General features: G+C 34.4%; 5 protein-coding genes across 13 annotated transcripts in view; 3 read left to right on the forward strand and 2 right to left on the reverse strand.

The window, feature by feature from the left end:
- The window catches only part of LOC101220668 (protein transport protein SFT2), a 12,328-nt gene extending 9,175 nt beyond the window's left edge, over positions 1-3,153 (reverse strand). Inside the window, exon 1 of the mRNA XM_004139727.3 lies at positions 2,650-3,153. Within this exon, the coding sequence (XP_004139775.1) occupies positions 2,650-2,858 (209 nt within the window). The 5' untranslated portion in view covers positions 2,859-3,153. The remainder of the gene's footprint in view (positions 1-2,649) is intronic.
- Positions 3,154-13,808: 10,655 nt separating this feature from the next.
- Positions 13,809-21,041, reverse strand: LOC101222317 (pentatricopeptide repeat-containing protein At5g65560). 8 transcript variants are annotated; one of them, XR_970043.2, is made up of 7 exons: positions 20,119-20,395; positions 17,411-17,465; positions 17,201-17,330; positions 16,103-16,199; positions 14,744-14,965; positions 14,194-14,377; positions 13,809-14,092 (listed from the first exon to the last, which is right to left on the reverse strand). XR_970043.2 is itself a non-coding variant. In XM_031889023.1 (7 exons), the coding sequence occupies exons 1-2, from the start codon at positions 20,512-20,514 to the stop codon at positions 17,424-17,426; spliced, it is 2,814 nt and encodes a 937-aa protein (XP_031744883.1). In that variant the 5' UTR covers positions 20,515-21,041; the 3' UTR covers positions 13,809-14,092; positions 14,194-14,377; positions 14,744-14,965; positions 16,103-16,195; positions 17,201-17,330; positions 17,411-17,423. The 8 variants fall into 8 exon arrangements, 7 of the variants coding, with proteins under 7 accessions (XP_031744883.1, XP_031744885.1, XP_031744884.1 ...); XM_031889023.1 differs by having other exon boundaries at positions 16,103-16,195; positions 17,743-21,041; XM_031889025.1 differs by having other exon boundaries at positions 14,744-15,002; positions 16,103-16,195; positions 17,743-21,041.
- Positions 21,042-30,520: 9,479 nt separating this feature from the next.
- On the forward strand, positions 30,521-36,098 carry LOC101222556 (GDP-mannose transporter GONST3). Of its 2 annotated transcripts, none has more exons than XM_031889048.1 (4): positions 30,521-30,977; positions 31,056-31,241; positions 31,664-31,791; positions 34,710-36,098. In XM_031889048.1, exon 4 carries the CDS (start codon positions 34,710-34,712, stop codon positions 35,844-35,846), a length of 1,137 nt encoding a protein of 378 aa, XP_031744908.1. In that variant the 5' UTR covers positions 30,521-30,977; positions 31,056-31,241; positions 31,664-31,791; the 3' UTR covers positions 35,847-36,098. The 2 variants fall into 2 exon arrangements, with proteins under 2 accessions (XP_031744908.1, XP_004139859.1); XM_004139811.3 differs by having other exon boundaries at positions 31,683-31,791.
- Positions 36,099-40,062: 3,964 nt separating this feature from the next.
- LOC101222795 (ribosome biogenesis protein bms1) lies at positions 40,063-54,250 on the forward strand. The gene is made up of 19 exons (XM_011660659.2): positions 40,063-40,232; positions 40,330-40,487; positions 40,592-40,738; positions 40,823-40,913; positions 41,026-41,144; positions 41,311-41,501; positions 41,645-41,855; positions 42,352-42,592; positions 43,099-43,550; positions 43,994-44,081; positions 44,158-44,357; positions 44,487-44,815; positions 45,529-45,604; positions 45,838-46,056; positions 51,488-51,730; positions 52,017-52,226; positions 53,019-53,288; positions 53,416-53,619; positions 53,709-54,250. Exons 2-19 carry the CDS (start codon positions 40,344-40,346, stop codon positions 53,865-53,867), a joined length of 3,594 nt encoding a protein of 1,197 aa, XP_011658961.1. The 5' UTR covers positions 40,063-40,232; positions 40,330-40,343; the 3' UTR covers positions 53,868-54,250.
- Positions 54,251-58,357: 4,107 nt separating this feature from the next.
- On the forward strand, positions 58,358-61,682 carry LOC101223031 (probable arabinosyltransferase ARAD2). Its single transcript, XM_004139813.3, has 3 exons — positions 58,358-59,094; positions 59,673-59,926; positions 60,962-61,682. The coding sequence occupies exons 1-3, from the start codon at positions 58,419-58,421 to the stop codon at positions 61,511-61,513; spliced, it is 1,482 nt and encodes a 493-aa protein (XP_004139861.2). The 5' UTR covers positions 58,358-58,418; the 3' UTR covers positions 61,514-61,682.
- The last annotated feature ends 10,407 nt before the right edge of the window (positions 61,683-72,089 follow it).

Consider the following 72,089-nt stretch of genomic DNA (forward strand, 5'->3'; position numbering starts at 1 on the left):
TTAATTCCCTTTTTACCCCACTTGTAATAAAACTCTATATATAGGAGTCTTCCCCTATTATATGAAACACATTATTCATTCTAATAAAATATTCACAATCTTGATTCTTGGAGGATTATTACTCGAGAATACTTAGGATACATCAATTTGGTATCAAAGCGATCGCCTTGGCCAACATTGACTGTCATCAATGGAGATCGGGAAATTCGTTTTGACACTGATCACGAAAGGGAGCTTTGAGTGTTGTGATCGTTGACAAACAACACACATCTAATTAAGGGAAACCCTTAAAATTCCAAGAAAGAAAGATGACACCGAAGATTTTGCAAGATTGGAATACTACCGATCAAAGATAACGACCAAGAAAAAAAAACCAGCAGTTGGTATAGGCAAGAAAGTCAATTTCACTTCCAAAAACAATGCTAGAATTCTGATTCAAGTGATTCGGAAGAAGAATTTCAACATTCTAATTTTGGTCATGCCCAATCTTCTCAAAGAACTTATCATTATGCACATAGAAATTTGATTCTAGTGATTCTAGTGACTCTGATGATATTTCTAAGGAAGCTTGGGAAGGAATACAAAGACAGAAACATCGACAAAGGGCCCAACAATACAATCAAACTCATTTTTCAAAAAATCAACGTAAAATTAGTTATATGAATTAGAGAATCATAAAAAATTATCAAGAATCAATTTTTACAACCCAAGAAGAATGTTCAAGATTCAAAACTACTCTTTTGGTTATGAAACACAAACAAGAAAGGTTGACTCAAGAGAATCAATGGATGAGTCTTATACCCACTATGATGTTGAAACATATTCAAGAATCCAACAAAATGACTACTTAGAATCCGTAGCATTGGAGGAAATAAGGAAAACCACAAAAGAAATACAACTTTCATTGATGAAAATGACTTAACATATCGATCAACTATCAATTCATTTGCAAGAGCTCAAGAACGGTTTGGTTTCATATACGGAAGAAAAAACAAAGGAAACATGGTTGAAAGATTTCAAATAGAAAATTTTGAAAATAAAATTGAAGAAAAACAAGAATTCGAAAATGTTGATTTGGAAATAGTCTCAAGTGAAAAATATCCAACAAAGAAGATGAAAAGAAGTATTGAACACCAAGCAAAAATTGAACAAGAACAACGACACATTGATTATGGAGGAAATGGATCATCAAACCACCAAATAACTTGAAGCAAACGATAAAGAAGATGTGATTCTTGAAGGATCCTCTTTGGAAAGTGGTTTTTTAGCCATTGGTCCTTTGAATGTGCTTGAACAAGATATCCTTTTAAGGTTTACGGCCAATGGAGAGGTTCATTTTTTGGAGGCAGTATTGGATTTTTTGTCTCAAATTTTCCCTTTGATTATAATATTTTTGTTCAAAATGTAGAAGGTTGGTTTGGTCATACTCCATTGAACAGTTTGTTTCATTCCTTATTTGCTTCATAACTTTTTTCTTTTTAAAAATCGAGGACGAGTTTTCTTTTTGGAGGGGCAGAATGATGTAAGAAGGAAGGGGTTATTTGGATAATTAGTTAATATTCTATATTAATTCCCTTTTTACCCTCCACCTGTAATAAAACTCTATATATAGGAGTCTTCCCCTCTTGTATGAAACATGCTGTTCATTCTAATAAAAGATTCACAATCTTGATTCTTGGAGGATTATTCCTGGAGAATACTTAGGCTACATCAAGAGCTTTCCCCAAGAGATTTTATGGCATTAGAGGATAGCCAGGAAGTGCAGTTTCATCTCTTCTGGATGGACAATTTTCCTAGAAACATGGGTCTGAATATTTGAAGAGGAAGAGCTAATGTAAATTAATTTGAGCATCGTTCTACCTTTCCTTCTGAAGAGCTTTCAGTCCAATTCATTTCTAGCTTCAAGGTTTCTTTGGTAGAACATGAAGTATTTTGAAGGTGCAAATGAATCTATACTCTTGGATACAATCAGGAAAAAAGTTATATAAAACAAATGAAACAATAAAAAAAATCAAATCACTCAGCAAAGACATAGTATTCCACTAAAAGGAACTAAAAAAAATAAGTCTATACTCTGTTCTTTCACTTGTGGAAACCTTCAATGAAATGGAACTCCTTTAAAATCGAGGATCTATAACAAGAATGAATAAGAGTAGTAGGACCTGAAGACCTCGAAATCAAGATCTTAAACCTACATTGTCCCTGACCTCAATAGAATTTCTCTTCATGCTGTGTTTGGCAACCTCTAGTGACATTCTTTGTTTCTCTAGGTCCCTTGTTAACTCTCTAATTTTCAAATGAAACTTCAGATGCTAGATATCCAACATTCTTAAATGAAGTTTTCAATAGTTACAAATGAAAGTAAAGACAAATCAAGACTGCAAGAGTATAGAACATTTCCCACACTTCCCACAGCTAGCCAGCAAAATTATGCTCACGATAAAATGTAACAGCTATAACCAAGTAGAAACATTGCAGCAAATTTATCCAACACTTATCGCCATGGATGAGTGCACCCAGCAGATTATTACTCAAAACTCGAGAACCCAATGATCCACAATCAGTATCAGAAATAACCCAGAAAACATAAACAAAATTCAATTTGACATTATTTACTAAGATGGATATGGGGATCGGTGAGACACTTACACGCTGAAAGTTCCCGAAACAGTTTCATTGGCGGACCTAACAGCGCTTTCGAGATCCAAGCCAATTCCCAAATTGAAGGTGCTATCATCAGCAGCCTGTGATTCTGCGTAAGAATTCCAATCGGCGAGCAATGAAGATGAAGTTTTGAGTTGATTATCACTGCCACTACTACCTCCCTGCGTGAACCAACCCTGCGCCATTTTCTGCATCGTTTTCTCGGCAGACAAACAGCCCCTTCCAAAATGAAGTTCAAATGATTTGAGAAAAAAGTTCAAGCGTTGCACTTTGATTTGGGAATTTGAAATTAGGTTGTGATAGCGAACGATTATGGTTGTTTTCTCGAAGCAAGTGTAGCCTTCTAAACCAAGGGAAAATGCAAACACCAATCACCCAAATAATGATCACCGGGAGAAAAAAAAGTATACTTTTATTTTAAAAAATGTAAGCAATTCAAATGGGCAAAACACTCCGTTTCAAGGCCCAAATCAAAATTGACCCACTCATCAAATTCTAATGAGCAATAACTCCTCTACCAATTTACCAAAATAATCCCAAACGCATGCAACTCATTCTCCTTTGACAATTTTCTCATTCTCTTTCTCGTTCTCATTCAATCTTACTTGGTCTCGTCCAATATAATACCCAAAATTATCCACCACTTTGTATCTGATTATCATTAATACACTTTGTAAATATTTTATGTAAACTCTAGTTATCCTTGGAATACCTAAGTGAGTGGTAGTTAAGTTGAGTTCAAGGTTTGAAAGAGAGAAATTGAGAGAAACTTTGTTGAAGTCTTGAACTTGAAAATTCAAAGTAGACGGCCAAAGAAATTAAAAGAAGTTAGAATTTTGAGTTGAGTGTTAGTTTGTGGCTAAGCGTTTAAAAAGGGTTGGAAAGGACTAGGGGGACAAAGAGGGTCATGAGAACCTTCGAAGGACAAGCCTTAGGCGGCTATGAGTGCTAGGCGTTGTGCAAAAGAAAGTGCTAGGCGAGGAGTGACGAGCATTGCTAAGCAGCCAAAGGTCTCGTGTGATGCACTCAAGATGTGCTAAGAACCTCTAAACAACAAGGTTAAAAACATGTCATGTGTTGCGGAGTAGGTGGCAAGACAAGCCATGTGCCCAAGGCTAGGCGACATGACATGTTGAGATTACACGGACAAGCCATGCAAGCTAAAGTTGAAAGCCTTGTGAGAAGGTTTGATAACCATGCAACCAAGGAAGTTTTAGATGTTTTGGTAGGGCTCAGTGGAGTGGATTCCAAGTGTCTAGACATGTAAAAGCTAGAAAAATGGTAAGCAAAAGGTGTCAAGAGTCGACTATGCATAGACCAGTATTTGAGGGAAATTTGAAAAGGGGGTTCTCCCATTTCACTCATGCGTTTTGGATTATTTCAGTTCCAAAAGCTCTCAAATTGTGTCTATTTAAGAATTGGGCTTTCGGACAAAGAGAATGCGATAAAGGCATTCATATGTTGAAGGAAAGCTTGAAAGATTGTTTCTCTAGTAATTTTGAGCCATGTTGATTGTTCAAAGGCTACATAACTCATTGCTTTGAATTTGGAGGTATGTTGTTCAAAGCTTAAGGAACAAGTTTTTAGAAGATAGTTTTTTCATTTGACTTCTGGAATTTTAGTTATTAATTTCTAAAGTTAAGTCTGGTTTTTCAAAGGTGAAATCAGAAAGCTTCAAGCCATGAGTGTCAAGGTTAGGCATTAAAGTGGGGTGGCAAGGCTAGGCAAGCTAAACTTGAGTCATGACCATTTAGGATGTGTGGTTAGACAGTGCTACCCAAGGCCATGTCTTGGCCCACCTGTCTGCATGCAGCCTGCCCACAACAGTGTCATGGCATGAGCACGGGCTTAGTGCTAAAATTGGGTTTTTGGAAGTTTGGTAATTTTTTGGTGTTTTGTTGATATTTTCTAAGTATGAGGAAGTTTATTTGGAATATTAATTCTTTTGTTTCAAACCAAGAAGATCAAATAAGATTTTTTAAGCTAAGGAGTTGAGCTACAAATTGTGGGTGACAAATGCATCTCAAATGTGTTTAAAACATGTGTTTCTACCTAAATATTTCTAAGCATGCTTCAATATTTCTAAAGTTATATTTTTTTTACTAATTTAATAAATGATTTGCAAAGCATGAGTTTGAGAAAGAGTTATAAAAAGTATGTTTTATAAGCTATTTCCAAGCATGAGATTTTAAAGCTCGGTTTTAAAATATTTGAACCAAGCATGTTTCTTAAGTTATTTGAGTTAAAGCGAGTATTTGTTCAACAATGCTTTCAAACTAAGATTTCAAATGACATTTTACATAAGTTTGTACCTTATTGACTTTCTCTGCCTTACTCGAGTTATTGTGCACTTATGGTTACCATACTGATGTGAAGGCAGCAAGGTCTGGTAAGGCAATAAGACCTATAATTTAAGTACATTAGTGAAGGTACAAATTATTGTGCCTAAGGAAAAATGTTACAATTTGATATGTGCCTACTGTTGATATTATTTTTTTTTTTTTTTCTGTCTTTCCCACTGATTTTGATTGCTTTGCTAGTTAGTGTTGTTTGCTTTTTGCTCACCATCTGTTAACAAAAAAAAATTGGCTTAAGTTACATAGAATAAAAGTGGTTATTAAATTAAATAAAACAAAGATATATTCAAATCTTTTTTATTGGAGATACATTGAGAAGTGGAACCGAAATTTTAAGCAACAAACGGAATGCCAGAAAAGAATTTATGTGGAAGAAGAAGATGAAGAAGAATTTCATAAGTTTGGTTGAAGAAGATAGGTGAAAATGAACGATTGGAGAAGAATATGTATAATGAAAATGATGTGAAGAAGACAAAGCATAGTGAAGAAGAGGATTCAACTTTTTATAGCGCGCTCATCTTGATGGTGATTTTGCAATTATGTGTGATTAGGTTTTTACAGGACTTTCCACAACGATCATTTATTCTGATATAAGCGATCATGGATACGGATCTGGCGATCATTTAGATTATATATTTTGTTGGAATTTATCTCTTAAAACTCGTAGATTGTAAATATAATTCATTGACCATTGTTAATAAAGTGTTATTGATTATATTATTGGTTTTGTTCTAATAACTCAAATCCTAAGTTGTTTAATGAGTTGAACGATATGTAAAAACGTACATGGATCAACATTCGAGATCAGTTTAAAGGGTTCATAGTATAGGGATAAGACTACGTACCTTATCTTGGTACACTATGGATACGAATCACTTTGTACTTGATACAAACACAATGTTCCAACGTGTTCGTGTAACCGACATATGAGTGAGTGTATCATATGCAATGAGTTTGCATAAGATGAGACTGCAAAATAGTAACCACTAGATGTAACTCCGTTAACTAGTTGAGTTTCTATTCATTAGAATGACCTAGGTAACTTAGTCTTAATCCTGAGTGTATTATGAACTCCTATTCATGAGGTATTGTCCTTTGATTTGTACGGGTAAGAGTGGCCAGATCACTGACTCAATAAGCTTATCATTTTAGGAACAAGACTGAGTGAAAAGTTGGGAACATAATTACACAAGATGAAATTCACTCATTTCCTACTTTAGGGAAAGTGGATGAGTGTTCCCTTAAATAGTGTCTCCGGGACTTGAGCAAATGGTCATACCCTCTCTATGGCACAAGAGGGCTTTCTATTTATTGGTTGGACCATAAACAAGTTGTTCATTAAAGAAGCACTGGTATTTAAGGATTAGAGGTAATCCAGGATAAAACGGTAACTTGACTCAACTAGTGTTACAAACACTCTTAAAGGACTAACTTATTATTATTGATCTATATTCGTGGATACATAAATATATCTACAATGAGAAGAGTTCAGCTCTAAGTCTTTAGTGGAGTGTATACACAGTTAACGAATATTGATTAATTTAGTCCGTTAATCTCAAATTGTTGTAGCTTCTGATCTGTAAGTTCATTAGGCCCACTTCCTAGCTTGTAAAGGTTAATGAAATTTATTTATATTGATTATAATTTGAAGTATGCAAAGTTCCTTTGGGAATTAGTTTAGTGTACAAAGATATATTATAATATAAAACTTATCAAACTTTATTATATAGATTTAATTTTGGATATGATTCAAAATTAATTTATGAAAGATAAAATATTTGAATGAGTTCACATGTTAAATTAATGTGAATTTGATTCATATTAAAATTATTGGTTACGAGAAAAAGTTGTATTTGAATATGATTTAAATTTAATTTAAGTTAAATATAAGATATTTAATATAATTATTAATTAATTAGAGAATTAACTAATAGTTTAGTTTTATTTTATTTTATTAAATTAAATTAAATTAAATTAATATAAAACTATACGATATTGGAGAGATATTCATTAAATAAGATTTAAATTATTTAAATAGAATATTAATTAATTATTAACTAATTGATTAATAATTAATGGTTAATTAAATTAGTAGATTTAAACTTTCTATTCATTTAATATTTTTAAATTAATAAAATCTCATGATTCTCTCATATTTGCTTTCCTACCATGAATGAAATAGAGTTATAAATACGTAGAAGAAAATAGTTTCTATTTAACTAATAATTTTTGTTTTTCTCCAAAATAGTTTCTCTAAAAAATTTCTAAACTCTTTTCCATCCAAATTAGTTTCCATAAACCAATCTCATCCTAGAGGATATAGAGGTCTCCCACGAGTGGTATCCCAATTGGGAGATTTATTTTATAGATTCAGATATGTCAAACAAGTTTTTCTCTCTCTAATCTATAATTAGAAAGCATAATCAGTCTTAATAAGAAATTTTTTTTCTATATTATTTTGCCAATGTACTGGTATTTTGATATTCATAAATTAAATTGAAAAATGGTTTTGTAAAATCTTCTGCTGCCAAGGTATTTTATCGCTTCATATTATATGATTGTTTATGTCTAAAGCTTTCTCGCCACCATTTAAAGTTTATTATCTGATTGTTTAAAGTCAAGCTCTTTTTTTCCATCGTTTAAAATGACCTACACGATTGTGTATCATGATTGTTTAGAAGAATATTACTCATGTATTAACAATAAAAGTAGTTAGACTGTTATTTTCTGTTGTATTAGTTGTATTAGTTAATCTGTTAGACAGTTATTAGTTGCTACCAAGCATCTATAAATACCAAGCTTGGTTGATGTAAATATTTTCATATACAAAAATAAAAGAATTTACTCCAGTCAGTAAGTTTTCTCTCAAATTCTGCTTCCTCTGTTATGGTATCAGAGTTATTTCCGCAAAGAAGAGTTGCAAAATAAAACCCAAACGTCCTTTACCCTCGTGCAGTCTACAGTAATGACGACACCTGAGAGTTCGACGTCCGACAGCTCCAACCACTCAGTTCCGATTACCTCTTCTAATCTTGACGCCCAACTAAATCCCTTTATGCGTCATCATTCCATCACTCCAACCACCAACCTTGTTTCTACACCATTGGCAGGATCGAAGTAGAGCAATGATGCTGGCCTTATCTGGAAATAACAAAGTTGGGTTCATCACCGGCCTGATCAAGAAACCTTCAGAAGGTAATCTATTATCCGCTTGGAAATGCAACAATGATGTGATAGCTTCTTGGATTATCAACTCTATTTCGAAAGAGATAGAAGCAAGCCTCGTTTATAATGGAAACGTAAAGGAGATGTGGGATGAATTGAAAGAAAGGTATAAACAGTCCAATGGACCTCACATATACCAGTTACGAAAGGACCTAGTAACCACTACACAAGGAAGTTTATCAGTTGAAATATATTATGCAAAAATCACCACTATATTGCAGGAACTTGTGGAATATCGTCCTATGGATGAATGCACTTGTGAAGGATCAAAGAAAATGATCTATTTCTTGAATGTAGAATTCGTAATGACCTTTCTCATGGGATTAAATGAATCCTATTCGCAGATTAGAGCCCAAATTTTGTTGATTGATCCTTTACCTCCCATAAATAGTCTTTTCTCTAATCATCCAAGAAGAAAGACAAAGATCCATTGGATCTTCACCCTCCATTGAGAGCATCACATTGATGGCTAACTCTGAAAGAAGATTTTCTTCTGATAAATCCAAGAAGAAAGATACAAGACCTATATGCTCCAACTGTGGCTATAAATGACACACTGCTGACAAATGCTACAAGTTACATGGCTACCCACCCGGACATAGACTTGCCAATAGCAATAATTTTGTCCATCAAAGGCAGAACAACACAATCCAAGATGGAAATGACAAAATGACAGAAGTTTCTAAGAGCAATCAATCTGCCTTTTTTTGCTAGTCTCAACAGTGATCAATATACACAGCTTCTAGGCATGCTTCAAACTCATCTCAACACACCTCAAAATGGTGAGAATTTCAAAAATGAGACTACACACATAGCAGGTACCTGCCTCTCTAACTCACTCAATGATCCCTTAACATGGATCATTGACTCTGTGCTTCCTCACATATTTGCCATGACAAGTTTATGTTTACAAATCTCTATAGCGCCCAGAATATGTATGTTATCTTGCCCACTAAGACTCTTCTAAAGGTTGAGCATATAGGAGATGTTTTCATATCAAATGATCTAGTCCTGAAAGATGTACTTTATATTCCTGACTTCAAGTATAACCTGTTGTTAGTAAGTACTCTCCTCAAGTATGACAAATTTGCCATATCATTTGTTGATTCTAATTGTCTTAGTCAGGACAAGTGGCTTTCGAAAACGATTGGAAAGGCTGAATTAACTAATGGACCCTACCTACTTAGAATGAAAAATGAAATAGTTAATTGCATTCAGCACACTACACTAATGTGTAAAGTCTCGGCCTCTATGTGGCATAAATGGATGGGACATCCCTCTATCAGAAGAATAAAGGAGTTAGCTAAGATAGAAATTTCTGACTTTCCAAATTGTAAAGAAGTCTGCCATATTTGTCCCTTAGCTAAACAAAGACGTCTCTCTTTTCCTATATTGAATAATATTGCTGAAAATGTATTTGATCTTATACATTGTGACATATGGGGTCCATTCAAAACTCCAACACATGCTGGTCATTCATATTTTGCCACCATTGTAGACGATAAATCTAGATACACTTGGGTATATCTTTTGAAACATAAGAGTGATATTCTACAAGTTATTCCTAGATTTTTCAAGTTAATTGAAACTCAATTTTCAAAAGTCATCAAGGTCTTTCGATCTGACAATGCTCCTGAGTTGAATTTCAGGGATCTTTTTGCCAAAACTGGAACAACTCATCAATTCTTGTGTGCTTACACTCCTCAGCAAAATTCAATAGGGGAAAGAAAACACCAGCATCTTCTTAACGTAGCAAGAGCATTGATGTTCCAATCAAAGGTTCCTCTTATCTTTTGGGAAGAATGTGTTCTAAGTGCTGCATACTTGATCAACAGAACACCTATGGTATTACTATCAAATAACACTCCCTTTGTTGCTTTATTCAAGAAAAAAGCAGATTACAACATCATTAAGACCTTTGGGTGTCTTGCCTATGCCTCTACCCCCTCAGTAAACAGATCTAAGTTTGATCCTAGAGCACAACCTTGTGTTTTTATGGGGTTCCCACCAAGCATAAAAGGATACAAATTATATGACATAACCAAGAGAAAGTTTTTTATATCTAGGGATGTCCTATTCTTTGAAGAATTATTTCCCTTTCATTCTATCAAAGAAAAGGACATTCCCATCTCCCATGACTTCCTTGAGCAATTCGTCATACCACGCCCCCTATTTGATTGCCTAGAAAAGGAAGACATTGTTGATGCAAGAGCTACGACAGAGGATACCCCTAAAGACAGCCACGGTGTTGATGATCAAAATCCACATGTCAGTAACTCAGAAGAAACCAGTAACACTGAGCAAGAACCAATTCCTATCATGACCAGAAAATCCTCCCGACCACACCACCCACCATCTTACCTAAAAGACTTCCATTGCAACCTCACCTCCCAAAATTCAACTCACTTTCCCCTTAACCAATACCTCTCCTATAATGCCTATTCCCAACACCATAAGAACTATATGTTCAATGTTACCTCCATCTATGAACCCACATATTATCACCAAGCTGTGAAACATCAGACTTGGAGAAAAGCTATGGCTGAGGAAATAGAAGTCATGGAAAGAACCAATACATGGACAATTGTATCCCTTCCAAAGGATCATCACACCGTTGGTAGCAAATGGGTGTACAAAGTAAAGTGCAAACCGGATGGTACCATTGATAGATACAAGGCAAGACTTGTAGCAAATGGCTATAACCAACAAGAGGGAATTGATTTTTTGGATACCTTTTCACCAGTGGCAAAAATAAGCACTGTGAAGATATTCTTAGCTCTTGCCACATCTTATAATTGGTCTATTAGCCAAATGGACATAAATAATGTCTTCCTCAATGGAGACTTATTTGAAGAAGTGCACATGACCCTACCATTGGGTTATCAAACCTCTCAAGTACCAGACAAATGAGAGAAATTGGCTTGTAAACTAAATAAGTCCATTTACGGTCTTAAACAAGCATCAAGGCAATGGTTCCTAAAATTTGCAGCAACAATATCCTCACATGGTTTCATCCAATCCAAGGCTGATTAATCCTTATTTACTAAGGGGAATGGAAGCACCTTTGTTGCATTATTAGTATATGTTGATGACATATTACTAACAGGACCATCTCCTTCGAGTATCAACTCAGTCAAAGATTCTTTGAAGGCACACTTCAAATTAAAGGACCTAGGGCAAGCAAGATACTTCTTGGGTCTAGAATTATCAAGATCTGAACGAGGACTTATGCTCTCCCAAAGAAAATATTGTCTTCAAATCCTAGAAGATACTGGTTTTCTTGATTCTAAATCAGTTGTAGCACTTATGGATCCTAATCTGAGGCTATGTAAATCTGAAGGAGAACAAATAACTGAGGAAGACGCCACTTGCTATAGAAGATTAATTGGCAGACTGATATACTTACAAATATCCAGTCCTGATATTTGCTTCTTTGTTCACCGCTTAAGCCAATTTTTGCACAAGCCTACTAAACATCACCTAGATGCTGCTCATCACCTATTGAAGTACCTCAAAGGTTCCCCAGGACAAGGTGTTCTAATAAAACCTATTGATTCGTTTCACTTAAAAGCCTTTCTTGATGCTGATTGGGGATCGTGCCTTGACACTAGAAGATCGGTCACAGGGTTCTGTATCTTCCTAGGGGATTCCATCATCTCCTGGAAATCTAAGAAACAAGCAACCGTCTCAAGGTCCTCTGCAGAAACTGAATATAGGGCCTTAGCATCAGTCACCAGTGAGCTAGTATGGATCACACAGCTCCTTACTGATTTTAAAGTAAAGACCTTGATGTCAGCCACTGTTTTCTGTGATAATCAAGCAGCCATTGCTATTGCTTCGAATCCGACATTTCATGAAGGACAAAGCACATAGAAATTGATTGTCATTTTGTTCGAGACAAAATAGTTGAAGAGTTTCTAAAGATTTTACCTATCAACACTAGCCTATAACTAGCTGATATGTTCACTAAAGCACTACCTTCATCTACCTTAAACAAACATATATCCAAGTTGGGAATGAAAGACATTCATCGCCCAACTTAAGGGGGAGTATTAACAATAAAAGTAGTTAGACTGTTAATAAAGTAGTTAGACTGTTATTTTATGTTGTATTAGTTGTATTAGTTAATCTGTTAGACAGTTATTAGTTGCTACCAAGCATCTATAAATACCAAGCTTGGTTGATGTAAATATTTTCATATACAAAAATAAAAGAATTTACAGCAATCAGTAAGTTTTCTCCCAAATTCTGCTTCCTCTGTTATCATGCGTGTGACCGATTAATTGCGTGTTGACTGGTGTATTTTTTGTATTTCATATTTTGGGCTTGTGGGTTTTTTCCTTTTTCAAAACTGTTCTATACGATTCAAATATTTTACCAGTTTGTTATATTTAAAACAATTCCTAATTAAAATAAATTTTATAAATTAATTAGATTAGTTATAAAATTGAGGTTTTTTTTAAAAAATAGTATTTACACCATATTAGAACAATTTTAGAAAATGAAAAGCCCACAAACCTACCACGTGAAATAATAAAAAATATCCATCGACTAATCAACCACACACTACTGCAAAGAAACTTCTAATTTAAACAATTATATAATATAGTCTAAAAGATTATTTAGATATTGATACACAATCGTTTGAATCTATCATTTATCTATTTGGGATGTATATCTCAATCCACTAGAAATCTAATTCTTTTTTTTTTTTTTTTTTGCTCAATTTTGGATTTCAATTTCATCAGATTTAAAGTTTGATTAACGAGATTCAATCATTACAAGAAATATTAGTTTTTATAGGATAAAACAAATGTTATCATAGACTATTAATAGCAATTTCAAAATGTTGTCCTACCTTATGTTATTGAAAGTCCATGACTTTTCCGTAGCATTTTTACAATGCTATAAAAAACGCTATAAAAAGTCTATTACGATGGCATACATATGATACTATAGACTTCTCATATCCCAAAAAAGAAAATGCTAGTGAAAAGTTTTGATAGCATTTTTTATTACGTAGAAAACGCGCTATCAAAACATTTTAATAGCATTTTTAATGATATTAAAAATATGCTATAAAATTGATTTTGTATTGTTTTACACGTGATATCGTAGTTGATGACTAATGTGATTGAAAGTTTTCAACTTCCATAGCAATTTTTAAGAGCTATTAAGGAGCACCTTAGAAAGTTAGTATATAATAACTTTACTTCGACATAAACATTTCATGTACCCTAAAAAATAGTTGTAACGAGAAAAAAACATTATAAAAGATGTTCTATAGCTATTTTAGATATGTTAAAGTCTTGTTTTTATTAGCATTATTAATTGAAATAGAAAAAAATTATAAGTACCAATTTTCAAGCATGAATTTTAGTGTTAATGGACTTTCTACGGCATTTCTATAGTTATAAAAACACTCTAATTATTTTTTAATAATATTTTTTTCTATTTTATAATTTGTTTTGCAAATAATATTGTAAAATCAAATTATAACCATATGATATTTATATAAGTCGGCTAAACGAAAAGATGTAATTCACCTTTCAACCAAACACATTTCAACCAAATCGACAATCATAATTATAGGATAAATCTTCAAATTTATAACATATAAAAGAAATAAAGCACTACATTCATACAAAATGTTTGATATAATCATCAAAAGTGTGTTCTAGCAAAATTCATACCTAATAGAACAAGTTGTAAATTCTTAATTCAAATAAAATAACTACATATATATAATCCTAAAAAGTCGATAGAATCAAAAGAGATGTTTAAATTGTAGTGACACCAGAATTCTCACATATATAGTTGCTCCAATGTTTGTCGTCACCAATCACCTAATAAAAATTTAAAAAAACATCATGATACAACTCTAAACAATAAATTAGTAAATTAACTAAATAAATACTAAATTCACAAAGTTAATAAATTTTCTTACATAGTTTTACTTTATCATTGTCCATGCAACAGTAGTGCCCACACACGAACTACGTTGAGGCCAAGAGGTATGTGGTAGACAAGGACGGATGATCATTGGAAAACCATTTGCCTTCAACGACTTCTCTTGAACCGTTACCCAATCCTGGCAGCGAATGCGTATAGGGAGTGTCGGCACTAACACTCTTTTTCAACGATAGTATGGTTAGAAAATTTTCAAAAAATAATAATTCTGAATACTAAAGGAATAAAAACTTTATTAATTGCATTTTCAATTATACTACTCAAAGAAGACATTTCCACACAATTTTGTTCAATACGCTCCTAACATAAAATCATACTAAACTCGCAATATTAAGATCCTTATACATAAAGTATATCAATACTCAAACGCCAACAATCTAACAAGAAAAAAACGTTTCAAAGCAAGCGAAGCATCGAACATCAAAAATGTCATTTAAGGGGAGGTGATGCCTAATACAAAATAGCTTTTGTAAATCCATTGGCCACGAAGTAAATAATTAATTAATTCTCAAAGTAGTACTACTGACCAGAATATTGAGAGTACCATTGAAAGCAGACACCACTTTCTGTACCAGTTGCTCTCTTTGTGTTCTCGAAAAAGCATCAGCAAACTGATACAGTGACCACAAAACCCTGGCCCTCTCATTCCTTCAAGCACCGATTGAGGTCTGATTCATTCTTCGAGTAGATGTAGACCAAAGCAATAGCATAGTCGTGCAATTAGGCCTCCATCTATGCTCTGTTTCAACCTTTAATACAAACATGAGACCGAACTTCTCATTTAATCTAAACAAATCAACAAAAAACACCAACATCATTAACTAATGGGGAAATTGGACATGTGTCACTTTGACCATCCTAAGCTACCAAAAAGTTACAAAATCTATACGGCACTTTGACTCAAAATAAGTTTTCCAAACAACTAATCTTCATCCATATCATTCAATAACATATATAACTAATTATTTTCAAATCACTTCTAAACATGTCTAAATTTAAGGACATAATTGTTTCAAGATATCTATGACCACAAAAAGAAAGGCAAGACTCAGCTCAAGAAAAATTTGAAGCAAGAAATGTAAAAATGTTTCCAACTTGGAAGATTTGAACACATGGCCGTAAGCCAACGGGTGGTTGTACTTGGAGGACGGAAACATACTTTCCCTCTGTTTGTCTCATACACAAGATCTTTAACCCATTAGCTAAAAGAAAAGGCATAAAAATAGTTAATATAAGCTTGTAGAATCTAAGGCAAGGGCAGGAACCAAAATTCAGAAGCAAAAGCAACAGGGGTAGCCAAAAACGACAATATGAGGTTAAGAAAAATATAAAATTCAAGTCACAACTAAATTTCAGCTTAGAAACAAGAGAAGCAATTGATTTGAATTTTATTTTAGATATAAAGGAAAACATAATTTGAGTTTGTTTGAAATGTCCAAGTAATAATAGGTTACCAAGTTCACGCATATTCAAGAACAAAAATAGTACATTTATTTGGTTCTTGAAAAATATCAATAGAACAAAGGATAGAGATGTGTGTTCCACTATAAAATTGAGAAGTTCATCATAACAAAGTACCTAGTCATATGAATGCACAAAAAAGAAATAAGAAAACGTTTAATTTTAAGAGTCGATGCGCAAAAAGAACTAACTCACAATAAGAAGACCAAATCTCTTATGTAGTTTGTTTGAAATTAAAGGTTGAAACATCTTGCATGCAATTAAAGGTTGAAATATCTTGCATGCAATTAAAGGTTGAAATATATTGCATGCAAAGCAAATGTTGACCTTCAAAACATAATCAAAGGGTTTGATGTAAATAAATATATATATATATATATTAAATGAAACACCGTATATATTGAACTAAACAGAAATGTACATACCACTTATCTAGTAGTCTTTGTCTCCTACAAGATTCGAGTTTGATCCTTATGTAACTGCTTCAATGTGACTTCATCATGCTTGCCAAAACTTTTCTACCTTGCCACCAAATTCATAAGAACATCAACAGAGCCTAAAACCACCTTCCTCTCATTCATGATCTATTCTTTCGATCTCTTCCTAACATCAATTGATATGAATTTGCACTTGGGAGCAAATATTTATGGATTACATTTTGTTAGGACAATGACTATATCACACAAATTCCAGCCAAGAGTCTCCAAAAGACTCAACTATAGTGCTTTCAAATTGTACATAATTAATGCTCTCAGCTGATCTTCTGTACAAATATAGAACTTTATTTTCCACAGTAATGCACTGAAGGAATACCATAATAAGGTTCAATAAGAAACTATGTATGTAAAGTTAGACAAGTATTTTCCAAAGATTAGTTAGGTTTGTCTTTTCTTGTTTTGCTCTTTGTAAATTAATGCACTGAAGGAATACCATAATAAGGCTTGAAATTTACGCCTGAAGATATTAGAAAGACTATCCAGAAGAAAAAAGACAACAATTTTGTGACACTGAGAAAGAAAATACTAGTTTTTAAATGCCTTATCAAAAAATCAAGAATGTTGAAAGCGAGAGCAAGCAAAATAGTACTTTTAACTCTTGTACGACCTTATCTCAATTTGTTCACTGAAGAATCAAGCTCAATCTTTGAGGACTTGTCTAATCGTCTATCTAAATAAAACATTCTCCATAAACAAAGAAGAGCATCACAGACAAGAAGAAAAAACTTAGGTCATGTGGTCTATTCATATTTTGACTTTCAAATGGCCCCATTTTCCGTGGGTTAGGAAGCAATCGTTGAGGAGAACCCAGATGAGGATGGATGATGACAAAAGAGTTTTAAAAAGCATTTATGTTTCTATTTCTTTTGTCAAATCTTTTTTTTCAAAATTATTTTAGTTAATTTTTGTTAATAATTTTGTTTATATTTGAACATTTTAAAAATCTAAGTATTTTTTAACTATAACTGTCAAAATTAATATTTATTCATTATTTCATTACGTGCACCTTGTTTCAGTCGGACATACCTTGTTTCAGTCGGACAATGCTTTTATGTCACCTCTTGCCTTAAGGTGATCAAAGAGACTGTCACCTTAAAGTGCAACTTGCGCTTTGAAAACACTTCAAATCACGAGATGAATGGGAAATATGCATCATCTATGATTAAAAAAAAAGGTTTGTATGAATTATGGTTAATATCTTGTCGATTAAACAGAAATAGAGGAAAACAACCCTACCTTTAGAAACTTCTTATAGAGCAATATCATCTCTAAGAACATCAGCAGTTTGCTTCTGCAACAATAAAACAGAAGATGTTTTAATGAGAGGAATGAAATTGAAACTGAAGCAAAGCCATAAGAACAAAAAACACAAAAAAATTGTAATGGTTGTTGTTAAGGATATTTTTGCTTGCCACGTTATTAAATAACAGCAATCAAATTGTTGTTATTCAGGATGGAAAATTCCATTAGGCAAATTCATTGACATATTGGATCCTATTAGACTACGGTCCAGGTCCACTGTTAGATTAGAAGCTTGAGTAGCATTTTTCTTGTTCAAATAACTGCACCTGTTTTTCTTTTACAATTCCCAACTGTTTAGAGATTTGAGGGATTTCAATTGAGCAACCTAGTGCAGATAGCTCCCTGGCCAACATAACACGTGTCTGGAAATTAAGAGTGCAATTTCTAGATTCCATGACATGAAGAAGCTCCAAACTTAGATCAGTTTCCCCTTCCTTGAGTAATCCATCAAGTAACACTGTCCAGACAACCTCATCACTATTCCAATGCTTCTTGAGCATAGTTTGAAACATACATTGAGCTTTTTGTCTGAAATTTGCTTTGCAAAGCGCACATATGAGAGCCTTATAATCCGATAAGCAAGGTTGAAAACCTGTTGTAACCATAGAGTCAAAAATCTTAAGAGCAGATTCCACTTCCAAGTTCTTACATTGGCCAACCAATAGAGCACGATAAATTTCTTCACTAGGTTGCAAACCTTTCTTTTTCATGCTCTCAACCAGCTGATCTGCCTCGTAGCATCTGCCCTTGCCACACAAGCCTCTCACTAAAGTGGTATAGGTATCGACATTAGGCTCACATCCATAGTCAGCCAATCTAGCCAGGAGATTGTACACTGATCCTGTACTTATACATTTCTCATCAGAACTACAAGTACACATGATTTCGTGTTGGGCTACAGCTTTTTCCGTAAGTGAATGGCTTTCCTTTTGCAATCCCTTCAGCAATATGGCAAACGACCGATAATTGGGTTTGCAGCCAACACCCATCATTCGTCGGCAAAGGAGAAATGCTCGATCAATTCTGCCAAGTGCAACAAAACCATTCATAAGAGAATTTAAAGTTATCTCATCAGGGGTTATTCCTTTCTTCTCCATTTCATCAAGTAATCTTTCTGCATCCTCAGCCTGACCCTCTTGGCATAAACCATCAATTAGAGAACTATAAGTACATAAATTTGGAAAATAATCTCTTTTCTTCATTTCATGGAAAATCTTGAATGCAAGACTTGTTCTCCCATTCTTACACAGACCATCAATAAACGATGTGTAGGTAATGACATTTGGGAGCAAGCCTTGCTTCACCATTTTACCACAGAAATTCTCTGCTTCAGAAATGCGATTAGTTTTAGAGAATCCACTTATCATCATATTATAGGTTCCACTACTTGGAACATTACCACTTTCCACCATCTTCCAAAACAATGCCAAAGCATCATCCACTTTTGCAACAGTCAAATATCCGTTAATTATAGCATTATATGTAACTACATTTGGAGAAATCCCATGTTCCACCATTTCATTGAAAAGAGAAAACGCATGTTCCAATTTTCCTCCTCTAGAAAACCCTGAAATAAGATTAGCATAAGTCCAAGTATCTAACTTCAGTCCATTGCCTTTCATCATTTCTAACAATCTCATTGCATTATTCATATATCCCTGCTTGAAATATATATGAATAATTATATTGTAAGTTATTACATTTGGGGAAGGACCAGCTTTGAGCATTTGGTCAAAAATAGCCGTTGCCTTCTGAATGTAACCTATTGAGCAAAAACCTTTAATTATTACATTATATGTTTCAGTATTTGGCAAGCTGTCATGACTCAACATCCACTCGAAGATGGTAAGAGCAGTTTCAAATCTTCCCTCCACATATAATTGATTAATCAGTGCACTATATGTGACAGCTGTTGGAACCAATCCATCAGCCAACATCTTGTGATATACACCAATTGCAACCTCAAATTTCCCATCTCGCGATAAACCACTGATTAGTGCTGTATATGTTTGAACGTTTGGACCACAGCCTCTCTTTTTCATCTTTCCTAGAAGCTTTACTGCCTCACAAGAACGGCCAGCATCACATAACGAAACTATTGGAATGGTGTATGCGTGTACTGTTGGTTCAATCCCTTTATCAATCATTTCTTCGAGCATATCCATTGCTTCTTCTAACCTCCCTTCACTACATAGCCCATTGATAAGGGCTGAATAAGTTACCGAATTGGGATCACACCCGTCTTTAACCATTCGGTCAAACATCTCAAAAGCCAAATCTAAATTTCCATTTTTACAATGCCCAATAATCAAAGATGTGTATGTAAAAGTATCTGGACAGGCACCATAATGAAAAATATGACCCATAATCAATTCTGCCTCTTGCACCTTTCCTTTGTTGCATAAAATTTTTATCATTGCATTAAATGTAAATAAGTTAGGTCTAATCCCACTGTTAAGCATCTCGATATACACATCTCGTCCTAAACCATCCATATCAAACTTCCCCAACTGAATCAAAAGAGTACTAAAACTATACAAAGTATACCCAAAATCATATGTGGTATTAATCTCACTCAAAACTTGAATGACCCTCTTAACCTCTCCCTCATTCCTACAGGATTTAATCATTAGGATTCTTACGTTATCAGCAGGCACAAAAAGGCGATCCCGAACTAATCTATTCAGCATCGAAACAAAGCAGCTCATGTCATGTTTGAAAAAATGCGTCCTCGAAACCCAGTGGAAGAAGCGCAAGACTGATTCCGTATTGTTGTGCGTATCGAGGAGATTCACAACGTGATGGGGTTTGAGTTTGGGGATTAAATGGGAAAGCTCTGAACTGCGTTCCCATGTGGGACTGGAAAGAATGATGGAGATTTTAGAGACCAATTCAGGAAAAGGGTCAGTGTTGGATGAAATAGAAAGGGGTGAAGAAGGGTGAGGCTGCGATGAGAAATTGGAGGATTGGTGAGAACCCAGAAGAAAATAAAGGGAATGGAAGCACATACGAGGAAGGGTTTTGTGGGGTTTTAACATTTCGGATTGTGAGCAGTCACGAAGTTTCTGAAGGATTTAAAGATATGGGGAGATGGCGTAGGGGGGAATTGGGGAATGGTATAAGACCTTTTTTTTTTTCCTCCCTTAAATGATGAGTTTAAAAAGAATCCTAAATTTATGAAATTTCAATGGATGCGGGGAATGAGCCTCTCGCACCGTCCTCCTACTCCTCGTTAGTTCTTAATGTGACTACGACGACTCTCACGGCTGGCTCATGCATGTTTGTAACTCTTCGCTAGTTCACTTGGCCTCTGATCATAGCAACCTCCAATCCTCCTCCACTTCATCTTCATCAACATCTTCATCTCTATTTCCGACAACGATTTTGATCAAACCCACCGACCCTGTGGGGAAAGGTTACCACTACAAGATGAATTTCAGCAACAAACAAAGGCAGATGAGTGACATGCCATATCGCCATATCCACTCCATTTAACCATTTTTCTTTCAAAGTTTCCCTTTTTAAATTTAAATCTACATCCAATTTTTGGTGTATATAAAACCACATAAATCAGATCTCTAACTTTTGGATTGTGGCATCACCTGCCAACAATGGAGCTTCTTGGCCATTCCAATTATGACCCTTAATTTTCTTTTTTATCAACCTTTCAAGTGATGTGATTCTTAAGATTTTGCGTTTTGTATGTATATATTTTTCCTTCATTTAGTTAAATTAAGATTTTGGAAAGCATATTTATTAAGATTTTAAAAGGGCATTTGAACAACTACATTTACATTTAATCTAAACCATTTTTTAAGGAGTTTTTAGCTAAATTTCTAAATAATTTAAATTATTTATATTTGACTATTTTGGTGTAGATTTAGCTATCTAATATCCAACCATTTTTTCACGATTTTTATATTTGAAAATCCTAAATAACAAACCAAATAAAAAATAGCATAAGAGAAAAAAGATAAAAAGAAACAAACCTCAAATATTTAAAGAAATGTCGTGGTCTTTTTCGTTTTGTTACACGGATCAAAAATATTTTATTGTGTATTATATTTATGAAAATTAACCCTTTTAAATCTTATTTTTTTATCACATAAATATTTGGTATATTCCAAACTTCAAATGTCGATTCCTTATCAATTTTACATATGTTTGAGGTGATTTTGATACATTTGTTTTAAGGAGTTTGTTATGCAGTGTGTTTTGAATCAATAGCTAAATAACTTCCTAAAACATGTGTAAAAACATCCTAAATCATCTAAATACGAGTATAGAATGAATTTGGGAGTGAGTCTTTCAAGTTTGAAAGTATGAAATATTTGCGAGATGTCTCATCATTAAAGGTATGAGTATTTTGATAATATGTAGAAATACAAGTTAGGCCCTAGCTTCTTTCAATATAAATAGAGAAAAATATTAGGAAATGCATCAAAGACACCCAGAAATTATGTAATTTGCTTACTATGCGCTCACATGTTTACAATGTATTGACTTCTGAATATTATGATTTTTTGGTATTTTTCATTACACGATTTTACTTAAAAGGTGAAAATGTAGGTCAAAGGCGTTATGAAGGACTTTCAACGCATACTCATAAAGGATACCATGAACAAATGTTAAAGAAGGAAACAATTCGACTCACAACAAGAATATATAAGGCGTCCAGAGTCCTTACTTATATTTTACCATCCCTTGGAAGAACTAAGCTTTGAGAACACATATGTTTAACTCGTCCATCGCATATAACTTGAACAATATAATTTTAACGAATTTTATCTCTCTGAGTAGTTTGTTAACGAGAAGGTAAAACTTAAATACACAGTCACCGACAATTTTTTCTATATTGAACCTTGAAACTCGTTAGAACCTATTGTAATTTACACTTGGATTAGATGAGGAAAACTTGTAATGCAAAACCTTCATCAACACGTACATTTCATTGCATAAGCATAGTTTGATCTCATCATATTTATTTATATATATATATGTTCAAGCTTGGAACTTGGGAAATATTTGCCTAAAACAAGTATATCATGGATATGGGGTTGGGTATTTATATGACAAGCTTTAGGTGTGTTCTATACAGCTTCGTCAACAAAAACAACATTACAAATATTTGGTATATTTAATACATTTCCAACAAAAATAGACAAATATTGGGTGTATTTCATACATCTCCAATACTAATGAAAATAACTTCTTAAACAATAATTTTTCCAATTAGATTATTGACATTTATGCAATCTGAAAGCTTCACAACTAACATGATTGTCTTCTATGGATGGACCAACTCTTGCCACTATACCCATCTTCAGAAGTTAGGAAGTTGTAAGGTGCTGCTTTTTATCTCAGACTCATCTTACAAACATTTTGTACCCATTTCTCAACTTCTAAATTTGAAATGTTTAATCCCAAACCAATTTTACATGTGTTTAGGTGATTTTCTTTATGATTTTAAACTTGCTTTAAGATGTTCGTTAAGTGTGGAAGTTGCGAGATGTTTGCGAGATAAAGTGTGTGTTTGGATTGCACTTTCAAGTGATTAAATTTCTTTAAAAAATTGTTTTGGAAAAAAATTAAGTTTTCTACAACCACCTAAAATGGATTTTGAAAAAAAATAGTTTATAAATAAATGGTGGGTAATCTCCCTTATTTGTATTAAATACTACGGTCACTATCTTCGGTTATCCTCGCCGGCCAACCTCCGACACCATCTCTATCGACTATCGACTGCCAACATTGAACTTGTAACGACCCGAAATAGTTTTAGGCTAAGTTAGAGTCATTACTCGAAAGATAAACATCAAAAGACACTATCTTGAAAAGGAAAACTAATTTTTTTTATAAAATCAATATCAATAAATGTTCGAAAGCATACATGCGACAAAACCAATAAAAAAGAATTTGAAAACGTGACTCATGGTTCTGACAATTCTTTAAATAAATAAAGATAAACAAATGAAACGAAACTTTAAATAAGGTGTCCAAAACCAAAATATTGAAAGACTGATACGTAGATGCGGAAGCAAAACTAAGTTCCCATATGGCATGTTACGAACCTTTCCTGTCGCTCGCCAGCTTTCCAGATCCTCTATCTCCCTCTACCCACTACTGGTCATGTTAGGTGATTTGTTAACTTTTCGTTAGAAACATAATAACAGTGTCATGTGTCCTAATGGAACACACCTGGACAAGTGAGATCATACAAACACCCCTAATCATGGGGGCGATTTTGTAGGAACATCCCTAGTCGTGTGAGTGATCATAGATACACATTGAGCGAGTAAAACCATATGGACACCCCCTAATCGTGTGAGTGACCCGTAGGAATCCTCAATCATGCGAGTGATCCATAGGAACACCCTCATTCGTGCGAATGATCGTAGGTACACACTCATAAACATGTTTGTGATACATAGGTTCACCCCTAAATCGTGCGAGTGGTCCCGTAAAAATACATCTAGTTGTGCGATGATCCCATAAATAGAATCACAATATAAGTTGAGTAAAAAGCTCAACAGACAAAGTTACCAGACACACCACAGTCCAAAAGCATGTAACAACATCGTAAACTTCATAAACATAGCATGAATATCAATCATAACGTCCTTAATCATGTGATTAATATATCATGCGTCATAAACATATCAATCATCAATTATAGTACATTATGCATCTTAGTTACATCGTAACGATAAATACATGCAAATTCTTAAATTTTTGTTCGAAAGTCCAGTAGTAGAATCACTTACCTTGAGATTAGCTAAAAGTTTAATCCATATCTATCACAGTCAAAGCTTTCCAATGGACAAATCCTCAACAGTTAAGGAAAATTCAAATAGCTTAATTAATAAATATTAAGGGTTGGCTACGGTCTCCAAAATTCTCCAACTAATCAACTTACCCAAAGTTAAAGTTAAAGTTGAAACCAATTTAACCTTATTCGAAAAATTTCCCATATTACTTTCCTAAAATATTAGGAAAATAACAAAACTTAATCCAAAATTAATTTATTTTAGACCAAAAATTATTTGATGGGAATACCTAAAACTCAATCAAAACTCACAAAAAGTAGCTCAAAACCAAAACTAAATTAAGTTTTGGAGAAAAAAAAAAACAAAAGTATTATTTAATTTGAGTTTATTTGAATCAATGGTGTTGATTTGTTAACATAAAAGATTTATATAATAAATTAGCAAGATTTATTGGTTATTTATCAATTTAATTAATATGATAAATAAATTAGAACTTCATCGTCAAAATACAGAAATCATAACATCAATTCGTTAAAAGTTAAATGAATTATAACGACAATCATGGAAATAAGATTTTTTCAAAAGTTGAGTTGGCAAAAATAGACAATTTTAAAAGTTTAAAACTAAAATAGAATAAGATACCAAAATAAGATTTTAACAATTATTTTTAATTATAATTTTCCATATTTCTATGGAGTCATAGCTATTAGTTTCTTAAATGACGTTTATTGAATTTAATATCATATTAACATTATATAACTATTGAAAACTTCAATGCAGCTTTTATGAATCACATTCTTCATTATTTAGTCTTACAGCAGAAAGCACAAGTGGCACTTTCTATGGGAAAATTTTATTTTCAACTACTTTCTTAAAGTTAACTCTTTTCAAATTAAAAAAAAAAAAAAAAAGTTGACGATTGAACAGATTTTTATTATACAATTTGATATTAATACCTATTTAAAGTTTAATTTGGTTCGTTTGATAATAGTTTTAAAAAAATCAAACTTAGAGATTCGGTGGTTCGCAGTATCGGCAAAATCAAACTTAATTGATTCATACTTTGTTAAAGTATTTTAATTAATGTGTAGGGTTAGTTTTCATTTCTCTTCTTCCTAAAAAGAAAAAGATAATTAATTGTTTTATAATTATTTTTAGGTTGATTTTCATAAATTAACAAAACATTCGAATATTTAGTATTCGTGTAACAAAAACGAAAAGCCCATGAACCCGATAAAATATTTTTATAAATTTTATATTTGCACTTGATTCTTCACTTCTCTTTTCTCTTTCTTTTTACGATTTATTAATCATTTCTTACCGATTTCTTCGACTCCTCTTCTAGATTTTCTTTCTTTTATTTTTGTTCATCTTCTTTTTCTTTCTTTCTTCCAACTCCTCTTTCAGAATATCAAGATCGTTTAAATATCACTTTCATATGATCTATGTTGGAATTTATGTCTTAAGACTTGTAGTTTATAGTTTAAACTATATTATATCCAATTAAGTTGTTATTGAGAATATATTAGTGAAATTGAATACTATAATATTGAATCCAATAAACTAAGCTCTCGAGGCTATTTTGTATAGAATTGAACTTTATGTAGAGACATAAATGTGAATCAAGTTAAATTAGGTTTTTTTACTTACAAAATAATATCAATTTTGATTTTCTCTCTTAAATCTCAACTCTTAACTCCAATTTCCATCCCTCTCTCAATTTTCTTCACCTAGTCGGGTCCCACAACTCGGTTCTAAGTTCGAAGAATAACGGGTCAACTTTAGTGGTGGCATCAGCTTCGAATTCGTGAGGAGATTACAAGGATAAAAAAGAAAATGCCACACAAAAAAAAAAAAAAAACGGTGGTAGAAATTGAATTAATTTTAAATAAGGCAATCTCCTCACGAATTAAGGCAAAACCCTAAACCCTAAACTCTTGAAAATAATACCAACATTAGCATTCATCTCAAAATGACATGGAGCCTTTATTAACAAAATCAATTTTAAAAAGTTACCATATTGAGCAATTCTCCACCTATCTTAGTTAGACTAACTAATTGGTTTAGTTACTCTGACCAAACTACTCACAAAACTTAGTAATTAAATAACATTTTTTCTTCAAAAATTTGGTTAATTAATCACATAATAAAAAGTATCCAAATTAAGGCAAAAAATTAATCTAGCAATTGAATTAATTATTTTAAATAAGGTCGGACAAAGTTAGGTGGCTACACGTTGCATGCTCACCCAGGTTAAACATATCAACCAAAATTTTCATTGAATTAGGTCGATATCTTGTAAAACTGGTTACAAGAGGCTCACCTGATTCGATCTTGTCAACAAGTCAAATAAGATATGACTAAGGTTGGAGATTTTTAAGTGGACGATTTACGAACACTTGCTACCTAGAGATTGTAATCAATTTTTTAGCCTAGTTAGCTTAGTTTTACGAGCACGAATGAGAGATGTGAGATAATAAAACTAGCTTGTCACCTAGACATCGTAGGTTAAAATCTGGTATAATGGTTATGCTTAGATGTTTAATCTAGACTTATGATATGTTTAAGTTAGCCTAAATATGATCATATTTTTATGGGTACCCTTTTAAGACCGTCTTAAAACACTTCATCCAGATAAAAGTAGGGTACCTTTAGCTCTAGCATCCCTAAGTGTTCACATCGTGAGTTCCATGTAGGGCTTTAGGTCGTGTGTAGGAGGGGACTCCAGTTAGAGTGTTTTCATAGAGCTTTGACAAGGTGAATAGGGGAAGTAGTTCATAGTAAGTGGGTGAGGGATATGTGACAACACATCCCATTGTCTCTTTCATTGGGTTGCACTATGAGATTCCTATATAATGCGCTTGCATGTCTGCCCTGGAGCGACCTTATCAATCAAAGAGTTGTATAATAGGATTTGGAACGTCGTAAACTCCATATATGGATAGTCTTTTAGATCAGTTTTCATATTGACTTTCTACTTTCAGGAGCATGATGATTCTTATCTATGAGATTTGAAAATAGCATATTACACTTAGAAAAATTATTAAGGAGTTAGTATATTTTTTACCGAAGTAGCAATAACTAAGTGTTATAGAAATATGAGATATTCGAAAGTTAGCATTTTATCAAGATTGTCTTGGTTCAAAGGAGGAGTAATCGACTATCCCTCGGTAGAGGTTATTTTAAACCTTTGAAATATCGTTGCAAAACATAATAATGATGGGTACATTATTAATATTTGCTAAACTAATTGGTTCTTACAAGATTGTAGTTTTTCTCTAAATAAAATATGTTTAATTCTTCAGCATGAATAGCTCAATAGTATAACTCTTAGGTTCCGAGAAACTTAATGACGAAAATTATGTGACTTGGAAATCAAAACTAAATACAATACTAGTCGTAAATGCTTTAAGGTTTGTCTTAATCGAGGAATGTTCTCAAACCCCACCTCAAATGATAACTGAAATGTTCTGGAAGCATATAATTGGTAGGTTAAAGTCATTGTGAGCCTATAGACTTTTTTCGTTTTCAAAATTATTTTATACCGTGTAAATATTTTATCGATTTGTTATGTTTTTTTTTTAAAACCCTTGATTTTACTTTTGTTTGTTTTATGAAACCAAGAAGTTGACAAGTGTTTGATATTTATGTTACTTCTTACAAAACAAAACCAAATAATTATTTCCATTTTTTCCCATATACACGATTGGAAAGATTCTAAACATTACTTGAAAAGCTAAAACATAGTCAAAGATAGAACGGAAATAAGAACGTGAATCGTAAAATGTAGTAAGATGTTGCTTTATTACGTTCCACTCAATTGAACTTTAGCCCAAGTAAATAAGGTTTAATTTAACCAAAAATAATTAACTTGATCTAATGGTCATAATGAAAACATGTGACATGATCATAATTGGCCAATTTATGTCTTCAATTTCAATTTTGGACACATGCCGACTTTTAATTATTCTTAATTTCAATTATTTATATTTTTTCATCAATAATTTGATAAATGATGTGGCAATTTGTGATTGGTCCAAAATTTTCTCATTCAAGAAATATCCCTCTCAAGATTTATGCATGTATATGGGTTGATGAATCTTGAAAAATATAAAGTTGAAGTCAAGCAATTTTTTTAAATTTTTTTCTCAATTAACTAACATATAAAAAGTAATCCAACCATGAATTTAGTACATAAATTTGATTTGAATTTGGTATAATGGTCCGGATATGGTCTAACCATAATTTGACACCCGTTTGAATTTGAATTTGGATAAAATTTGGAATGACCAATTTTAACTTTGAGATAAATAGGAGTCGGACTAAAATTGGACTTATGGTTCTATCCATACTCACATAAACATTGTTTATTGTGTGAACAATGATCATGAATAGATCTATAAATGGTGTTGGCTTGGCAGGGATGGACAGTTAGAAGAGTTTAAAAGCTGAGGTTGAAGAAAAAATGGCTATAAGAGGAAGATGAAGAATATTTGCTTCTTTTTTAAAAAAAAAATGCTTGTCCAATGACAACAATAGTGTTGGTGGTGGAGAATTAGATTTAAAGATTATTTAAACATAAATTTGATAAATTAAGTTGTTCATTTTCACAAAAAAGACCCGTGAAAAACCAAAATTATAATAGCATCGACTCCAAACACAGTTTATAATAACATTAACTATAATAATATGCACCTCAAACACAGATTTTGATATTTTACGTTTGGAGTGCATACTATTATAACACAAACTATTGTAATCCCTATACAATTATAAGTCACTCATTGTCTTAAACCACCTTTAAGTTTTGGAGAAAAAAATAAAACTAGCATTTAATTTGGGTTTTTAATAATCATTTGGGTTTTTAATTATTCACATCCGTAAAAGTTAAAAGAAATTAGGAAGTTGAAAATAGAGATTTTTAAAGTTTGAAGAAAGATAAAAGGGAAATAAGATTTTAACAATTGTTTTGATTTATAATTTTTTCCATATTTGTAGGCCGTCTTAGCTGTTAGTTTCTTTTAGAGGACGTTTATTGAATTTTTAATATCTTGTTAACATTGTATAACATTTATTGAAAACTTCAATGCAGCTTTTAAGGATCACAGCTTTAGTCTCATAGAGGGCAGCACTTTCTATGGGAAAATTTTATTTTCAACTACTATCTTAAAGTTAACTCTTTTCAAATTATAAAATAACAGAAAAAAAAGTTGACTATTGAACAGTTTTTTTTAATTATACAGTTTGATAATCATGCGAGAGTATTATATTTAAACTTTAATTTAAGCCACAACTTTAGTAGTTAGCAATACACTTAGATGCCAATTGCAAAGCTCTTATTGTCAAAATCAAACTTATTTGATGATTATATTTTGTTTCCATTTCTTGGAGGATTTATAATTAAGGTGTAGAGTGTAATCAAACTCATAAATGTAACAAAACACCAACATATTTATGGTATGTGTAACAAAAATGAAAAGCTCAGTAAAATATTTTCAGGTATTTAGGATTTGTCCATGATATTCTATATGATTCGTCATTTATCTTCCTTCTTATTCTTTGTGATTTATTTATCTTCACTTCTAGATTTGTTCTTATTTAGCTCCTATTCCATATTTTATTCTGTATTTAATCATCTTCTTTTTCTTTTTTTCTTCCAGCTCATCTTTTTAGAATATCAAGATCGTTTAAATATTACTTTGATATGATATAAACGATCGTTTATCTAGTCAATATGAGGATTAAGTGGTAAGCATATATAACATACCATAGAGCAAATAATATGAAACATATAGCATAAAGCATCAAGTATCGAACATTGTTTATCGAGTGACATTTCTCAAATGCTAATTGTACAAATGATTTTTATGTCTTATTTTGGAAATTTTCATTTTTCTTTTTACATTTATGCTCTTTCTTTATATTCTTTTTTTCACGTTTCTTTAATTGTTGAGTGTTAAGTAGTAAGCATATATAACATAAATAAAACTCAAAAACCCATTCCTTTCCAAATCCTTCTCACTCCTTCCTCAATCCCCCAAACGCATACTATCATAATTATTATCTCAAACGCATACTATCATAATATTAAAATAGTAGGATTATCATACCACTAGCTCTTTCATAAATCAACCATTTCTCGGAACGCGTGTGAGTTAAGGTGATAATTTTGCATAAGAAAAGACAAGTTTTTATTGGTTTTTTTTTTAAAAAAAGAGGAGTAGCCATGAACTTAGCTTGATGGCCATGTGTATATATATATATGTTTCCGGAAGCAAGGTTCTCAAATCCCCCGTCCAATAAAAAGAAGGAGGTAGCCATTTTTTTTGTTTCGTCTCTTAATTTAAGTACACGTATGCAAATTTTGCCTAAATTTTTACTTTTTCCATTTATTTTCTCATTTCCCTTCGGCCAGTTACAACCCACCCCCAGCCACCATTTTCCCGATTCTTCTTCCGGCGAACGGCTACCCTCACACCTCACTCCACCTCCGGCCACATCCACGAACACCCACCCCAACATTGCCTAGAGATCTTCCTTTTCCAATGAACATCGGCGACCTGCTCCGAGCGACTCAAACCCGCGACCTCTGACGATTTGTTCCCGGGCGACAATGTTAACGAACACAAACCACGTCGGAGATCTGTGCGACGGCAGCTCCAAACCCTCATACTGTCCTACGGCGAAGTGCGTTCCAGCAGCGATGGAGCATCGTTTTCCCTCTTTCTGACAAGGTTTGACACCTATGCACGCCCATTCAGCTTTGGATTTTAACTTAACATTTACCCTCTTTTCTTTTCTTTGATCGACAGCGCATCCTTCTCTTTTTCTTTGATTCTTAATTCCTCTTTGTCCTAACTTCGAGCCGTAGTTCCCACCGACATTTGCTCTGCTGCAGCTCCTGCCACCGTTCGCCCAGGCATTCGACGTTCTCTCTTTTCTCTCTGCCACAGTTTCACCGTCCTCCAACCCCTAGACCCTGTATTTGGTTTGATCCGGTGAGATTCCAATTCATGGGCTATATAACACTTTTGCTTTCAATTTGATTATGATGACTGCTGCTTGATTAGAAGCTCTTGTTATGTATTAGTGAGTTATTTTGGTTGTTTCTATCGGTTATTTGGAGCTGAGATTGTTTTGGATTATCCGTTTTCGTTTCTCTGTTGGTTTACTTGAATGTGCTGTGTTTGATTTACTTAGCAACCGCTTAGAATTAATTGGCCTTTGCATGTAGTTTTGTTTTTTTTTTTGCTTTTCTTTCAACTATGGTTTGACGATGTTCTTGTTCCTCTACTTAGCATTTCCCAGTTCCTCCTTTGCAATTACACCCTCTATGTAATGAATGAAAGCACTCTCATGCTCTTTGTTCTTCTGTTTTTTCTCACTGGTTTGTTTGATTCTTTTCTTAATTTTGGGGTAGCTTAATTTTGTTTTTGCAGCATCCTGATCCAATTGGAAGTGGATCTGCACTTGTCATTCTAGAAGTGGCTGGGTCCAATTGTATTGTGACTGGACAAATCTGCATTTGCCAAATTACTTGGTCTCAAGGTACGTTTTCTTCTATGCCTTCCTGTTTTGGTTGTAACCCTTGTTTGAGATTACTTGAATTTTTTGAGTTTGGGTTTTCTTAGGTTTGTTTACTTGAATTCAGTGTGCTTGCATTTGGTTACCTATTCTTACATATTGCTTCTACTTCTACATTGTTTCAATGATTTTGAATTACCAGTACATGAACTATGTATTGTTGCTACAACTTATGAAAGGTGATTTTGTTGAAAATGTGTAAAAATGTGACATTTACCTTCAGAAAGTTTTAAAGAAAACCAATTTAGTTATAAGATTGTTTGTTTTAAACAGACAATATATTTTAGTAACTGATGGTGTGTATGACTTTGGAGGTAATGAAACACTTCTCCAATTAATTGTTTTGGGGTAACTATTGGTTAGAACCTTAAAGAAATTTTCCAAAAAACACTGATCGTGTAACCAATGGTCGAAAAAAAAAATTAGTCTGCGATTCTAGAAGTTGTGCTGAACACACTCTGATTTGTCTACACTCACCTTTGAGTTTTAGTTTGTTTGGTATATAATACTATTTAGTCCATGATAGTTGACTTTAGGTTTACAAGTTCACAAGCCATGCGCCTGTGATCTGGTGCTTGTGTTGTTATGGTTTTGAAGTGAGTTACCATGGGTTTGAACTCTTTTGGAGTCGCACTGTTTTTTTTACGAGTAAATGGATTATGTATTGTGTTTTGTTATTAAAAGAAAAAAAAAAGAATAAAAGAAAAATTTATTATGAGGTATGAGGATCTTGTCTCACGTTGTGCTGAAGAAGGTGTTAGGATCTTTGGACTGGGGAAAAGTCTTGTATGGGAGTTTCGGGTTTATTTGTTTACTACCGTTCATTTAGATTTCTTACCAACGAGTACAGTATTATTTTTATACACCTTTAGTCTGCAACAGGAATTGTTTGCTCATTAAGATTTATTGTTTTATATTATTTGATTGGTTTAGTTGTTATGTTCATGAGTTTTAATTGATATATAAATAAGTTTTTATAGGTTTTTTCTCATAAAATGGTACATCAATAAGATGATGTAAAGAGTCTAATGCTCTCAGATACAAAATGAGCTAACAAGAGGCTATCTAGAAATACAAGAAGTAAACAACGAAACAAAAGGAACTGAGAACATTAACAAGGCTTAAAAAAGAACATAGGTTTTAAGGAAAAACGAAAGCCTTCCAATTGCAAAAGGTATCTTGAATGGTGAAGTCGTCAAACTTCTTCGATAGGGAGCACTGTGAAGAGGACTTCAAATGAGCTGAATAATAGATATAGTATGTGCTTTGAAAATAATTCTGAAAAGTACAATGGTTTCTTTTAATCCATAACTAGGAAAGTAATGCTGCCCATAATAAATAAGCTTTAGGGTTCCATCTAATGCCGCAAACGATCTTTATGCGATTTTTGATAAGTTTGGATAAGTAATACTCTTTATGTTGTTTTTATGGCATTTTAATGTTAAAATATCGCTGGTGTGTATTTTTTAAGGGTGAGTTGAATGTGGAAGCTATTTATTTGATTAGTGTTTGATTTAGAGCTCATCATATGATTTTTTAGCCTATTTATGTGATTTCATTGTGTTCCCAAAGTTTAATTTCAAGCTTATTTGTATGATTAAAGTGTGGTTTTGATTGTTTTGGTGTAAGGATAATTAGTGTATTTCAATAAATGACTAAGAGGTCAAGAGTTCAATCCAGGGTGGCCACCTATGTAGGAATTAATTTCCTATGAGTTTCCTTGACACCCAAATCTTGTAAAATAATGTGGGTTGTCACGTGAGATTAATCGAGGTGTGCCGGACCTAGACACTCACAGATATATATATAAAAAAAAAGTAGTCAGTATATACTAGAAGAGATTGTGAACATCAAGGTTGTCATGTGTCTGCACAACAGGCAACTCTGTTTAGTTTGCGAGGTGATAAATAGTTTATTACGGTCAACTCTTTTTTTAAAAAATTGGGATATGACGTTTTGATGCTAAGGGGGTGTCAACCTAGTTGAGATGTCTGGGTGCATCTTCTGATCCCTCTAGAGCTTTTTGCTTTATGCTTCTTTATATTTCTCAATGTATATACCTCTTGTACTTTGAGATTTTATCATTAATAAAGAAGTTCATCTCCTTTTATAAAAAAAGATGTTATTTATTTTTTATTTTTTTTTATCTTTGATAAAAACTACATTCATTGAGAAACAATGAAAGAACATACGGGCATACAAGAAAAGGCCCACAAAAGAAGTGGGGACCCCACTACAGGAAAGGACCCCAACGGTACAAAATCATGTCAAGAGGATAGTTACAAAAAGCCTTCAAAATCAATGCCCAATGAGAAACATGAAAATGTACAAGAGACCAGATATCTTTGGCTTCCCTCTCCACTCCTTAAATTACCCTACTATTTCTTTCATCCCACAAAACTCACATAATAGCACAAACATAGGCACGTCAAAGAAACCAGCGTCTCTCTCCAAAAGGTGGATTAAGGAGGAACTCCTTGATCATAACTCAAAACCATTTGAACTTGTAAGATTTCTTAGGATTAAATCTGAACATTGGGCCTCTTTTGGCTTAAATCTACTCTTTTCTGTTTCAGATTTTTTTTTTTTTATTAATAGAGGGTGCTTTGACAGATTGACTCATAAGATCTACTACGCGTCACAACCTTGGACTGTTGTTTTGTTTGGCCTCTCCATTTCTGTGGGCTTCTTGCATCAACAATCCATTTTACATCTTTCTGTTTTTATCATCTTTTTTTATTGTCCCGTCCCCATTGGTAGATACTGACCTGGAAACTGTATTCTGCAATTTATGTTAATGAGGTTTTGGCATATTTGGCTATGGGTCTGTTTTTCCGTCCCTTTGTTCATCTCCTTCACTATAAGTTTCTCGTTCTTGATAGATGTCTAATGAAGATGATATTGAGATCTTCAAAGTTGATAAGGTCCAGGAAGGGCTAGGGGCTTCTGCTTTATCAGATGAGAGCCCATCAAACTGGTACACCATTGTACTGCAGCAAGTCTCAGTATATGGTGTTGCGGTCGGGTACTGTGTTTCTGCATCCCTGCTTTCCATCATCAATAAATGGGCAGTCATGAAGTTCCCTTACCCAGGTGCATTGACTGCCCTACAATACTTCACAAGTGCAGCTGGAGTTTTTGTTTGTGGTTGTGCTGGATTTATTGAACATGATCGACTTGATCTCTTGACAATGTGGCGATTCCTACCTGCTGCAATTATATTTTATCTTTCCCTATTCACCAACAGTGAGCTTCTCTTGCATGCCAACGTTGACACGTTCATCGTTTTCCGCTCAGTGGTACCAATTTTTGTTGCCATTGGTGAGACCCTTTTCCTGCACCAGCCATGGCCATCAATGAAGACATGGTTGTCACTAGCTACGATCCTCGGTGGTAGCATTCTTTATGTACTGACAGATTATCAATTCACATTGACAGCTTACTTTTGGGCTTTGGCCTATCTCATTAGCATGTCCATTGATTTTGTATACATAAAGCACGTTGTTATGACCATAGGGCTGAATACATGGGGCCTTGTGCTGTACAACAACTTAGAGGCACTTCTTTTGTTTCCATTGGAACTTTTTATCATGGGAGAACTCAAGAAAATCAAGCAGGAAATCTCAGATGAATCTGATTGGCACTCGTTTGAGGTGGTTTTGCCCGTTGGGTTGTCATGCTTATTCGGTTTGTCGATTTCTTTCTTTGGGTTCTCTTGCCGCAGGGCTATTTCTGCAACTGGGTTCACTGTACTCGGGATTGTGAATAAACTCCTTACTGTTGTGATCAATTTAGTCATCTGGGATAAGCATTCAACCTTCATTGGAACTGTGGGGCTCTTGATATGTATGTCAGGTGGAATCTTGTATCAACAATCAACAAGCTCGAAGCCGAAGGCAGCCACGAAAGAGGTAAGAGTAGAAGAAGCAGTAGATGAAGAGCAACAAAAACTACTTGAAATGCAAAGTGTTTCAAATAGCGGCAGCGCAGAGAACAAAGTTAGTCATGGAAGATCATGAGGTGTTTCCAAATGGTAATGCTTTTATAGTTAATATTTGGTTGAATTTTGGGGTTCAAATTTATCACTTGTATCAAGGCAATTTAGTTTTTTTTTTCACAAGGGTTTTTGACAGAGATTAGTCGCATTTGATGTATATCTTATTTTGTTAATTGAAATTGTTCTTTTTTTTCCCTTCAAAATTTTACATGGACTTATATACATGTATTTTAATATTGTAGTTGATGATGCATACTTAGAACTTAAAATCCCACTTATGTGTGTTGCCATTGCCATTTTTTTTCTCACTATGAGAAAGTCTTAGTTTAATTTTCTAATTCAATTTTGTTATCGGAGCAATTACAAAGATTATGAATAAGATTTTAACAAACGTGTGCAAGGATTAAGATCAAATTTTTGCCAACCACCTGAAAAGGCTTTTGAAAGAAAGAGTTTTACAAAATAAGTTGGCTTATGATATATGTTTTAAATAAGCTTCTATAAAAATGAATTTCATGTGTTGAGTTAATCTCTTTTAATTTGTATGAAAAAACTTTGATGGCCACCTTCAATGCTCCATTGTTGACCAACCTTTGACCACCATATTCGATAATCCTCGTGGGCCAACCTTTGACTACCATCTTTAGCTATCATAACCAATCAACCTTTAATTATTTTTTAGTGGCTATTTTTTGGCGCTCGATGACAACTAACTTTTGATTGTCGTTTTCCTAGTAACCTTTATTAGTCAACCTTCAATGATTGCTTCTGACAACTTTCGACGATTGTTTTTCAGCTGTTTCCTCTAAAGACCTCTTATCATTGTATTCCTACGACTCCTTTTAAAAAAAAAACATATCTACATTACAATATGACCAACAACCACCAAAGAAAAAACAAAAACAACCCTAACCAACAAGACCATAAATTAAGAAACAACCCAAGCCACCAAAACCAAGAAACAAATAAACCTTAAATTAAGAAATCCAAAAGTTGGGAAATTAAGAAGTTCAAAAGTGGGAAAATTATGAAATCCAAAGGTCGGGAAGGTCTAAGATTAGGTTGAGGGATGGTCAGAGATTAGGTGGTATGTTGGGAAAGTGAAAAGGTGGGGTCGGTCATATTGTTATGACTACTGCAGGTCAACATTTGATGACCTTCTTCCAACTATCGTCAGCAGTCAACCATCAATCATTGTCTTCTTCTACTATTTTTCGACGATTGTTTTTCAGTGACCATTTTCTGACAACTATCACTGCCAACTTTCAATAGTCGTTATATGGAGACCTCCCTTGGCCAACTTTTGGCTACTACTGCGTTCAACCTCTGATCATTGTGGTATTGCCACCAACCAACCTATAGGGATCGCTTTCTAGCAACCATCATCATTCAACAACTAACAATAGTTTTTTATGATCGCTATTGGTCAACCTCCTATCTCTGCTTTTTGATGATTGTCGCTAGCCAACCATTGGTCATCGTTTTTAGGTGATCACTACCAACCAACTTTTGATAACCGTTTTGAGCGATCGTTGTATACCAACCTTTTGACATCATTTTTCATTGATCACCATCGGTGAACTTTCAGTAGTTGCTGTCGCCAACCTCCAGACACTATTTTTCCAACAACGCCACCGACCAACTCAAACCGCCATCTCTACCATTCTACGAATATAGACATAAGTCTTTGGTCCAAGAATCCTTGAGTTAAGAAGGCGTAAGACTAAAATAAAACAAAGAAACTATTAAAGGACCACTTTTGACCCCATAATGAAAATTGAGTCTGAGGCATCGATGTTGGCCTTTTTTTATACCAACAATAGTGATCTGATCTCAAACTTGGATCATTTTCTAGCAAGGAATGAACTTTTGGTGGATTTTTACTCTGGTCCTTCAACAGATTTTTTATTTTATTTTATTTATTTTATCATAAGCCTTCCTAACTCAAGGATTCTTGAACCAAAGACTTACGTTTATGTTCATGGAATGGTCTCTTACACGTTTACTTGGAATATCGATTAGGAAGGGAGCTTCTTAGGAGAGTACAAAGGTATGAACCAAAACGACCAAAAAGTAGCCAATGCTTTGAAAAGTTGACCAAATCTTGGCTGGAGTAAAAAATCACCGAAAATTCATTCCTCACTAGAAAATGGGCCAAGTTTGAGATCCAATTCCTGGTGCTGGGTTAAAAAAGGTAAATGACGATGCCCCGTCTCAATTTAAACTCATTAACCACATTAATAAATATTTGTTAGTTGTATGTAATCTCCACTAAATATCACTCACAACTGAACCCTTCTCACTGTAGATATATTTTTGTGTTCACGGATATAAACTAATAACAATAAGTAAGTCGTTCCAAGTATCTGTAATACCAGTTGAGTCAAATTATTATTTTACTCCTAAGTTACTTCTTAGTCCTTAAATACCAATGCTCCTCTAATGAACAACATGTTTATGGTCCAACCAATAACTAAACCTCTCTTATGCAATAGATAGGATATGACCATTTGTTCAAGTTCTAGATAGATTATTTAGAAAAACACTTACTACTTACCTAAAGTTAGGAAGAAGTGAATTCCATATTGTGTGATAATGTTCTCAGTTCTTCGCTAGGTTTTGTTGCCAAAATTGTACGCTTATTGAGTCGACGATTTGACCACTCAATTTACAAATCAAAAGACAATCCCTCGCGAGTAGGAATTGATAATGTGCAGAAATGACCGTTATTATAGCCTTTTTATTAGAATAATGAGGTCAAAACACATAAGAAGATGATTAGAGCGCATGACTCATGTTGTAAATTTATTAATATTTATAAATACAACTTACATAAGTGTCATACATGTTTTACACGATTAGCATGTCTAGGCGCAAGATAAGCGGAAAAATAAGAAAGAAGCAATTCACGCGGAACACCTCGCGTAAAGGCTATGTGATGGAAACTAGCTTGGCGATTAACAACCCCATACAAGGAACCTTGACATCACGCGAGGAAAGCTCACTATAAGACAATGATGGTAATAGGAGTGATGTGATTTCACAAGGCTAGATGTCAGTGTTAACACACTTAGAGGAATAGAAGTTTCCCGCTGAAAAACAATCTATACAAACATTTCGTCCTCACCAAACGCCCTCTAAATAACAAAAGAAAAAAACAATTAAAGATCGATGATAGTAAGAGTGTTGGTGGGGTTTCATAATTAATTCCTCAATTTTCTAATGTTATGTCATCTACTTCTTCTTTGTAGCTTCATTTGGACATGTACATCTTCCTTGGTGTATTAAAAAAAAGAAAGGAATAGACCAATTTTAAAGGGGCTATACTTTTGGATTGTTTATTTTTTAAAGCTTAAGTTTTAGGACAAATGTTGGTCCCGTTTTTTGAGCTTATATCTTATATAAAATTCTTATTTGACCTCACTTGTTGACTCGAACCTCTTAATCTTCTTCGACCCTAAGCAAATTGATTCTTCTCGATTCATTTATCTCATTCAATTGCTACGAAGGAGAAATCAGAAGGAGGGAAAAAAGGGAATTCATTCTCATCCTTGAAAGAAAGGTAGTCATTGGCTGGAGCGTTAGATCGATCACGAAAGCCAGCTAATAGTTATAGTCCACAACCATCATTGGCCATTGTTTAGTTTCTTAACCTCATGAATTTTATTTTAAAGTTCTAACCATGAGTTGAACTTCGGATGTCAAACTCTTCGTAAGTCCAAATCCACAGATCAAACACCCTAATGAATTGTTAAAACTTTAAAGAGAAAATGTCATACAAAATAGAGGAAGAAAATAAAGCTTCTACTAATTTCTTAAAATTTTGGACCATACTTATTCACCAAACATCATGTCACGTAAATTTATCGACATCCCCAACTTTAATATTTAAGAAGGAGACTATCCAAAATGATGTTGCATATGAGTTTACAACCTTACCCAACCTTGCAATTGTATACTAAAGAAACAAAACAAAACAAATGACAGAATAAATAAAAAAGGGACATCAAGAGAGTTAAATTTAGATTTTTTTAAAAAATAAAAAAATGCATACAACAATTGATTTTTCTATGAAAATAAATATTTTGTTTTTGATCATTTTACTTTTTTATATGTAATTGGATTAATACAAAAATAGTGGAGGTGGTAATACCCCAATATTATTCAAATAATACATCACTCAAATTAGAAAATTTCTAAATAATAAACTCAGCCTAATTTCTGAAATAAGTTTAAAATAAATAAAAGAAACGGAGAACCCTAAACCCTCCTTCGTCTTCTCCTCACTCTCAACTGCTCCACCACCTTCTTCACGCCGGCCTTCCTATTGCCGCCGACACTCTCCGGTTCAGTGCTGCCGCAGCTTTCTGTCTACGGTTGGCATTTATTTACTCCTTTGTTGCTACTGGTATCCTCCCAACCTCCATGTCCACCCATGTTAGTTAATGAACTATTCGGGCACCCTTATCGAATTTGATTCTAACCCACAGTTTGTTCATTCGAAGTTTTTCCCTTGTCCATGGCTGTCAATGCAAGTGCTGAAGATCAATCTCACAAGGCCCATAGGTCTCGTCAATCGGGTCCCAATGCAAAGAAGAAATCAGTGAATGATAAAGGGAAGAAGGAGGAAGTTTCTGAGAATGATAGAAAGCGGAATCCCAAGGTGATTAAATTGTTTCTTTGTTTGTTGGATTCTTCTATTATGCTCTTCTTCCTTTTAGCTTATTTGTCATTTGGGGAACTAAGTGTTTCTCCCCTTGTCTATAGGCTTTTGCTTTTAATTCGTCAGTTAAAGCCAAGCGTTTGCAAGCTCGTTCTGTTGAGAAAGAACAACGTAGGCTTCATGTTCCTGTAATTGATCGTTGTTATGGTGAACCGGCACCATACGTTATTGTTGTACAAGGACCTCCCCAGGTGTGAATTTACTTGGGTAGATTACTTTGTATATTATGTAATTTGGGGACTTGAATCTCAAAGTTTATTCTTTTCCTACTGTAGGTTGGGAAGTCTTTATTAATAAAGTCTCTTGTTAAGCATTACACCAAACATAATTTACCTGATGTTCGTGGGCCGATTACAATTGTGTCAGGTTCTCTCAATTGGTTCCTATTGTTCGTTGACATATTTCAGTATTCTGTTTTGCGTAACCTACTTTGCGTTTTGTGTTCTTCTCAATGTGTGTACAACTATGTTTTTTTCAGGTAAACAAAGGCGTTTACAGTTTGTTGAGTGCCCAAATGAAATCAATGGGATGATTGACGCAGCAAAGTTTGCTGATTTGACTTTGCTTCTAATTGATGGTGCTTACGGGTTTGAGATGGTGAGATACCGATATTTCTCTCCTTTCATTTGTTTAATCTTTCAACCTGGAACTTGAAGATTATAGTGGATTAACTGAACCTTTTTTTATTTTTTTTATGCTATTTGACCATCATCTCCTTACTATTGCTAACTTGGGACATTTCTTTCATTCTTCTACTTCACAGGAGACTTTTGAGTTTCTCAACATTTTGCATAATCATGGACTTCCAAAAGTTATGGGAGTTCTCACGCACCTTGACAAATTTAAGGATGCAAAAAAATTAAGGAAAACAAAGCAGCGTCTTAAACATCGCTTTTGGACGGAGATACGTACTGGAGCAAAATTATTTTATCTATCTGGGCTTGTACATGGGAAGTAAGCATATTATTCAGTCCTGTATTGAAGCATTTATTTTTGTTAGTTTTCGTCATAATGCAGGAAAATTTAATGTTTGTAATAGGTTGATATGCATTGTGGTCAATAAGATTGTTAAATTCTCACATTTTCTTTATTAACAGATACCCTAAACGTGAGGTACACAATCTTGCTCGGTTTATCTCTGTGATGAAGTTTCAGCCTCTGTCTTGGCGTACCAACCATCCATATGTTTTAGTAGATAGATTTGAAGATGTCACTCCACCTGAAAGAGTGCATACAAACAATAAATGTGATAGAAATATCACACTTTATGGTTATCTTCGAGGTTGTAATTTGAAGTATGGAACTAAGGTACCACTTCCCTGGTCGTTGGGTTTGCCATGATATGGGAATTATTGCATGTTTATGTGGGGTGTTTTTTTTTGGGAAACAAATGTTACTGTTTACTACTTTGAAGAATAATGGTGAAGTGAGAGAATAACTGGTGTAAACACCTGGGTAAAAGCTGAAATTTCTTAATCATCAGACTTCATACTACATGGTGTCAATATGTATAGGGAAATGATCTCTTAACAACTTTTTTAACTGTTAGTTTAGGCTAACAGAAAGGAAATTTTAAAAATACTAAATGCTAAAACTTCAATAATTGTTTAAGATAATTTGCACACTTTGGTTTACTATAATGCTCTTATTGTTTCTTGTTACTCTAGACAATCTCTTCCAAAATAATTTTTGAAAAAAATTTGTACACGTAGGTTTACTAGGATGCTTAGGAAGACAATCAACTAATCAATTTAGTCACCTCAACTTGTTTTGTATATTTCCTTACTTCCATAGCATGAATCAGGTTCACATTGCTGGTGTGGGTGATTTTGAATTGGCTAGTGTAACCAATTTGGCTGATCCTTGTCCTTTGCCATCTGCTGCCAAAAAGAAAGGACTACGTGATAAGGAGAAATTGTTTTATGCTCCTATGTCTGGGCTTGGGGATCTCTTGTATGACAAGGATGCTGTTTATATAAATATCAATGACCATTTTGTTCAGTATTCCAAAGTTGATGATGACAAAGACGGATATTCAGGGAAAGGTAATTTTCTTCCATTAATTTTCTGAGGAGTTTCCCGTGAGTGTGTAAAATTGCAAGAAACACTGTACTGTCTTGACATGAGAACCCTACGACTAAGTGCCTCATTTCTTGATGGGCAAGTTTACTTAGAAAAACCCTTCTAAACATCTTGTGGTAATTGTAGACCTGTAATAAAGCTTTTAGCAATTGTATAGTGAAAAAAAAGGAGCTGAAACTTGCAAGACTACATTCTTTTTTTTTTCAGATGATATAGCTAGTATTTTTGTATTTTCCTTCATAGGACATCTTCTTCTTGTAATCTTTTTACCAATGGGATTGTGTTTTATTTATGGCTTCAAAGAATCGTCTTCTTGACACTTCCTTTGCAAACTATAACTTTAAAACCCGCTCTTTATTTCTTCTGCATTACTATTTCAGACTTCAGTTTTAATATAGCACATATTTTGCATATTAGCTGCCATGCCTTCCACCATCTCTTTTTGAAATAACTCTTATGGTATCATCAGGTAAGGATCAAGATGTGGGTGAGGTTTTGGTGAAGTCTCTCCAGAGCACAAAATATTCAGTTGATGAGAAGTTAGAGAAGAGCTTCATTTCTCTTTTTGGCAGAAAGCCTGACAACTCATCTGGAGCTAGGAGTGATACAAACAATACTCTTGAGAATTCAAATGGGATTCATGAAATTGAGTCATCAGAGAAATACCAGCCTGGGTCCCAGGAAGTTGATAGGCTGGGTGTGGCACATGATGCTGATGATTCAGAGTCTTCAGATGAAGATGACCTTATCAAGAGAAAGGCTAAATTTGAAAGTGTGGGCACTGATGAAGAAGAGTATAATGATTTATTAGATGAGAATTCCCCGGTTGAAGACCATATGAAGGAACATGTTGAATTTCATGAAGGGAGATTTAGGAGGAAAGCGGTTTTTGGAAATGATGTTGAGTCTGATGATCTCATGGTAATGTAACTGATACCAATTTCATAATGTCTTGGTGCATATCATGCTGAAGCCTCTGTACAAGGTGTAGATGAATTGCCTTGTAGAGGTCAAACAAACTAATATGAGAAACGTTTAGGTGTTGGTTCACAGATAAGGCACATAAAGGCAACTTTTTTTTAGTGTTTAGTGTTGTACTCTTTTTGGCATCATATTAATTAATCCCCTGTTGTAGCTCTTTCTTTGCCACTCCATAAAGGCAACTTTTTTTTAGTGTTTAGTGTTGTTCTCTTTATGGCATCATATTAATTAATCCCCTGTTGGAGCTTTTTCTTTGCCGCTCTCTATCTTATAGCACATTGGCTACTGCTTTATTTCTTATGGACCATTCAACTAGTTTTGCTCAATGTGCCGAAAAATAGGACGTTGATAGTGTCCTGATGTTTTATTTTATGTCATCATAGGACTCAGATGAAGAAGGTAATGATGGAGATGACAGTGATATTAATGATGAAAAAATGTCAGACTATGATGAAGATGATGAGCAAGACGGTATTTTTCTTGTAAACAAGCAATATGCAAATGTTTTTATCCATTGATGATTTACCAACTTATTATTCGATTGTAGATGCTGGCATGGGTAACACATCAAAGTGGAAAGAGCCTTTGAGTGAAAGGACCAGGTCTAGGCAACATGTGAATCTCATGAAACTTGTGTACGGAAAATCCACGGATATATCTACTACCTCAAGCAATGAAGCACATGATACTTCCGATGAAGAAAATGATGGGGGTGATTTTTTTACGCCTGTAGGCAGGATAAATAAGGTTCACTCTGTACTATTTTTTCAAAATAGTATTTCCTTTCCATTAGATTTCATGTCTTTCATGTATTGTTTTTCCACTTTCGTGAACAATGACTGCTTTCTTAACTTCTAAATATATTGATAATGACAGAACGACAGTGAGGTAGTAGATGGTGAAAATGCCAATTCTGAGGATTGTTCCAAACATTTCAAAATTTCTAATGACCTTGATATCGAAAGCATACGTGACCGATTTGTCACGGGTGATTGGTCGAAAGCTGCTCTCAGAAATAAATCTTCTGAAGTTATTGAAAACGATGATAGTGTTTTTGCTGATTTTGAAGATCTAGAAACTGGTGAGAAATATGAGAGTTTTCATGCTGAGAATACTACTGATGCAACGGTTCAAACAACAGAGGACTCAACAATTGAGGAACGCAGGCTAAAAAAGCTTGCTCGTCGTGCACAGTTTGATGCTGAATATCCTTTTGATGATTTTTATTGCACTCTTTTATTTTTCCCACCCTCCTCTTCTTTTATGAAAAGAAATGAAATTGGGTTTTTGCTTTTCTCTTAAATGCCCCATTCAAATCTTGACAATACTACAACTTTGGTGTAAACAAAAAGTGTAATTTTTTATTGTTAGTGATATACAATTAAATTTGCCTTCAATCACTAGATTAAACTTTTGGATGAATTGGATGATTTAAGATGGTATTAGAGCAGGTGGTTTAGGACGTCTTGTATTAACGCCCTTGCATTGTTATTTCCTCTCCAATTAAAATTGATTTTCCCTTGTTGAGCCTTTCAAATATTTCAAGCCCACAATTGAGGGGGAGTTTTGTTGATATATGATTAAATTTTGTCTTCAACCACTAGCTTAAACTTTTGGATGAATTGGTGATTTAAAATTTATTAAATGATTATTCTCCTCACCTGAGGCGAGAAGTGTTGTATTTATAGGTAAATGTGAGTACAAGGTCTTAAGGAAATCTTCTACCCTTTTACTCTTTTACCTAAAATCTCTTTTCTATTAAAATCAACTCTCTTTCTCACTCTCGGGTACACCACTTTATCTGTGATTTTGTTGTTTAATTATATTCATTTTTATAGAAAAGTTAACTTGAAATTGGAGTTCTTTTTCCCTTCTTATTTTCTTTTCATGAGTTGTTGGATCCTTAACTCTCACCTACATATGATGGATCTAAGGTAGCAGAGGATGGAAGTGATAAAGAAGATGAGGCTAATGGAAGTGACTATCATGACAAGGTAACCGTTTGGATTGACTTGAGAAAAATGTTTTTTAAAAAACTCATTTTTATTAAAACTCTTTTGATAAAAATGGTTCAAAATACCCTTCAAAAGCTATTTTGGGTGGCTGTTAAGCACTCTAATTTTTTCAAAATGACTTATTTTTTATTTGAAAATGTATTTCATCATTGTTATTTCAAGAAGTATTTCATGCATGACCTGGAGCATTGCTTCATTCTTGATTGTTTCAGATGAAGGAGGAAATTGAGATTAGGAAACAGAGGAATAAGGCTGAACTTGATAATATTGATGAAGCCTTCCGATTGAAGATTGAGGGATTCCAATCTGGGACATACGTAAGATTGGAAGTTCATGGTGTTTCTTGTGAGATGGTCGAACATTTTGATCCTTGCCAGCCTATTTTGGTTGGAGGAATTGGTCCTGGGGAGGATGATGCTGGATACATGCAGGTAAAACATATTTTTTTATAGTATTTTTTGCTTTATTTGATTATTTTACATCCTTTTTTGTGTCATTGTTAGAAGTTGTTGATCTCTTGTTTCTCTCCTTACTAAGTTACTGACAACATAATTTAACAGTGGAAGGGGTGGTGGTAAACCTGATACAAAAAGCAAGTAAATGACATTTTCAATCATATAATAGAGCTTCTCCCTTGGTCATGCTTCAAATTTTTCCATACCAAGTTTATCATGGAAGAACACAATGAACACTCAAATTAACCGTTCCGCAACCACCCAATTCAATTAATTTAGAATGAACGTCTACATCTAACCAAGTGAAAACCTGCACCCTCCTTTGCTCCCTTGCAAAGACAGGGGACCTTGAATAATGATAGGAACAGTTAGGAATTTATGCATAGGGTTGTCCATTCATCAACCCCATGGGGACTTGCTACTCCACTAAGGCAGAAAATCTTCTTATAGGCTGGGAATGGGAGAGGGAGTTGCGAAAATATCTTTGTGAGTTAAATGATGACAAGGACAAGAAATATATCCCACATTCCTGCTATCACTCTTGACCTGTTTGCGAATTTGATGTCTGAACCAAATGGTTGAACGTTTGACTACATAAATGGATAATTAGATAAGTCGATAAGCAATTATTTTGTTTTAGTAATTCTTAGAAATTTCTCCTTAAGGTGATTCTTCATGGGATATTAACAATTTAAATTACAATTTTCAGTGGAATATTAACTACACGAGGAATGAAGAGTACCTAATCCTTGCCCGAATCCTCCATTAAATTTAATGAGGATAGTTTTAGGGATGGAGAATCAAATGGGGGTCTCGCTTTACTCGCTTGTGAACATCCCTATTATGGATCACCATCCAAATCTTAAACCCTTCCACCTTTAGAAAAGAATTCCTTCTTCGAAGATTATAATCACTTTTGAACCCTTTCATCCCCTGGGTTCAAGAAGTTGAGACAAAATGGATTATGTCCAAAGGGAATCTGAGATAAAGAGGTGAGGGAAGTGGTCGCTTCAAACCTAGCAAAAGATGGCCATTAGAGATCAATGTAGCTTGTATGCAAGTGATGTCATAGATCTCCAATTGTAATGGAATATCATAAAAAGGGTAGATAGGTGAAAGCTATAGTTTTTGGGAGTATAGCTCATACTGCTTAGCTGGTGATATGCTGGAGACAGGTTCAAGAAGTTAAGACAAAATGGTTTATGTCCAAAGAGAATATTAGATAAAGAGGTGAGGGAAGTGGTCCCTTCAAACCTAGCAAAAGATGGCCATTAGAGATCAATGTAGCTTGTATGCAAGTAATGTCATAGACCTCCAATTGTAATGGAATATCATAAAAAGGGTAGGAAGGGGAAAGCTATAGTTTTTGAGAGTATAGCTCATGTTGCTTAGCTGGTGATATGCTGGAGACAGGTGAAGTGAAGGAGGGATCACTTCAGTAGAGGAGTAGTATTATTTGGTAAGATAGGAAAAAAGGAAGCCAGTTAGTTGGTCATTTTGTTAGGGACACTTCTCGAGAGTGAGAGAGTAGTAGTTGTTCATAATTACATTGGTGTTTATAACTTGCCTTAGGATGATTATTTGTTCAATGAAGATTTCCATTGAGATTCCTATCAGATTGGTATCAGAGCAAAATTCCCTAAGAAAATTCACATAATGGTGCAAAAGGGATTAGAAGAAAATATGGAAGCATTGGAACAAGAATTATCAACAATCAGAGTTGATAAAAAAAAAACTACCAGCAATTGAAAAGATTTTGGCATCCAAAAGCGATTGAGTGAGCAATAAGCAACAGAAGATGCTATTGACATTTGTAGGAGGAGTAACTAAAACACGTTCGATGACATCTGCAATAATCGAAGAATCATCAAGTAAGGACGTTGGAGAGAATTTAGAAGAATTAGGTTATTTGTTAACAAATCTGGTAAAACCAGATGTAAATGATGTGGTGCAAGATCATAGTAAGTTTAAGAAGGTTGAAATGTCGATCTTCAACGGAGTTGATCCGAATTCATGGCTTTTTGAGTAGATAGATATTTCGAAATACACAAACTGATAGAACTGGAGAAAACGACTGTACCGGTGATTAGTTGATGACTATAGCGGTGATTGAAGAACATCGAAATCTTCTCGTTAAATTGGTTGCACTGTTACCGAATGAAGTTTTGGAGGAGACCTTCATGAATGGGCTTAAGCAATGATTCAAGTTTGAAATTGGTGTTGGGAACCAAATGGGCTTGCTCGGATGATGAAATCGGCCCAACAAATTGAGAGTGAGACAAGACGAAAGGAAGTGGGCCTGAATGCGCAAGGAGGAGGTAAGGCCCAAAACTTATTTGTTAATACTAAACCTAATGTTTCGATAGCAATAAAAGAGGGAGGAATCGGTGGAAAGATAAATGAAATCATTTCGATGCGAACAATCATGTTATGCAGGGAGACAGCAATGGGAATTCAAAGAGAAGGTCTGACAAGGAGGCTATCTGATGCAGAATTTCAAGCTAAAAGAAAGGAAGGTCTATGGTTTGGCGAGGAGGCTATCTGATGTGGAAGTGATGATTGGAGATTTAATTTTGAGGATAGTTTTCTTCCACTAGAACTGGGAGGTGTAGACGTTATAGTGGGTATGCAATGGCCACAGACATTGGGACTCACTATGGTTGATTGGCGAAACTTGTCAATGAACTTATGTCCAGGGGAAAGAACAATCAAATTGAAAGGAGATCCAATTTTAACAAAAGCACGGGTGAGTCTGAAAAGTATGATGAAATCGTGGACTGAAACATATCAAGGATATTTGATAGAACGCTATTCAATGGAGATGGAGAGGGAAATATCATCGGCTGAGTGGTATGGGATAGGGGAGGTGCACTCCGTATCTCAAGCTATTTCTACTCTACTGCATCAATTCGAGGATGTGTTTCAGATGCCTGAAGAATTACCTCCACGAAGAGAGATTGAACATCATATCCATCTGAGAATGGGAACGAATCCGGTAAATGTTCGCCTTTATAGTTATGCTTATCATCAGAATGGAGAAGTTGTAGAGGAAATGTTAACTTTGGAAATTATATGGCCGAGCACAAGTCCTTATTCTAGTCTGGTTTTGTTTGTACATAAGAAAGATGGAGGAGTAAATTATAGAACCTTAAACAGTGTGATCATACTGATAAATTCCTTATACCAGTAGTGGAGTTGTTTGATGAATTAAGGGATGCTACCATGTTTTCTAAGATCGTCTTGAAGTTTGGCTATCATCAGATCAGAATGCATCCTGAAGATGTTGAGAAGACTGCACTTTGGACACACAAAGGACACTACAATATGATAGAAAGGGTAGGAAGGGGAAAGCAATAGTTTGTGGGAGTATGGCTCATGTTGCTGAGCTGGTAATGTGCTGGAGACAGCTGGAGTGAAGGAGGACCACTTTAGTAGATGAGTATTATTATTAGGGAAGATAGGGAAAAGGGAAGTCAGTTAGTTGGTTATGTTGTTAGGGACTCTTCTCGGGAGTGTGAGAGTAGTAGTAGTTCATAATTCCATTGGTGTTTGTAACTTCCTTGGAGTGATTGTTTGTTCAATAAAGACTTCCATTGAGATTTCCATCATAATGCTAACTAACAAACTTTCTTTTTTCCCAGTAATCTTGAGTCTAGTGAAGATCGAAATATAGTCAAAATGTTCTTTAGGTTAATAAAATAATTCTCTATTCCTTAACAAATAAAGATCGTGTTATCATCAGACCAGTGGTAACTGGCAAGAGGGCAAATTTCTTCCCTACCCACATGAAACCAATCATCTTCCTATGACTAGTGGAAACCAACCTGCTTAGGACTTCAACAAGCACAAGACAGAAAAAAGAGAAAAGAGAAAGGAGATAGGAGGTCCTCTTGTTTAAGACTCTTGAATGCTTGGAGATCTGACTCCAACGTTTACCATTAACCACAATAGCACAATTACAGTTCCAAATCCAAGATTTCCCAAACCACAATTTTAACATTGCAAAATAATCAAGAAATTATTAGGGGTAACACTTTCCAGTTTATCAAATTTAGTAATTGAGAATTTAGAAAATCAATCATGGGAGATGAGGAATCCATCCATGAGGATACGTGGGTATATCTGAATTTTTTTTTTCATGTTTTTGTTTTTGTTTCATTTGAACAGCAAAAATAGACCAAGTAAATATAAAATCTAGCATTGTTGAGACTTAAGAGGAATATTAACAGGGAGACGTTTTCAGTTACTATGTTGAACAATATCAGGTAATGGTTCTTTTCACCAATTTGTCCAAGATCCGTCTAGCCAGCAAGATTATGATTCCTTCGAGCACCTAACTTCTCTAGACTGAAGACCACCAAGGTTCTTCAGCTCTCCTTAGAACTACTTTCTACTGCTTGGGAAGTGAGGGCCATTAACTCCAGATGGCCATAACATGGTCATCTCAGCCAAATGAAATAGGGTAAAGAGATAAAGCACCTCCAGGTTGCCAACCATATCTTGTATGATGAAGATAGTATTGTTCCAAAGGAATAAGATAGCCTAAAAGGAGCCCTACCAAGCCAAGAGAAGCAAAACCAATGTCTTTGGAGCTTCAAAAAAGATTTGTGATAAGTCAATCAATATGGTGAAGCTTGGTTTTGTGGAAGATGAACAAGTACGGGTTGACTAGATGGCATCTTCAACATGGGCTTGTTTCCGACTACGTATTGTTTCTAACGGATAGAACTAAGAATCATGGGGATTTGAGGGTTTCCCGTATTGTGAGAGGAGCTCACTTCTCGTTTTAATTGATTGATGGCTGTAAATTGAGAAAGCTCCTGGATGCTCTCACTCTCTTTCTTGGGATCTCAACCATTGAATTTATGTCTTTTGTAGATGGCCTATCTGAGAAGGCAAGCATGAGATAAAGATTGTTATATTTATTTTCTTGGATTAGGTCCTCTGTCACATTATTCTCTATAAGATCAACCAAGCCAATTTCACAAGTCTGATAAGGGGCTTCCATGTGTTTTGCTTGTTCTTAAGGTTGAATGATTTCTTCTCTAAAAGAACTTCCAGTTGCACCATAATTTGCTGGCTTTATGTTTCTCTGTTCTAATAGGTTTAAAAGAGGTTGAGCTGTTAAATGTTGACTCAATATATTTAATACAAGTGTGTTTGATGTTAATGGGATTATCAATGCTAATTCATTTGTTAGTCTTTCCACGAGTGTCTTGTATCCTGTCTCTTTAAATTTTTGCCTTTTATTCTGTGTAGTTTTCTCATGAGTAGTAGATATACTGAGTTTGGAGTTCTTGTCCAATTGCTTTATTATGCCCTTCATTTCAAGATGAGGGATTTGTTTATTTTTGGAAAAATTATGTAAGTGTTCTTCATTCACCAAGTTGTCTTGCTATATTATCAGGTCAGACTAAAACGACATAGGTGGTATAAGAAGGTACTGAAGACTAGAGATCCATTAATTTTTTCTATTGGATGGAGACGGTACCAAAGTACCCCTGTTTATGCAATTGAGGATTCGAACGGGAGGCACCGCATGCTTAAATATACACCTGAACACATGCACTGCCTAGCAATGTTCTGGGGTCCTCTGGCCCCTCCTAACACGGGGGTTATTGCTGTTCAAACTTTATCTAGCAACATTCAGGTATTCTTTTCAATTATAAATAAGAAATCAGATATGTTTTGATAGATAATCAAGTAGGTTTACGTAGATACCATCTGAAGCTTTTTGATTTTCCATGAAATGATAGGCTGTTAAAATAAATTGAATATGTGATTATAATATTTCTCTTTCCAACAAGTTTGTCTCATGACCGTTTCAACTGTTTGGATTAGATTAGGCATGCAATGCTACCTTTCCAAATTTTTATTGCAATCTTTTGTTGACATTTTTCAAGCTCTTATACAGCCTTTTTTTTTTGGTTTCTCAGACATCCTTCAGGATAGCTGCAACGGCTACTGTGCTCCAGTCTAATCATGAAGAACGGGTGGTCAAGAAAATCAAACTAGTTGGGTATCCATGCAAAATTTTTAAGAAGACAGCACTTATAAAAGACATGTTTACTTCAGACCTTGAAATAGCTCGTTTTGAAGGTGCCTCTGTTCGAACTGTCAGTGGTATCCGGGGTCAGGTCAAGAAGGTATGTTTGTTTGAAATAGAGGACTTTTTGTATGTTGTTTTTCCTACTTTCCCATATTATTTTTTCTTTTTCTTCTTGTATTGTGTGTATGACAGGAAATGCTCATGTACCTCACCTTGACGTGTCCAGACCTCCAGCTTTTTTGTGGTTATATATTCTTCTATAGTTTGCTTACTAAAGTGTGACTATTTATCCACAAGCTGGCATCTGTTTATACAGTGTGAATGATTGGTTCTTATGATGACTTTTTATGATGCAAGTTGTTTCTTGATGAGCCAAACTGAAACCTGGCTTGTTGATCGGTTAGACAAATAAGCCTGGCATTAAGAGCATATCGTTGTGTTTTTTTTTTTTTGTATTAGATTGAATAAATATATATTTCTGACAAAGTGGTTAAGTATTTGCCTACTTATCCTTTGATCTACTCTTCCTAAAGAGGTCCCATTTCATAGGATCCTTTCCTAACTGGTATACGGGTAGTAGTTAGTTTAGTAGAGACATATGGGCCTGTTAATCTTATAGATGAATTGTTAGGTGTCATATGGAGCCAAGCTGAAGCCTCATAAATTTATAATGGGGTTCCATGTTTGAGTAGCGCTTGACAAGTCCTATCTTAATTATGTTCGTATTTTAAATATTTTGTTGAAGTTAATCTTTATAGTATTGTGAATTTATTGATTTAACCCCACCCTCGTGGTAGTGTTGGACCCTTGGAACAATGTAAACATTGATATACTTCAATGGATAGTTAATATCCTGTTTCTCTAACCATTACTTTCTAATATTCTGTAGGCTGCAAAAGAGGAGATTGGTAACCAGCCGAAAAAGAAAGGAGGACCACCCAAGGAAGGAATTGCTAGATGTACCTTCGAGGACAAGATTCGGATGAGTGACATAGTTTTCCTGCGTGCATGGACTAAAGTTGAAGTTCCTAAATTCTACAACCCGCTGACAACAGCATTGCAACCCCGTGATCGAGTATGGCAAGGGATGAAAACTGTGGCTGAACTTAGGAAAGAACATAATCTTCCCATTCCTTTGAACAAGGATTCACTCTACAAGGTAACATCTTGCTGGGAGAAAATGATTTTGGTTGTCGAGTTTCCATCTCTCATTTTGTGTTCAGATTGTCATGATGATGTCCATCTGTCGGTTGTATTTCAATTTGTCTTTTCTTTTACGATTGCAGCCAATCGAGAGGCAGAAACGGAAGTTCAATCCATTGGTAATACCCAAATCATTGCAAGCAGCCTTGCCATTTAAATCAAAACCAAAGAATACACCCGGTCAGCAGAGGCCACTTCTCGAAAAGCGAAGAGCGGTCGTCATGGAGCCTCGTGATCGGAAAGTTCATGCTCTTGTTCAACAGCTTCAGCTTATGAGACATGAGAAAGTAATGCATTCCTAAAGCTTTTTGATTCTTTTTCAGAGTATATGTTTCACAACTTCTAATCCATATTCCTTCAAATTTGTTTCCTTTAGATGAAGAAACGAAAGCTCAAAGAAGAGAAGAAAAGAAAAGAGCTGGAAGCCGAGCATGCCAAAACCGAGCAGTTGTCTAAAAAGCGGCAAAGAGAAGAACGGCGGGAGAGATATAGAGAACAAGATAAACTGAAAAAGAAAATTCGAAGAAGTGAATGAGACTTGTCGAGATTAATTGCTTGGTGCGTGGCCTTGTTACATAATAGAGATTCACCCAATAGGTTCGTCAAATATATCCATTTAGAGTGGGTTTTTCATGTATCTTAGAAGTAGAGTGATTTTTCTACAAGCACCTTTTTAAGTGCTTTAGAATTTTCAAATCACTTATGCATATCACATGACCAAGCACCAAGAAAATTTTGTATAATGCTTTTTAATTGATATAATTTATTATTTTATTATTATTATCCTTTAAGTCATGTCAAACTTTGTAATCATGTTGAAATGATGAAATCCATTATGTATGTAAGTTGCAAAATACATAATTTTGGTTGGTTTATTATTCTTACAATCTATCTGGGGACAAGTTTCGAAGTCTTTTACATTTGGTTGGTTCCATGTTTGAATAGCGTTTGGCATGGTTTGACATCACATTTTTCCATGCAGTGCACAATTGATAACATCTTCACAAGATCTGTACACTTTTTTTTTGTTCTTCGTGTCATCTTACATGCTATTGAACTTTTTTCGTTTCGTGCCATCTTTAATCCACTCTCATCCTGACTCATTGAGCTAATATTGTACATAATTTTCTGCTCAAGATTATTTGTTGATGATGTGAATTTACTAGCTTTTGAAGGTGTAGTGTGAAAATCTCTTTGATCTTCTTTGCCTTGCTTTTCATAATTGATCATTCGAGCACATGTAAAGGTTGTATTGTTGAATTTACATCACCCCCTTTATTTTAGAGGATTTGTCCTCAAATCAAGGTTTTTATCCCCTACATCAAAAGGAGTCAAATTGGTCACATTAAAAGTAGAACTTATGTTGTACTCATCTCGAAAGTCAAGTTTGTAAGCGTTGTCATTGATCTGCTCTATCACTTGAAATGGTTAATCTCTTTTTGAGTGAAGCTTAGACTTTTGTTGATGTGAAAATCTTTCTTTTCTTAGATGAACCCAAGCCTAGTCACTGGGTTTAAAAATCAAACTTTTTTTTCCCTTAGTTCTTTCTTTGGACAAACTTTTAATTCTTCTTTTCAATTCTTTCTTTGATTTTCTTATGCAAAGTTTTTATGTATTTTCCCCTTGGAAGAACTGCATCACTAGTAAATATATTAGGTGGCAAAGACGACAAATCTAAAGGAGTTGAAGGATTAAAGCCATACACAACCTTAAAAGGTGAACAATTAGTAGTGCTATGTATTGCTTTATTGAGCAAAATCTACAAAAGGTAAAGTTATCCTCCCAAGACTCGAGATTTATAGAAATTAGTGTCCTAAGCAAAGCTCCCTTTGTTTAGGGTTTCGTTAGGACTTATTTGCTTTACCTTTGTATAATGCAATTTCAATACGTCACGAAGCAGGTTCATCACGCGTTAGATGCTTATCATAACTTTCTGTATTGGGCGATTACTTCTATGCGATCGGTCAAGGGTCATGGGTCATAGCATGTAAGATGCTCACTATGTGCCTCTTCATCGCATAATAGCTAGTTCTCCTTGAGTACAAGTTTTCCTACTGCTTGCCCAAGTGCAAGCGAACAATAGGTCTACCTGGATGATCTAGAGTTGAACACAGAGAATTATTTCTAGATATTAGTTTTAGGGTTTACTTATCATTTAGATGTTATGACAATTAAGTTGAAAGAGTATAAAAAGAACTAAAAATACTTACACCTAGAAGCTCATGCACAAGAGAATAAATTATGGCAAGATGGAAAACTGAACGAACTAACTTGTATGCGAGAGAAGGGTGAAGGAAGGTTTACACATTATTAGGCGATTAAGCAATGCGAGACCCTCGATGTGATGTAACTTACATAACCAGTCCATGATTAAGGCAACATTCTCTCGAAGTGTTTAGACACCACACTTGCTCATCCATTTTCATTCAAATTTCACATCCCTTTTCACAAGTTTTTTTCAAAGGCGAGGCTATGCTACTAAAATTCTTAATAAACCTTCTACAAAAAACTAGCCAAGCCACAAAAGGATCTCATTTCAGTTGCATTGGTTGGTGTGGGCCACTCTCGAATAACTTTTACCTTTTTTCATGAACTTTAACCCCATCATTTCAACGATGAACCCTGAGAAGTTGGTTTGCTCTTGACAAAAACTACACTTTTTGAAGTTGAGATAGAACTTTTCTTCTCTAAGTTTAAACTAAATTGTCTTTACATGTGAAATACTTCATCCAAACTTTTTGAGTAAACAAGAGTATCATCAAAGTATACAAGAACAAACTTTCTAATATTCTATCAAAACATAATTCATTAGTCTTATAAAAGTGCTTGGTGCAGTAGTAAGATGACATAACAAGCCACTCATAAAGACCAAATTTTGTTTTGAAATTCATTTTTCGCTCATCTTCCACATGCATTCGAATTTGATTTGATAACCACTTTTAAGATCAATTCAATTTTAGTAGCATAATCACATGTGTAATTCATCTAATATGTCATCTAATTTAGGAATAGAAAGTTGATACTTTACCGTTATTTTGTTGTTGGTCTGTCAATCAACACACATCCTCCATGTTCCATTTTTCTTGGGTACCTAAATTATCAAAATCGAACAAGGACTCATGCTTTCTGTCACATAATCTTTGTTCATGAGTTCTTCCACTTGCCTTTGAATCTCTTTGGCTTTAGTTGGAAGAGTTGTCCTGAGTATGAAGTCAATTTGATGTTCAATTCCTCTTAAAGGAGATAGATCGTTGGTGCATCTTCACGTGGAAACATGTCATTATATTATTGCAAAAGAGACCTAAAAGCACTAGACAAAAACATTATTAAAGTTAGGTTCAGACACTAAACACACTCCTTTTCAAACAAGTACAAAGTTTGATGCTTCATTTGAAAATAAGTCTCTCACTTCCCCCTTTCTTATAACCAAGCTCACATCATTTCTTTTTTTCCTCAAAATCACTCATTTTTCCTCTTGATTTTCATTCACCTTTTGCCCTCTCTTTTTTTGCTTTTCTCTCTTTTTTTCAAACTTGCTTTCTTCTCTCCTCTCTTAATTTTCAAATTCTTTTCTTTTCTAATTTCATTTGATCACATTGGACTTCAAATGAAAAAATGGGAGCAAAGTAAACAAATGTGTATTTATTCAACAACGCATTGTAGGTGACCTCCCTATCATATTGCCAAGGTTGCCTTAATAATATATCACCTGCATGCATTGATTCTACATTACAAAGGACTTCACCTTTATATCTTTCCAAAGTAAAAGAAATAAGAACTTGAGAGTTTACCTTAAGGTCACCTTTATTTGTCAGCCATTGAAGCTTTTATAGTTTATCTCCCACCAAGAAGCCAAATTCTGTAAAAGGTAAGAAACCTTTTGTCTCTCATCCCTCAAATGCTGATGAACTGTATGAAGCTTTGTTTGGCACTCATTCTTCACCTCACCGGATGCAATCCAAACGTCCTGTCACTACCACTTTTGCTCTTGCCTCATCCCATGCCAAGCAATCTACTGATACCATGATTGATAACCTGTTTGTCGAATTTGCTCGGGATCCTGAGGTTCTAGGCTATTGTGCTCACCTGCACTCATCTTTTGCTGACAGTGCTATTGAGTCGGCTCCACATCCTGATTTCACATCTACCTCTATACCCGGTCCTCCATCGGTATGTGATGAGTACACCGCTTCAGGAGCTAAGCCTACTGCTATTGAGTTAGTTCCTAGTTTTTCCCATGGTCCTCTGAAGTTTCAGGCCCATGTTTCCTCTTGTGGGCAAGAAGTTGTTACCACAAAGTCTAGCTGAAGCAAGCTTCCTCAAAATGTACCTGCCGTTCCTATTGATGTATATCATTTGATTCTGAAGATTGTGTCCATAAGTGGAAGTAAGTTGTACAACGTTGTATTGCTGACGAGTCCGAAATTTCCGATCAACATCGTTCCTGTTTTGTTGTAGTTAATTTGATCTCGTATACAAGGTTCTCTCTACTGTCTGCTGTTTATAACTTCTTTCCTAAACTTATTCGTGAGTTTATTGTAAACCTCCCTACTGATCTCAATGATCATGGAACGTGTGGCTTTCATAAAGTTCATGTTCGTGGAAACTGTTTTAAAGGGTCTCCTGCTCTTTTGAATTCCTTCTTGAATATTGTTCATTTGGCTTTGTTTTTTTTTTCTTTTGTCTCATTACCTACGTTGGAGCAACTTGCTTTAGAATTGTCTAGTGGTTTTGCTCGTCATTGACCGTTTGATGGTCAATTTTGTATGATGAAATTGAGAATTAAATATGCTATCCTTCACAAGATTGTGTGTCACTGCTATATTTACTTATTGTTTTCATTGTTGTTTTGTTTACTGTTAACTGTGGTCACCTTAAGTTTTGTTACTGTTGTTGTTTTATTCACATTCCAAAATGTATAGATCTTTATACATTCCTTCTTATGCCTCATATAAAGACAATAATTAAAATATTTCATAAACTAATTAGGTAAATTTTGATTGAAAATTTTGATCGTGCGTCTCACGTGAAATTCTTATGTTCGAAACTCCTCTCTTCTTTCTTACCATTGTATTTCATTCTCAAAATGAAATCAATGAAAAACGAAAATCCAGTGATTATGAAAACGGAAATGGCTCAGAAAACGAACTCTTGTCTATGCTCTATTCCAATTCTGTTTCTCCTCACCCTTCTCTTAACCCTACTCTTCTCCATTTTCCTTCTCTTCACTTCATCTTCCAACCCCATTTCCTCTTCTTCTTCATCTCTCTTCAATCCAAACATCCCTCCTTCACACCAATCCATCAAAGTATACATTGCAGACCTTCCTAGATCCCTCAACTATGGCCTTCTGGATCAGTATTGGGCCATCCAGTCCGATTCCAGGCTCGGGAGCGATGCAGATCGTGCAATTAGATCGACCCAGATGAAGAAACCCCTCCAATTCCCTCCATATCCGGAGAATCCGTTGATCAAGCAGTACAGTGCGGAGTATTGGATTTTGGGGGATCTAATGACGCCACAGGAGCAGAGAGATGGATCTTTTGCCAAGAGGGTTTTCAAAGCTGAGGAAGCCGATGTGATTTTTGTGCCATTTTTCGCTACCATGAGTGCTGAAATGCAGTTGGGAATGGCGAAGGGGGCGTTCAGGAAGAAGGTGGGTAATGAGGATTATGAGCGTCAAAGGAATGTGATGGATTTTCTTAAGAGTACTGATGCTTGGAAGAAGTCTGGTGGGAGAGACCACGTTTTTGTTCTCACTGGTAAGTTTCTTTTCTTATCTCCAACTCTAAAATTTAGCAATTGAATTGCTGTGTGTGTGTGAGAGAGAGAGAGAGAGAGGGGAGGCTCGATGATAATGATTCAGCTCTGTGGTTGTTAAAAGTGATTGAAATCTATCATGCTGATTCTGGTATTAATAGATCTTACTGTTAGAAATTTAAGAAGGTGAAGAACATGAGACTAGAGGAAATGGAACTGGTCCAGTTTCATTTGTAGGATTCTCTAGTTTTTTATTTGTTCATTGGTCTTTTATTGTGGATGATCGGTTGTCTATTTTGTTAGTAGCTTAAATTTGTCCTGTAAAGTGGAGAATTTGTTGAACTATTTCATGCAAGTTGGAGTTTGTTTGGTTAATAGGTTAAAATCCTCAGTAAATTGAGAGGATTAATCATTTGTTTTAGCGAATTTTACAATAAACACCTTTTTGTTAAGACTTCGAGATATCCCTCCTTGATGCTATCAAGACGTCAAGAACTAATACTGTTGTGTGCTTTAGCAGTTTTTGATTTAGTCCTCTGGATTGTCAGGTAATGTTAAAACTTGAAGCATTCTTTGACAGACCCAGTTGCGATGTGGCACGTCAAAACCGAGATAGCTCCAGCTGTTCTGCTTGTGGTAGATTTTGGCGGTTGGTTTAGGCTCGACACAAAGTCCTCTAATGGTTCCTCGCCAGATATGATTCAGCACACTCAAGTTTCAGTACTTAAGGATGTGATTGTGCCATACACCCATTTACTACCTAGGCTGCACTTATCAGCAAACAAGAAGCGTCAGACCTTACTTTATTTCAAAGGGGCGAAACGTAGGCATCGGGTTAGTATGAAATATCTTATTTCAATCAGTATGCTACATGTCAGTTTCTCAAGCCAACTTAAGCTCTCGTAATCTCCTATCCTATCAACTAGAAATTTGCCGTGAATTCATTTGAAATTTAGTCTATGTAATCTTTAAACGGCATCAGGATGGTCTATAATTTTAAGAAGCCACCTTCATTCTTATATCCATATATTTTTCAGGGCGTAATGTCAAATCATGATAGCCATTCCTTTGAATGTTTTGATAGTTAGATTGTTGTTCTTTGTGCGATTAGTCCAAATTTAAGTTGTTTGAAAGATCCCAGTGGATAGAAAAAAAAGTTTTAAAACACCACTTTTGGTCCTTGAACTTTTGTGGAAGTAACAATTTAGCCCCTTGAACTTTTTAATTTGAAACAATTTTGAATCCTTAGGCTTAAATAAGTATCAATTGAGTCCCTATACTTTACCAGTTATAACAATTTAGTCCTCGTCATGTATTATTAACAGTTGATTAAATTTCTTAGACATGGAATCAAATTTGTTTATATACCATAAATAATAAGCGGTAATGTAATAAAAATTAACACTTAACCTTGATAGAATTTACTTGGTGGGGACTAAATTGCTACGAATTTGCAAGTATAGGGACTAAATCATCAAAAACTAAAGTTTGAAGACTAGATTGTTACTTGAACTTTAAGGCCAAAGCTTTTTTATCCAAAACAAACATATCATCTTTTTATTTTATGCTATTGTATATTGTAATGCTGAATTCTGCTTCAGAAACGACAATTTATCTTTTTAAGCTTCCATTGTATACTCATACATGATAGTTTGAGCATATGCTTATTCCAGCTTAAAACTTGGGAAGGATATTTTCTCTTAGGGATATAAGTAGAAGGGTTTTCTTATTGAGGTTGTTCCAATGATATGGATTTCTTACACATTGGTGAACGCAGTCATGCTCATATGAACTGTGATAGCTTAAATCATGTACTTATAGACTTAAGTTTGATTCTGATTATTCTTTCTACTTATTTTCATATAAAAGGGAGGATTGGTCAGGGAGAAACTCTGGGACTTGCTGGTTAATGAGCCTGATGTTATAATGGAAGAAGGGTTCCCAAATGCCACAGGTAAGGAGCAATCTATCAAAGGAATGAGATCATCAGAGTTTTGCTTACACCCAGCTGGGGATACCCCTACATCGTGCCGCCTTTTCGACGCCATCCAAAGTCTCTGTATACCTGTGGTTGTGAGCGACAACATTGAGCTTCCATTTGAAGACATGGTGGATTACTCAGAATTCTCTGTTTTTGTAGCTGTAAATGATGCATTGAAACCAAACTGGCTTGTAAAGCACCTTAGAACCATTCCAGAAGAACAGAGGAACGGATTTCGGCTATATATGGCTCGGGTTCAATCTGTTTTTGAATATGAAAATGGCCATCCGGGTGGTATTGGACCAGTTCCTCCAGATGGTGCTGTAAATCACATATGGAGAAAAGTGCACCAAAAGCTGCCTATGATAAAAGAAGCCATTGCTAGGGAGAGAAGAAAACCAAAGGGTGTGACAGTTCCTCTTCGCTGCCATTGTACTTAATTTCATTCACTGCCATGTTAAGTTTGTAGTTTTGACAATTGCATTTGTTAATTAGTTCGAAACCCATATATGATAATCTCTTTCTTCTTTTTCTTTTGGGCGGGAGGTTAAAAAATCAGTGTAACAGATCTTTATTTAATGAAAGTATCCCATTTTGTTTGTCGCTCTATTTTCTCCTTCAACCGGATGACTGTTGACATACATTTTTCAAGGGGAAGAAGGAAGTTCTTTCTTGCTTGGAGTGACTAGAATGGATGTTCTCACAGTTTATGATTCATGGTGATTATAGGAAGTTTATTTTCGATAAATTTTACTATATTTCTAAACTTTTCTCAACGTTGTTATACATTTTATTATTATCCATAAAATTGCTCTCTATTGTAATTGCTTCAGGAAGACATAACTTTTCGATTCCTAGATTTTGAGTCGGGTTTAGTTTCTATTTTTTTTACAATTTTATACTTTAAATTTGAATTTTACTTTAATTTGATTTCTAAAATTTAAGATCCACACCTTAAATTCCAAATTTTTATTAAATTATCACGGTTGATTGCTAGTATTAATATTTGTTAATTAATTTAAAATAACTATGAAGCGAGTTAAATGGAGTTTTAATAGGGATAAAATTTAAATAATTACAATTCTTTTAATATTTTAAATAAATTAATAGACATTAACACTAAAATTGAAAAAGTGAATACGAGAATCAAAATTAAAAAGTATAAATCTTCAAAACCTAAGAATTAAATTAAAACAAAAGGATGTTGTGTAACATTTTGAAACTTTAGACCCTAATGTAAATTAAGAGCGTGTTTCGTTGAGACCGTAAAGTGTTTAATTTTGCCAAAAAAACTATTTTGAAAAAGGGTAGTGTTTGGCAAATTAAAATAATGCATTTTTAAAAATTTATTTATAAAAGAATGTATTTTAGAAAAATTTTTAAAAACCAAATTCACATATAAATACCAGTAAAACGTCTAACCAAACATTAGGTGTTTAAATTTCAAACTCCTTTCCAAAAAAATGTTTTGAAATGAAATGTATTATTGAAAAACATTTTGTTCTTAATTCAATCCAAACGGACCCTCAACTCGAAAATGTATATTTTCTCTTGATTTTATTAGAACTATGTCAAATATAGCAAAATGAAACAAAATAGTTATAAAATATAGCAAAATATAGACATCTACAATTGATCGCTATAGACAAAGATAAACTGCTATTTTGTGACTATCTGTATCATGATAGACACAAATAGACAGATAGTAACATTTGAAATTAAGAAAGTAAATTGAAATCGAAATCAAAATTTAAGGGCTTTGTGTAACCCTTAAATTTATTATTTAACCCTCTAATATAGATAGACATAGATAGTAGTTTACTATGGTCTATCACACAGATTTTGGTAGTTTTCTATACTTATAAATATTTATGAGAGGTTTTTAGTTTAAAATAGTTTTATAATTTACTTCGAATTTAACTTAAACATCATGTGTTTTATATTATTATTGTGAAAATTATGTTGATATGATTGGGAATAGTTTTAATTTCATTGTAGATTTTCAAAGATATTGAATTGTTAAAATGAGAGAACTTCGTAACACCAAGTTATAAACAAAGCACCACAAAAAAGAAAAAAAAGGACAAATACAAATGAAAATATTTCACATTAACCTTCTTGTCCTTCGAGTCCATGTGCAGAAATTCGAGAACCCTATTGATAAGACAGTTACTGATTCTCTTGTGAGATACCTTTATCTATTTTCCCACCTGACATTCTTTACAAATGAAGTCCGACTTCAAACGCAAAGGAGGAATACCCAAAATAGCTTCCTCTCCCAGAGCCTTCTGGTTGGATCGTAGGCTGATATGATCAAGTTTCGTATGCTAGACATCTGCATCCTCTTCTATTGACAAGTTACATATGTTCGTATCAAGGATAGATTCCTAGTAATAACAATTATCTAACAAATGAGTGCCACTCATTATAATTAAATCATTATTGTCCTGCACAATGCACTTATCTGTGTAGAAGTTCACCCTAAAACCTTGATCACATAATTGACTTATGCTGATCAAGTTAGTAATTAGAGCTTCCACAAGCTTGATGTTCTATAGCTATGGCAGGTAAGGTATGTAAGTATTTCCTTATGAGGTAGTTATTTACACTCTTGTTAGTGTTGCTTTTCTAGTTAACGACGTATTGCGAGATTGTAGTTTTAGTTGAAGAAGTTAGTTTTTCGACTTGATTCCTCTAGTGTTAGATGAATTGGATGTGATTTAGGGAACACGTTTTCTATTTACATACTATGCATCCATGGATTAACATAAGAATGAGGTGACACTGCATAAACCAGAAACAACTAAGGTAGTATCCAGTGGTTAAAGGAAGATTATCACTACATGCTTAATTTCAATGTTAAAGGATGAGAAAATGTTGAAAAAGGATTGTACAACATATTTACACTTCAAGAAATCTGAGCTCTTTTAACGCAAAAATAGGGGTCGACGAAGGCAATGCCGAAACAAAGGCTCATCCCTGATGCCTAAAACTACACCTTGGTCGAGACAAGTAGTTCTGACGTTGTGGTTCAACGTTAGGAAAAAATAAACTAATTTTTAATTCTTGCATTTTCTCCGATGTCTCTATGCATGATGTTGGAAAAAGTTTAGTTATTTTCGACGTCTATGTTGACTACGTCGAGTAAAAATATATAATAAAATAACTGTTTAACTTTCCTCGATGCCATGCAAGAGACGTTAGAAGAGGTAGAGCCTATTGCCAATGTCATAAGTAAAACGTCGGGAATAAGGGGTGTCAAACCCGACATTTTTGAAGTGTGTAAAAAATTTCACTATTAAACCTACTTCCAGTTATGTAATTCATAGAACTGAAAAGGACAAGGTCGAGAGAGTTGGGAGAGAGGTCGAGAAGGAGAGAAATCCATGCCGCTGCTCGCTGTCCTTGTCCCACCGTTCATCGTCATTTATCACCACTGCTCTTCATTCCGGTAAGTGGTTTAGTTTAGTTATTGTTTTGTTTTAGTTGATTAGTTTTAGTATTTATATTTTAAATTAGTTTTAAGTTTTAGATTTCACATTAGTTTTAGTATTTAGATTTTGAATTTGTTATAGGTTTTAGTATTGAATTCAAATTTGAAGTGTTGTTAGGATTTAAGATTGAAGTTGAATTTGAATTGGGGGAGGTTATATTGAATTTGAATGTTTTTTAATAGTGTATTGTAGAAGTTGCACTAAATAATATCTATGTTTTTTATGTTTAGTAATTTTAGGATTCGTTTTACGGATGAATGTTCTTGGTGAATGTTATTATTGTATCCATTTTACTTAAGTTTTGGTTGAAAAGTGTTGTTTTGATAACTTATAGTTAGTTTGTGGTTGAATTAGATTTATATTTGATTTTGTAGGAGTGTTGAATTAGAGTTAGTTTATGGATGAATGTTGTTATTGTGGTGGAATGTTGTTGTATTTGTGGAATGTTGTTGTATCAATCTCTGTGGATCAAAGAATGTTAACTTCCCAAGTTATTAGTTTTGGTTAGTAATAAACTTTTCCAAGTTACAAAAGTTTTAGTTTTTTTTTCGTTTATGGATATCATTTATCTTTCGAGTTTCATATCTCCATCAACATTAACTCATTTTATGCATATAACCACTTGATTTGATGCGCTTTTCACGATCTTTACATCTATTGTCATAAAGTTAGCATTTTATTAACATATTTTGACATTGAATTTCCTTCAAAATTACATAAAACTATGTTAAAACTTTGGAAGTCCATAACTTCGAGCATAGTTGTCCGAAGGCAGCTTGTTCAACACTTCGTCCTGGATTACACAATGTTTTTCATCAAAGTTTCATCGGTTTGAAGTTTGGAATTACCACCTTAAAGTTCCTCTATGCTTCTAATTTTTGTATCTTCTTTCTTTTATATGTAGTAACAATACAAGAATATAAAAAATTAGATGTGGCGGTACCCACAAGTGGCTACGATTCATGTTCCATTGTTTTAAAGCTTTTTTTTTGTAACTATTCGTTTAGTTTTACTATAGCCCATTCTTATAAGTTTCTCTCCTTTTTGTGAGCTTCTTTGGTCCACATTTTCTTATATTATTGATACTTGAATTAGTAATTGATTTTCTATCATTATTTTTCAGGACAAAACCAATGAGTTTTTTTGTCATCTTTAACCTAAAAGAATACAAACTACAAATGTATGTTTGTTTACATTGTGGAGTTAATTTTTGTGACCTTGATATTATTATTGTGTTCTTAATCTTCACTAAGTGATACATATGAATTTACAGTCCCGATTGTTATAAGGTAGAAGTAAACGATCGTGTAAGAGGGTTTGAAGGTAGAAAGCTAAACGCTCCTAGGAAACTTAGACTATCTTTGCTTCATTCACCCTTTGATGTTGGTTATATATTTTATTTCACATGTACATTGCTATAGACCAAGTGTTACGAACAAATGAAGTTGTAGCAACAAAAAAGGTGATGTAGGGTAAGCGATATATATATACCTTTCATTTAATAATAAAAGATATTTTTTTAAATAGAAAATCTCCCGGTGCACAATATGATGCGTCGATGATAACATATATAAATACTTGTTATTATAGTCTCTTTTATCAGAATAATAAGGTCAAAACATAAAAGAATAGGATCAAAATGTGTAACTTATATTGTAAATTCATAAGTATTTAGAAATACATCTTACATAAGCATTATGCCTATTTTAAGCAATTTTCATGTCTTAATGTAGGATGAATAGAAAGGAAGAAACCAATGAATCACAAAGGACATCTTGGGCAAAGGCCACGTGATGGGAATTTATTTGGTAACTAACACCTCCAGGCAAGGAACCACATCATCACATGAGGATGATTCACTAGACGACGGGGATGGTAGTTGAAGTTAATGTAACGTGACAAGGCTGCTATCAGGGCTGAAATGATTAGAATAATAATAATTTTCCGCCAAAAGCTGCCTATAAAAAATCTCATTCTTCACCAAAAAATGGGGGCCTGTATGGGTTAGAGAGAGGCTTGTATCAGCCATAAGGAAGGGCCTAAAAGAGGCCAAGGTCTATAGAGAAGAGTGAAAATGAATAACCTTTCTGTCAGATGTAAAAAGTTTTCTCTTATTCGATCATACTATAAGTGAGAGCTTCGAGTCTAAAGTTCCAATTTTCCATTCCGTCTAACTTGTAATATCCTCCATCTCCTCTATCTTCCATTTTTTATTTCTTTGTAATATATATTGTTCATATTGTACAATGGTTGAAGGTCTGCATTCTTTAATATATATTACATGTTTGTACCTTTTCAATCCCTCATTTCTTGGCATTTCACTTGTCAATATGTTATTAATAGTTATATTTGTGATAGGTTCTTGATAAGAAGTTTAACTTATAATTCTTATTGCGTTAGTTAAGCTAATCTCATCGCTTGACCAACGTAAGTCGCCAACTATCAAAGAGGGTAAGTAACAAGGACATTGTCACACCCCATCTTGGACACCTGCTTGCTCGCCCTTGAGACGTGGCATGATGTCAATCGAATTTTTTCGACTTCGAAATATTTTAACTGACACATGACATGAACACATGCAAAACTTTTAAACAGCGAAAGTCTTTTATTGACATGAACATTTAAATTTTACTTTCAAATTTGAAGTGCAGTCCATAAGAAATCTTTATAAAATGCATCATGGAAATCATATAAATCATGAAGTTGTGAATATTTGAACAAACACAATACTACTTAAAAAAAGGGGGAATTTTTAAAAATAGTAGATTTTACAAAATATTTACAACCTATAGCAAATTCTATCACGAATAGTCACTGATATGGTATAGTGATAAAACACTATCAGTGATAGAATCCAAAATTTTGTTATATTTTGTAAATATTTTAATTCATTTTTTTATTTTAAAAAATGTCCTTAAAAAAGTAATGTTTGTACATGAAAAACTAAGTTGGCCTGGCAGTCGTATGTTCAGCACGCGGAGATCTACAATCCGTACTAGGAAAGAGGAAAAACATTTTTGAAAGGGTAAGTCGAAAGACTTAGTGGCAACGATTTTATTAAACATGTTTTCATAAACATTTTAGTATAAAACTGAAGCTTAAATACATTTATCAGGAAGCAGTCCTAACATGAAGCTTAAAACATTTGCACGAAGCTCCACCATAGCCACGAGTAGTATTTACCCCTTCGTTCGAAGACAAAATAGTCGATGGGTAGCTAACCATCAAAATGAAGTTAACCACATGTATAGAATATATCTCATGAAAAATTCGGGCATGGATAAAAACATTTGAAAACATGGAAATATTTCCTTGAAAGTATTTGAATTATTTTCTTGAATCTTGAAATCATAATGTAGCTTGGAAATATAATTTCATTAAACATTTATTAATTGTGCAGCTTGTATAAGATATTGAGATCACATTTAACAAACCATTTATGAGCTACTTCTTGAAAAACCTGAAAAACATTTTAACAATATTTGGAAATTGATGTGTTACTCACAAGCTATTGCTTGTAAGCTTGAAAACATGTTTAATAAATTATTTAAAATATTTTGTACTTACTCACAAGCATTTGAATACAGCCTTGGTCCCAGGCATTCCTCAAAATTCTCCTTGTCCTAAAAATTCATATTCTATCCTTAATTAATTCCTTGAACATGAAAATATCCAAAATTTTCCTTAAATTTTCAAAAATATAGAGACAGCAAAAAACAACTCGAAAACAACCTATCAGAGCCCATTAACATGGTGCAGAGGCTGGCCGTACGCATATGACCTAGGGTCTGTCGCGTGTTAACCTCCTCACTGAGGTGGGACACATGTCGTATGCTAACCTCACAAGGGGTTTCCACGCATGTGAGGGGCACTAGGGGTTTCCCCTCATATGCATGGCGCGCACGTTGGTGCTTCCTGCACACCATGTGCCGCGCTAACCTCTTAAGACAAGGTCATGCACACAACCTGAGCGCGTGCCTTGCCGCTTGGCTGTGCCATGACCTTGTAATGTGCATGCAACCTGACCTAAAATAACCTCTATGACCAAAACGCATGCCCATCTCGCACATATATGCATGACTCACGACCACTATTCAACACTATTTAACTTCCAGAATCATGACCTATCTTTCAAAAATCATAACTTAAAATACATAACTTTTTTTATAAAACTGCCTTCTACAAAGTTGCTTTAAATTTTCTTAGCTTTCTTACTTCAAATTTTCAAAGACAAATTCCAAGTAATAAGTCTTGTAGCTTTCTTGAAGTGTGTCTTGCTCAGATGCACCCGAGAAATGACCTCGCCTTCCCTTGATTAAAATGCAAACTTCCTTTAATCCAAGATTAATGCACAACAATCCTCTCTTATAAACTAGACTCAATTTATGAACTTTTAAGACCAATTTGAGTGATTTTTTATCAGTAAGTTATGAGAATTAAATACTGAAGTTGGCCTGTTTATAAAGTCTCTTGCATGAGATTAAGGTGACACTTATCTTTGATTCGAATCACCTCTTGAGCATGTACTTACATCTTAGCAAGTCCTCCATGCCCTCTTTGGCCACAAAATGAATGATGATATGGTTAAGACAGTTGGACTTACTTTTAGCCGAATGCCCTCATCATGCTACATCCTGATGGAAAGCATACAAACGCAACGGAAAAACGAATCAATTTTACTCTATATGCAACTAAATTATTTAGTGAAAAACATGCTTGAAAAGCCCTAATTAAAAAAAATTAGGGTAAAGAAAATATACCTTTGATGCTTTAATTCTCAATATCTCCTCACGTACTAAAACCAGGACAACCAGTACTGGAATTGATCTGCTAATCTCCAGGCTTAGAACTGGATCGTGGGACCAAATTAGTTGAAGGGTCTAAGGGAGATGTATGGAAATTTGAAGGTAAAAGTTTGGTTGAAATTTTGGAGAGTAATGATTTTGTAATTTCCAAAATTACTAGAAAATGGCAAAACTTTTTAATGAAAAAGAAAACAACTCTACTTATAACCTAATTACATGCAAAATTGTTAGTGGAACTTAGTGGGATAGGTGTCTACGTCTAATGTAGCCACATATCCCACTGAGTGTTAATGGGATTATCCAACAAAATGTTGGATTTTTCCACTAACTTAGTCCAAGAGTAAAATGGTCATTTGACCTTTCAAGTCAAAAGTCAAAAGTCTATATTTTGACTTTTTACCATTTTGTCTATCTTGTCTAATTTCGACCTTCCGAGCATGAATCCATATTTTTTTCCAAAAGTCAAATAACATTTGTATATAAGACCGGTCAAAGTTTGACTTTTCAAAGTAAAAAAGTCAACATTTTGACTTTTTACAACTTTGACCATTTCCATCAATTTTGAGCTTTCTAGTATGAATCTGTATTCATATTTATAGTATTTAAATCCCATTTAACATAAAGCTCTATTTTTAATCTAAAATCCAACACCTATATCATATATACTTGTCAATTTCTCTCTCTTCTCCCAATTCGAACAATTTGACTTATTCCATATGAGTTAGCAGAGGAACCTAATAGAGCTATAGATCATGGGCTCCAACGATTCAAGATTAACTGGTTAAAATCTTTTAGACCGAGTTAATCAACATTCGTTAACTAATGGGTCATTCCACTAAAGTCTCGCAGTTGCACTCCTCTCACTATAGATATATTTGTGTCCATTTAATAAAACCATGATCAGTAAGTTAATCCTTCACAGGTTGTTTGTAACCTCGGCTTGGTCAAAATACCGTTTTACCTCTGAGACTACATTTTGCCCCTTAAGTCACACTAATCCACTATTGAACAATCGACTTAAGGTCCAACCTATAAACTTAATCCCTCTTGGGCTAATGAGAATGTGGGGCCCCTTATTCAAGACTTGGATTCAGTGCTTAAGAGAACATCCTATCTACTAACCTTATGTTTCCAGCTATCCACCTGATCTTACCCTTGAAATGGGAGGCTCATTGGGCCAACGTTGATGAGCTGCCCTCGCCTATTCAGATCAAAGGATAATCTCATGTGAACAGGAGTTCATAGTTAGCTCAGGATTAAAATTAAGTTACCTAGGTCATCAATAATCAAGACAGTCAGTTTTAAATAGTAATAACGTAAAAGTGACTATTTCATGGTTCAGTCTTATGTAAATACTCTACATAGGATGCCCCCACTTTCATGTCTCCACATGAACGATTCAGGATCACCTCGTTTGTACTTACTACAAAGCGGGGCCGCATCCATAGTTTCTCTAAAGAAGACGCCCATCCATTATTCATATACTATAGACTATTTAGGTTATATACTCAAATTTGATCCACATTTATGACTCCACATAAAGTTCAAGTTTACTCAAAAAATAGCCTCGAGACTTAGTTTATTGGATTTAAGATTATAATATTCAATTTCTCAATAATGACTTTATTGAACAGAATATGATTACAAACTACGAGTTTTAGGACATAAAATTTCAACACATACTTCATCCAATCGCATGGCTAACCTCCTTGGCCGTCATCGCATAGCTTGATCGCCCAACACCTTCCTCGCCTAGCTTTGCTTCCTCGCCCTACAAGCCTCATGCTAACCTCTAAACGGCTAGCCAAACACCTAGCTAATGTCTTCCTCGTGTCAAGCCTTCCTCGCGTGGACCTTTTCTTGGTAAACTAACCTCTAATGTCTTCTCGTCCAGAATGCTTCTCGCCTAACCCCTCCATGCAATGCCACAAGCATTCCTCACCCAAGCTTGCTTTCTCGCCTAGCCCAAGCCTAGATAACCTCTTTGGAGGTTATCTTTTCTTCTTGGCCGCATGACCTTTACACCAAACGCCAAAGAATGACCAACCACTTATGCTTAAGAGAATTTTAAGCTTCATCTTGTCACCCAATGTCACTTCTTTGGAGGTTTTGTAGCATTCTTTTGCCGTCCACATAACCTCCAAACATCCAAAAACCAAATCTTGACACTTTGCCAAAATTTTTAACTTTTCTCTTATTCTAAATTCTAATTCTAAATTCCAAGTAATTTTTTTTTTTAACTTTCTTTTCTCATAAATTTCATTTTCAGTTGACATTGACTAATCTTATCTAGTTCCAAGGATTTAAGAAATCTTAGGATTTCATAGACATGACTAATATGCGTAAGGGAAAGTCCTCTCCTTTTACGAGATAACTTAATTCCATCATTTGGATCTCGAGAGGTGAACAAGTATGGATACTAGGCACCAAGAGGTTGTTGTCCGTAATTGTGAAGCTCTATACGTCTTATAAGTGAAATCTTCGAGATATAGCTCTTCCAATCACACTTAATCATATGGATCTTGAGAGGTGACCATGTGTGACGTTTAATTACTCTGAGAGGAGCACACCTTAATTATAAGTTGGTTGAGCGAGTTTTATTGCATCAAGGTTGTTGTGTTACTTAATTGAATTACAATGCATATACATTCATTCGCTTTTTTCGCATACAAGTTAGTTCACATTCTCATCTCACCATCCATATTTCACTTTACAGA

This window comes from Cucumis sativus, chromosome 7 (assembly GCF_000004075.3).
Source record: "Cucumis sativus cultivar 9930 chromosome 7, Cucumber_9930_V3, whole genome shotgun sequence".
Lineage (NCBI taxonomy): Eukaryota > Viridiplantae > Streptophyta > Magnoliopsida > Cucurbitales > Cucurbitaceae > Cucumis > Cucumis sativus.

Coding starts and splice junctions, on each gene's coding strand:
- LOC101222317 (XM_031889023.1), bottom strand. CDS start 20,514: ATGTTAAAACCCCACAAAACCCTTCCTCGTATGTGCTTCCATTCCCTT. Junction 17,466..17,742: donor GAATTGTAAAAGAAAAACAG/GTGCAGTTATTT, acceptor TTATTGTTGCAG/AAGCAAACTGCTGATGTTCT.
- LOC101222556 (XM_031889048.1), top strand. CDS start 34,710: ATGTCTAATGAAGATGATATTGAGATCTTCAAAGTTGATAAGGTCCAG.
- LOC101223031 (XM_004139813.3), top strand. CDS start 58,419: ATGAAATCAATGAAAAACGAAAATCCAGTGATTATGAAAACGGAAATG. Junction 59,095..59,672: donor CCACGTTTTTGTTCTCACTG/GTAAGTTTCTTT, acceptor ATTCTTTGACAG/ACCCAGTTGCGATGTGGCAC. Junction 59,927..60,961: donor GGGCGAAACGTAGGCATCGG/GTTAGTATGAAA, acceptor TTCATATAAAAG/GGAGGATTGGTCAGGGAGAA.
- LOC101222795 (XM_011660659.2), top strand. CDS start 40,344: ATGGCTGTCAATGCAAGTGCTGAAGATCAATCTCACAAGGCCCATAGG. Junction 41,145..41,310: donor GTGCTTACGGGTTTGAGATG/GTGAGATACCGA, acceptor TCTACTTCACAG/GAGACTTTTGAGTTTCTCAA. Junction 53,289..53,415: donor ACAAGGATTCACTCTACAAG/GTAACATCTTGC, acceptor TTACGATTGCAG/CCAATCGAGAGGCAGAAACG.